Source organism: Calonectris borealis, chromosome W (genome assembly GCF_964195595.1).
Source record: "Calonectris borealis chromosome W, bCalBor7.hap1.2, whole genome shotgun sequence".
Classification (NCBI taxonomy): Eukaryota; Metazoa; Chordata; class Aves; order Procellariiformes; family Procellariidae; genus Calonectris; species Calonectris borealis.
In genome coordinates, this window is record NC_134351.1 from 36110158 (window position 1) to 36182246 (window position 72089).

Here is a 72089-nt window from a genome sequence, read left to right on the forward strand (position 1 = left end):
AGTGAATTTGACGTGATAGAAATAAAGCGGAGGAAACATGTTTTCTTTGACTACATGTGAAGATGGACACTGAACAGTTCTCTTGGTGTTTTTCAGCAGACCCCTACTCCAGAGGAACATTTCTAGGCGTTTACCCAAGCAACTGGTTCCCTGGGGCCTGTGTTTTTCCAAGACCAGCGAGCAGAGTTGTGAAAATGCATCCACATAACCAGCCTGGAGAGCACTGGCTAGCAATTTTCCTGGCAGATCAGAAATGACTTGCATGCTACATTCCAAACAGTGCCCTCTTTTCTGAAAGAATCATGTCCTTTTTAAACCACAATGCTATGGATATTGCTTTCCAGAGGAAGCAACTGCAGCATCCTCTCTCCACGGCCTGCAGAGACCACTGTGCCTTTTTCCTACATCACGGTAACAAGGCACTACCTTCTGAACAGCTTTTAAAACTATATCCTAATAATCTAGTACAAAAAGATCAGATGGTAATGTGTTTTGTAAAATATGAATATGGAGCTTTCCCCATGACCAGAGCTACTCAAAATATGATTCAGAAGACCCAGACATGCATCTCTTGTAATGATTTTCATAAATGTATTCTGTAAATAAAACATACAACCCAAGTGCAAGGTTGTGTGTGTGTGTGTTCTTTAACCTCACCCCACCCCAACATATTTTATAAATGGACACTACAGACAGCAAAGTTTAAAGATTTTAAGAATATTTTATTTTCAACAGTAAACCTTATAGGGTGAGTGTGGTGGTGCATTCATACCCCCCTTCTTCCCTGGGCCACTTGTTGATCTGGGCCGCCTGTTGATCTCAGAAATTTCCATGAAACCTCAGCCTTGGTGTATTGAGTCTGGCAGTTGAGCACTCCTTGACTGTATCAGAGGCTCTGCATAGCTGAGGCTGGGAACATACTCCTACTGTCCGGCCCAGGTGTCCAGCAGAACAACACCGAAACCTTGAGAATTCTTTAGTAATTACCACCTGGGACTGTGGCCAGAGTGGAAATTTACAGATGACTAAAAGCCAACCATCTTGCGAACCTATAAACGGTGGTCCTAAGTGAGGCCCTTTGAGCTCTCCTGGACCGCAGCGGGCTGCACCCAGCATCTCCCTCTGAGTGGGACGCCTCTCAGAGCTTACGATCTTTCAGGCCTACGATATTCGGAGGACCGCTGGGTCCTGGGTGAGTCCCTTTCGAAGCTCAACCGTTCGCCCATTGAGAGGGAATGCCTAGACATTCGACATGAGTATTTCTTCACTGAAATCGAGGGGAATTTTTAACAGGTATACCTTCTGTACATAATATATATATATATTTCTCTGTGTGTGTGAACTAATAGTAAGCATAATCTGTAATTAAGTTGTGATTGTAGTAGACTTACTAACCTACTTTGCAAATAGTGAATAGTTAATGATTGTTACTAAAGTTTGTTAATGATTAGTTGATAATTAAGTGTTGCTAAATTGTGAATGAAACCTAGACTGTCCCTAAAATATAAACCCTTAGACGATTTTCCTTATATATTTCACCCGTGTAATAAGTAATAGAGTGAACTTTGCCATCGAATCCTATTAGGTCGCACCTTTATAAATCTCTATTAAAATCACTTTCTGCTAATTTCTTTGATGGTGATTCTTTAAGCGGCCTCTAAACCACTCATTCGCGACAGTGAGCCACTGCTGCAGGTGATTTTCAGGCACCAGATACAGTTTTTCCACATATTCTGTCACTGCTTTACCAAAAGCGCCATGATGAGCAAAAGAGCAAAACTTAGAAGAGGAGCGATAAACCCACTGTCTTGCTTCAACAGTAGCTTCTTTCTTTTGAAGGACACACTTTTGCTACTCAGGCTTTTAATAAATTTGTGGCCCTTTCTCAGCATGCATATCTGGTGGGGTGTAAATGGAATATTCCTCTTCAAGGTATTCAGGGCAATTTCAGAAATGGCCTTTATCAGGTCATCAGAAGCAGTGCAGAGTATTATTATTGCTGAACATCAGTCTATTTTTTTTCAATATGTAAATGGCAGGAAAAGACCAGTTCTTAGCCTAAAAGCCTCTGGGGTATGTCCTGGTTTCGGCTGGGATAGAGTTAATTTTCTTCCTAGTAGCTGGTATAGTGTTGTGTTTTGGATTTAGTATGAGAATAACGTTGATAACACACTGATGTTTTAGTTGTTGCTGAGCAGTGCTTACCATAAGTCAAGGACTTTTCAGCTTCCCATGCTCTGCCAGGTGCACAAGAAGCTGGGAGGGAGCATAGCCAAAACAGCTAACCCAAACTGGCCAATGGGGTATTCCATACCATATGACGTCATGATCAGTATAAAAGCTGGGGGGAGTTGGCCGGGGAGGAATGACCGCTGCTCGGGAACTGGCTGGGCATCGGTTGGCGGGTGGTGAGCAATTGTATTGTGCATCACTTATTTTGTATATTATATCATCATTCTTTTTTTTTTCCCCTTCCTTTTTCTGTTCTATTAAACTGTTTTTATCTCAATCCATGAATTTTACTTTTTTTTCTGATTCTCTCCCCCATCCTACTGGGGGTGGGGGGAGTGAGCGAGCGGCTGTGTGGTGTTTAGCTGCCGGCTGCAGCTAAATCACGACAGGTAGAAGCGTTTAAATCAAAAACCAGTTTACCCACATGGTGCCTTCGTAGCACCTTCAAACGCTTCTAAAAAGAACTGGGCCTTGTCAGGATACATCTGCCTGGCTAGGGATGCAACCTGGAGCTTATCTCACAGGTTCTTAAATAGCACCATATATTTAGTGGTGAGAGTGATGGTGTGAATCTTTTTACTCTGGCAAGAAACATTCTGGACAATGTACAGGATGCAAAGATTCCTGCGATGCACATACTTAGTCAAAGCTTTCTCAGTTTCATCACTCACAAGCAGAGTTCATCAAATCATCAACCACAACCATATTTACTTTACTGGGGGGAAATAAATGATTATGGCTAAGGCCTTCATGTAAGTCCTCCACAAATTTGATGAAAGGTTATTTACGGAGCAGTTCCTGACACAGCAGTTGCCAACAACTGCCACACCACGCAATATTCTCAGGCATAACAGACAGCAAGCAGTCGGCATTCTCCAAAAGAGTTTTGACAAAATAACTTCTCCCACAGTTGGCTAGGCTCTACCAGAATAACAGAAAAGAGGTGCCTCCAGCACATGCCCATAATAAAAAACCATAGGGGAGGCTTTTAAATTTTTTAGCTAGTACCCTTTTGTCATAGACCACCTTCTGCGTCTTCCCAAGGGGCCTGGTTTCTATTGCCCACTTCTGCTTGTTCCTGATGATAGAGCACAGTTCTATCATGATCTTTTTAGGGTCGTCACTGTCTGGATTTATGTCATAATCCAACACGAGATCCCTCAGGGCCTCAAAATTCATCTTTTCTCTGTTTGTTTGTTGCATTTAGAATGATGCCTTTAACCTTTTAACAACACTTTCCTCCAGACTGCAAGTAGCTGTAAGATTTGGGGCCTGATGATGCAAACTCTGTAATGTGCTCATCTGGCGGCAACTCGCTCATCAACTCACCTAAATGGTTGCCAAGCATAACACCATGATAATGTTCATCATGTAAACGGAGGAAACAGGTCTTGGGATATCCAAGACTGTCGTTTGACTTAAAAATCCCCCAACTCTTTTTCCCCTCAGATAGGGGGAATAGGAATAAAGGATGACGCGTATATTAACATGTAGCTGATCCTCAAACAAGGGCTTGTCACTTAGCTTGACCTTCCTATGCACACGCCACCCCAGTTTGTCACGTAGCTCTTTTGCTCTGCTTAACACTTCTGTATCTGTCAGGTCCCTCATGGCTTTAAGTGCTGCGAGACTCCCAGCAAAACAGAGATTAGTCACTGTTATTTAGATCAATTAAATAGCACCGCTTTTTGTCTATAAATTTTGGAATGGGGGATAGACTGCAGGATTCTATGTACCCCACCCCCAACAGCTTTTGCAATAATGACAGCCAGGTGGAAACTCTGATCAAAACACAGTTTTTACTTTTACTTTGCAAGACAGTACTGACCCAGTCTAAAAATTTTGCAGCATTCATATTGTTTCAATTAATAGTGGGAGAATATAGAGCGTCATGCATGCTGACAGCTTCAAGACAGAACTGAGCATAATCACCAGGTTCAAACAGTTGGTGTAAATGATCAAAAATTTGTTCTGCACCCTGAATAAATGTTTCATAAGCTTCATGTAGCGATACCTGATCTAAATTAACAAATCTGTATTCTTCTACATAACATCTAGCTCCGAACCTCTGGATCGGCCATTCCCACTGCTGAACATGCTCCGTGGAAGCCATGGGGTTAGTCTGCTGCCTCCTACACCACCCCTGCTACATTTGAGGGTGGGGGTAAAGCTGGGCCTTCAAATGCCCCCTCAGGCCTTGGGAGTGCAGCAGGCAGCCTCCCCTTGGGAAACATCCTCATTGTGTTGGACAGCTTCTTGCTCTGCAGGGGGCTGCAGTAACCAGGAAGTCCCTTCCAGGGGCTCATCTTCTACCCTCATGGGAGACTTGTTCACTGGCCCACCACGTTCAGAAAAACAGTTTGCATTGAAGGGCCCTTTTGGTCTCCATAATCCCTTGCCAATAAGACTCTTGCTGCAACTCAAAATTTGTTTAGCTTTCCTAATTAGGAGTCTTCGTTCTAACATTTTTTTTCTGTTTTTCTAGCCTATAAGCCAAGGCCTCAGAACTAGCAACCCCACCATCCATTTTGTCACCACCATCCTGACTGCTACTCCTCTGTGCTCAATAATAATCATAGTCTTTGAGTGCTAAAACCATTTGCTTACTGTTGCAACATCCAAAAACTGGCTTTGTTAGCTGTACTAATCAATGGCCTTGTTTGTAACTGTTTTGCTTTCACATCCTGGGAACAGTAGCCACAGCCTCATCAGCACAGCTAGCAATTGTATGACCCCCCGACTTCTGACAGCCTCTGTCATATCACCACCACCAGCCCTTTTATCACCAGTATCCTGCTGACTACTCCTCTGTACCAGATAATAATCATGGTCTTTCAGTTCTGCAACCCCCCCATAGCTCTTACTAATCCACTTGTTCTTTCTGCAGTAGCTGTGGTCTCTAAGAGCATGTGGCTGCAGTCTGTATCCCAAAGCCCACATCTAGCTGTTTTTGTAGTAATCAGGACAGACTAACAGGACAGTCTTGATTGCATGCTCTGCCTCTTATTTGCAATTTCCAAAGCCCTTTTCAAAAGCGGGACAGCCTTTTGAAACAGGCTACGGAATATACTTATGACACCCACACCATACATCACAGGAACACCTTGAAAACCGGGAAGACCATTGCTGGCCTGGGACCTGTAATAATTCATGTTCTGGTGGCTTGACCTTGGCTGGCTGGCACACTCCCCACCCAGTCTCTCACTCGCTCCCCCTTCTCAACAGGAAAGAGGGAGAAAATAAGATGGACAAGCTCTTGAGTTGAGATAACAGCAGTTAAATAAGAAAAGCAAAGGCCACGTGCAGAAGCAAAGCAAAAAGAGGAGATTTATTCACTACTTCCCATCAGCAGGCAAATGTCCAACCTCTGCCAGGGAAGCAGAGCCTCAGTATGCATAGCTGTTGCTTCGGAAGACAAACGCCTTAACCGAGAACGTGCTCCCCCTTCCTCCTTCTTTCCCCCAGCTTTTATTGCTGAGCATGATGTCATATGGTATGGAATATCCCTTTGGTCGGTTTGGGTCATCTGTCCCAGCTATGTCCCCTCCCAACCTCTTGCCAACCCCCAGCCTACTGGCCTTTGGGGGTGGGGAGTGGTTGGAGAGAAAGCCTTGATGCTGTACAAGCACTGTTCAGCAGTAGCCAAAACATTGGCGTGTTATCAACACTGTTTTAGCCATAAATGCAAAGCATAGCACTATATGGGCTGCTATGAGGAAAGTTAACTCCATCCCAGACAGACCCAGTACACACATACAAGGACGGGTCCCAGTAATTTTTTACCACTACTGTTTTGGCATGGTTTCTTAAAATATCAGAGGCTTCCAGGGCTGAAGATGCAGCTTCACAATCATCTTCCGAAAGCAAAATGAGACATGCTGGTTCTGGTCAGTCTTTATTTCAATGCTGATCGTGTATATGCACTGGTGGTTTACCAGCACGTATTTTTTATGGCTATTTGTATTTAATTTCTATAGCTTTAAAAATGTATAAATATAAAAAAAAATATACATACATACATATATAGAAGTATATATAAAAGAGTGTATCTATGTATAAATAAATGAAATATATATTTATATGTAATTGTACACCCCTTTTTATATACTTCTAAATATGTACATATTATATATATTGTATATAAATGTATATATTTTTGTATCTGAGCACTTCCTGGTCCCAAGGAGGAGGGCAGCCAATCACAGGGCTGCCTGAGAACATGTGGGTATAACGGTGTCACAAAATGGCCGTCAGCCAATCACAGAACAGTATGATGTTTAACAAAATAGCACCCCCTGCTATAAAATGGTGATGCCCTGTCATAAAATGGCGGCTAAGGCAAAATGGCACCCCCCCTCCCCTGTGTATGTAGGGGAAGGCCCTTCCAGGTCTGATGTACTTCCTGGTAAACCGTGTCCTGGTTCTGGCTGGGACAGAGTTAACTTTTATCCCAGCAGCTTGGGGGGTGTGCTGTGTTTTGGGTTTGGTATGAGAGGAGCGTTGATGGTCCAAGGGGAGACTTTTGGTTTCTCTTTTCGGCCTCCCATGCCCTGCCACTTGCAGGGCAAGCTGGGCCAGGGGAGGGAGCACAGCCAGGCTGGTTGACCCAGCTGGCCAATGGGGTATTCTATACCATGTGACATCATGCTCAGTATAAAAACCAGGGGTGTGGGGGGGCTTGCCCCCGTTCGTGACACGCGGTCGGCGGACGGTGAGCAGTTGCATTGCACATCGCCTGCTTTGTGTATTCTGTTATTGTTGTTGTTCTCATTGTTATTATTACTGTTCTACTTTGTTTTATTTCAATTATTAAACTGTTTTTATCTCAACCCGGGAGCTTTCCTCCTTGTGCCCTCCCAATTCTCTCCCCCATCCCACCGGAGTGTGTGGGGGGGGTGAGCGAGCGGCTGCGTGGGGTTTATTTGCTGGCTGGGTGTCGCAAGTGAGTGGTTTAGAGGCCTCTTAAAGAATCACCATCAAAGAAACTAGCAGAAAGTTATTTTAATAGAGATTTATAAAGGTGCGACCTAATAGAATTCAATGGCAAGGTTCACTCTATTACTTATTACATGGGTGACACATATAAGGGAAAATCATCTAAGGGTTTATATTTCAGGGACAGTCTAGGTTTCATTCACAATTTAGCAACACTTAATTATCAACTAATCATTAACAAACTTTAGTAACGCCTAATCATTAACTATTCAATATTTGCAAAATAGGTTAGTAAGTCTACTACAATCACAACTTAATTACAGATTATGCTTACTATTAGTTCACACACACAGAGAAACATATATATATAAAAAAAATATACAGAAGGTATACCTGTTAAAAATTCCCCTCGATTTCAGTGAAGAAATATTCACGTCGAATGTCTAGGCATTCCCTCTCAACGGGCGAAGGGTTGAGCTTTGAAAGGGACTCACCCAGGACCCAGCGGTCCTCCGAATATCGTAGGCCTGAAAGATCGCAAGCTCTGAGAGGCGTCCCACTCAGAGGGAGATGCTGGGTGCAGCCCGCTGCGGTCCAGGAGAGCTCAAAGGGCCTCACTTAGGACCACCATTTATAGGCTCACAAGATGGTTGGCTTTAGTCATCCATAAATTTCCATCCTGGCCACAGTCCCAGGTGGTAATTACTAAAGAATTCTCAAGGTTTCGGTGTTGTTCTGCTGGACACCCGGGCCAGACAGTAGGAGGATGTTCCCAGCCTCAGCTATGCAGAGTTTCTGATACAGTCAAGGAGCGCTCAACTGCCAGACTCAATACACCAAGGCTGAGGTTTCATGGAAATTTCTGAGATCAACAGGCGGCCCAGATCAACAAGTGGCCCAGGGAAGAAGGGGGGTATGAATGCACCACCACAATCCACCCCGTGACTAAAGTCAATCCATCTTGATCACAGAGTGGCGGTGTGGTCGCCTCTTGCCTCTGTGCCTATAAACAGATCAATGTCATATTCCAATTGTAATTTGAGGGAAATTTTTGGTTGGTATACTTAATTATTAATATACTTAACTATTAAGGTTTTATTAAGTACAATTAAGCAATGTTATATATGCGAGGAGGTTTTGGTATTAGTGCCATTTGTTTAGTTATTTTCCACACTTTAACACATAGAATAATGTTCAACAATAAGCATAGCAGAATAGAAATTAATAAAATTGTTATGGGATGTAAAATCCAATTCAAAGTTCCTGTTGCTGTTGGTGACCATTTAAATAAAACATCCCACCAGTGATGTTCTCCATCCTTCTTCACCTTTTCTAGGACATCATGTATCTTCTCTGCATCATGATGGACCGTAACCAGAGTTCTTTGTCCATTGTTTCGAATCTGGTTTAGCAATTGACTCAGGTCATCATGTTGTAACAGCTTTCGTACTAATGTAAGATTCATTCCAATGGGGGTAGGTAGTAGATCTTGATAAGATGTATAGCTTGATTGTAGCAACTGATGGGTTGTAACAGGAGCTGAATAGTTGAAGTCGCATCCCATAATCTTAGTAAAATTACAAATACAGATATTTGAGTGGTTAGATGTTTCCACAATTATGTTATCTGTAAGTATAGAATCACAAAGCGTTCTCATGCAAACACATGCATTTCCAACATATATAAGTACAGTTTCAGGGGTTTCATCAGGATGTATTTCAAAATTACAAACATTTTGTTCAGTGTGAAGACAAATGTCTTGATCTTTGATGGTATTGCTTTCACAAATAAATCCCTGTTGTTCTCACAAAACACATGCATCAACATCAATAGTTTGCCATTTATTCCCATTTTTTTGGGTCCATACTCTATGTTCTAATGGGTAGAGTACCGTTCCATTGTGATTTAATCCCAGCGCAATGACTGGGTATATGATATATACCGAAGCATTGCGTATTGTCAAAACAAAGGCTGTGACTTTGCTGTCAGTGGAGTCGTACGTAAAATTGACTAGACGCCACCAAGATTGAAATTCTTTTTCAAATTTAGTTGCATTATCCCAAACTACCTTTCGGATTTCAGTGGGCAAGGTGCCCTCATCACCTTCCCTTATAATAGCTGCAACGGTAGATTGTATCCATAATTGAGCCTGGATGCAGCTAAGAGCTAGAGAAATATTATTTTGAATTGTGCCAAATGTATTTGTGATTAGTTGGTGGTCCTTTTCATTAATTCTTTCCCATGTAGGCAATATATTAGCCAAAAGCCACTGGCTCGTTCCTAATGCTGTCAAAGAAGATTGTAATGGGTGTTCTAATTTATGTAAATCACTTGTTGCCGAATTTATTTTGTTTGCTAAAACTTCAGCCAGACTCAATACACCAAGGTCGAGGTTTCATGGAAATTTCTGAGATCAACAGGCGGCCCAGATCAACAAGTGGCCCAGGGAAGAAGGGGGGTATGAATGCACCACCACACTGGGATTAAACCACGACAGTCCTTTTTGGCGCCCAACGTGGGGCAGCGAAGGGTTGAGATAACAACAGATTAACTAGAGCATATTAAGGAATTTATATCTGTTAACATATTAATTTGCTCTGCACCATGCTCTTGTTTTTACTGTACCTGTTAAAGATTGGAGTTGGGTTTTGTAGTCTGCTGTGCTCTGCCGTGATTAATGATGTTTTGCCTGGGAGATTTGTTACTAAAACGCTGGCATTGGCGGTTATTTGGTATTTGGGATTTGTAATGAAGCCGTTACTGTATTTCGGGTACCACCTCATGGAGACTATTAGCAATTATACCTCTTCCTCTGAGAGGTTTTTTATGGAGGAAATAGAGAATGGCACCCTCACTACCTTCCTCTATGATGTCATCTCCTTCGTTAAGATAACTTGTCAGTACCTTGAACATCCCTGGGTAGTTAAGATACATCTATTGGTACTCCTTGGGAATATTGTTTTGCTTTTGTCCAAGGTTAGTAAGCAATTTAAGAATGTCATCCAGAGATCTGCCCCAAGGCTGGATAGTTATGAGTGGCAGGGCGAGTGGGATAGCATGGGCAAATGCCTAGGATGGTGGGCACCCCCAGTGTTTTGGAACTTCACCCCTGAACAAGTGCAGAATCCTGAAAAATTAGTAGAATATTTGGAAAAAGCATGCTGTCACCCTGGCCATTCTAGGGAGACGCAAAACACTGCAATGTGCTGGGGCCTGGCCCACGCCTACTGAGCCCTGTTTAACACCACTCAGAACCCCCAAGGGGAAGAAAAGGTCTCTGCAGCTGATGACAAAGCAACAGGCCCTGTGGCTACCCCACCCCCCATGGCAGGCAGAGCGGCTCCCTCACCCCCCACGGCAGGCATGTCAGCTCCTCCGCCCCCTGCGACAGGGAACCAACCCATGCCGGTATCAGTCGCCCCTATACAAAAAAGAAAATGCACAAGAAAATCAGCTCATTTAGTAAGGGATGAAGATGAACCAGGGTCATCACGAGAACAGGAGGAGGAAGAGGCAGAACCCGTAAATGAGATGGTAACCACCCGATCCCTATCCCTGGCTGAGCTGCGAGATATGCGAAAAGACTTCAGGCGAGCACATTATCACCCGGCTGCTCCGATGCTGGGATAACGGGGCCAGTAACCTGGAATAGGAGTGTAGGGAAGCCAAGCAGCTGGGATCCCTTTCTAGGGAAGGGGGCATTGACAAAGCGCTTGAACAAGGGGCACAAGTCCTCAGCCTCTGGAGGCGACTCCTGTCAGGCGTTAAGGAAAGGTATCCCTTCAAGGAAGATGTTATATGTCACCCAGGCAAGTGGACCACCATGGAGAAAGGTATCCAGTACCTGAGGGAATTAGCCGTGCTGGAAGTGATTTATGATGACCTGAACAACGAGCAGTTATCCAAAGACCCAGATGAGGTCAAATGCACTCGACCCATGTGGCGGAAGTTTGTACGGAGCGCACCAGCGTCACATGCAAACTCATTGGCAATAATGACCTGGAGAGATGGAGAGGAACAAACAGTGGATGAACTGGCTGGCCAACTCCAGCAATATGAAGATAGTCTCTCTTCCTCCCTACAGGCCTGTGTCTCTGCTGTGGAGAAACTGTCTCAGGAGGTCCAGCAACTCAAAGAGGATATGTCCTGCTCCCCACCTGCACGGGCCAATGTCTCAGCCATTAGGAGCAAGCGTCCCTCTGCTCAAGAGAGGAGACATCGTGGGTACACACCCCGGGGCACCCTGTGGTTTTACCTGCGTGACCACGGAGAGGACATGAGGAAGTGGGATGGAAAACCTACCTCAGTCCTACAGGCACGGGTACATGAGTTGCAAGGAAAAACAACCACAAAAGGGGGTTCTTCCAGGAAAACTGCTGCTCCAGTCTCCAGTGAGCAGTTCCGCAGACAGAGTAGAAGGGCTGATTCCACTTCCAACCTGAACAAAGGGACTTCTGACTCATACTTACAAGAAGTGGATAGCGAATATGATGACCAGGACTAGAGGGGCCCTGCCTCCAGCCAGGTGGAGGAAAGGGACAACCGGGCTTACTGGACTGTGTGGATTCAATGGTCTGGCACATCAGACCCATAGGAGTATAAGGCTCTGGTAGACACCGGTGCACAGTGTACCCTGATGCCATCAGGCTATAAAGGGGCAGAACCCATTTGTATTTCTGGAGTGAATGGGGGATCCCAAGAGTTAACTGTGTTGGAGGCCGAAGTAAGTCTAACCGGGAATGAGTGGCAGAAGCACCCCATTGTGACTGGCCCAGATGCCCCGTGCATCCTTGGCATAGACTACCTCAGGAGAGGGTATTTCAAGGACCCAAAAGGGTACCGGTGGGCTTTTGGTATAGCTGCCCTGGAGACGGAGGAAACTAAACAGCTGTCCACCTTGCCCGGTCTCTCGGAGAACCCTTCTGTTGTGGGGTTGCTGAGGGTGGAAGAACAGCAGGTACCAATCGCTACCACAACAGTGCACCGGCGACAAAATCGCACCAACCGAGATTCCCTGATCCCCATCCATGAGTTGATTCGTCGACCGGAGAGCCAAGGAGTGATCAGCAAGACTCGCTCACCCTTTAACAGTCCCATATGGCCAGTGCAAAAGTCCAATGGAGAGTGGAGACTAACAGTAGACTACCGTGGCCTGAACGAAGTCACGCCACCACTGAGTGCTGCCGTGCCGGACATGCTAGAACTCCTATACGAACTGGAGTCAAAGGCAGCCAAGTGGTACGCCACAATGGATATCGCTAATGCATTCTTCTCCATCTCTTTGGCGGCAGAGTGCAGGCCACAGTTTGCTTTCACTTGGAGGGGCGTCCAGTACACCTGGAACCGACTGCCCCAGGGGTGGAAACACAGCCCTACCGTTTGCCATGGACTGATCCACACCGCACTGGAACAGGGTGAGGTTCCGGAACACCTGCAATACATTGATGACATCATCTTATGGGGCAACACAGCAGAAGAATTTTTTGAGAAAGGGGAGAGAATACTCCAAATCCTTCTGAAGGCCGGCTCTGCCATAAAACAAAGTAAGGTCAAGGGACCTGCACAGGAGATCCAGTTTTTAGGAATAAAATGGCAAGATGGACGTCGTCAGATCCCAATGGATGTGATCAAGAAAATAACAGCCATGTCCCCACCATCTAGCAAAAGGGAAACACAAGCTTTCTTAGGCGTTGTGGGCTTTTGGAGAATGCACATTCCAAATTCCAGTCAAATCGTAAAGCTCTCTCTATCAAGTGACCCAGAAGAAGAACAATTTCAAATGGGGCCCTGAGCAACGACAAGCCTTTGTACAAATTAAACAGGAGATAGTTCAGGCAGTACCCCTTGGGCCAGTTTGGGCAGGACAAGATGTAAAGAATGTGCTTTACACGGCAGCCAGGGACAATGGCCCTACCTGGAGCCTCTGGCAGAAAGCACCAGGGGAGACTCGAGGTCGACCCTTAGGGTTCTGGAGTCGGGGATACAGGGGATCCGAGGCCCACTACACTCCAACTGAGAAGGAGATATTGGCAGCATATGAAGGGATTCGAGCTGCTTTGGAAGTGGTTGGTACTGAAGCACAGCTCCTCCTGGCACCCCGACTGCCGGTGCTGGGCTGGATGTTCAAGGGGAGGGTCCCCTCTACACATCATGCAACCGATGCTACGTGGAGTAAGTGGGTCGCACTGATCACACAACGGGCCCGAATAGGAAACCCCAGTCGCCCAGGAATCTTGGAGGTGATCACGAACTGGCCAGAAGGCAAAGATTTTGGAATATCCCCAGAGGAGGAGGAGGTGACGCGTTCTGAAGAGGCCCCACTGTATAACAAACTATCAGAAAACGAGAAGCAATATGCCCTGTTCACTGATGGGTCCTGTTGCCTTGTGGGAAAACATCGGAGGTGGAAGGCTGCTGTATGGAGTCCTATACAACAAGTTGCAGAAACTGCTGAAGGAGAAGGTGAATCGAGCCAGTTTGCAGAGGTGAAAGCCATCCAGCTGGCCTTGGACATTGCTGAACGAGAAAAATGGCCAGTACTTTATCTCTATACTGACTCATGGATGGTGGCAAATGCCCTGTGGGGGTGGTTGCAGCAGTGGAAGCAGAACAACTGGCAGCGCAGAGGTAAACCCATCTGGGCTGCTGCATTGTGGCAAGATATTGCTGCCCGGGTAGAGAACCTGGTTGTAAAAGTATGTCACGTGGATGCTCATGTACCCAAGAGTCAGGCCACTGAAGAACATCAAAACAACCAGCAGGTGGACCAGGCTGCTAAGATTGAAGTGGCTCAGGTGGATCTGGACTGGCAACATAAGGGTGAATTATTTATAGCTTGGTGGGCCCATGATGCCTCAGGCCATCAAGGAAGAGATGCAACATACATATGGGCTCGTGATCGAGGGGTGGACTTGACCATGGACTCTATTGCACAGGTTATCCATGAATGTGAAACATGCGCTGCAATCAAGCAAGCCAAGCGAGTAAAGCCTCTTTGGTATGGAGGACTGAAACGAAGAAGTTCCTGACAAACTCTCTAAGACTCAATTTGGATTTTTAGAAAGCAGGTATTCTTTATTGCAGCGGTGGACGCACAGGGGATCGCTCCACCTAGTGTGCGTGCCAAATCACTTAACCATAGAAGTTATGTACAGTTAGATTATACATATTCATTACATTTCCCAGAATTCATTAACATATGGAAAAGTGTCAGTCTTCACGCATACTTAGTTCTAGCTCCTGGCTTAAGTAGCGTAATTCTCACTAGCACCACCCTCTTATCTCAAGGTACAAGGTTGGCCTCCTTATCTAGAATACTAAGTTTCAAGGCCTTTTTATCTACTATGTGTCAGGTCAGCCTATTCACAAGGTATTCCTAACCATTTGCATCATTTCAACCAAAGAACTGTAAATCTCTTCATTTTTCCTTCCTACTTGATGTTAATCCCTATCAATCCCTCCTTTTCTTTTGAGGGTATATAGTTAAAGCTATATCCCTCAATAAATTTAGCTCCTTTGAGGCTGTAAAAGGAGAACTTCACTGTAGTTCCTCTTTTATTAGTCTTACCCTCTCAGAACTTCGGTTTCCCATTACAGAACAACATTTCCAAAAACACTGTATTATTACATATATGCAAACAAAACCCAATATAACAATCATAAGAATGCCTAACAACTTTTTCACCCATTGACTAAGGTCGGGAATCCATGAAGTTAACCATTTGAATGTTTCCCCTAATCTATATGAAGTGTCATCTTTCTGTATTTCATGGAGTATTTTTGTCTGTTTCCAGATTTCCTCTAGATCAGTAGAAATTCTACCACTTTGATCTACGTATACACAACAGCTTGTGTTTAGCATTGTGCATTCTCCTTCTTGAGAGGTTAACATCATGTCCAAAGCCATTCTATTCTGGAGGCTTATTTCTGCCAATTCAGACACTTCTTCTTGCAAGGCCTTTATAGCATCAGAGGTTTCGTTCCCAATTTTCTCAATCATAGCAGATATGTTTACTATAGCTTTCTCTAATTCACCAACTCCTGACCATGGGAGAAACCATCGTGCAAAAGAATGGAACCCGGTGGGTCTCTCTACTAATGTATGGAGAAGAATTAAGAGGTGGCCTAATGAGTACCAGGTGATTCAAGAACAGAAACAGGTGAAGGGAATTGTGAGCAGACATGTGATCATTGCCGGAAGGAAGATATAAAAGAGGCAATGGAGAGAGAGATGGTAGGCCTGGCTTGTTATGATGAAGGCTGTGCATGTATGCTGCAACAATTGGCGCCTGAACAGGGACTGAAAGAAGATAAACCTGAAGAAAGAAGGTCTTGGAGAAAGAAAATAGAAATATCCGGTGGTGAGTCCCGCTGAACTGCGAAAGCTGTTGAAAAGAAACAGGAAAAAAGCCATTGAAAGGAAATGGGATAGAAACTGTTGGAAGGAAACAGAAAAAAAGCCATTGAAAGGAAATGGGATAAAAGAAAAAAAGCCGTTGAAAGGAAATGGGATAAAAGAAAAAAAGTCGTTGAAAGGAAACGGGATAAAAGAAAAAAAAAAGCTGTTGAAAGGAAATGGGATAAAAGAAAAAAAAAAGCCGTTGAAAGGAAACGGGATAAAAGAAAACAAAGCCGTTGAAAAGAAACGGATACAGAGGTGAGCAGCCGTGGGGAAGTTATATGAACTTTATACATTAGTCATGGGGCAGTCGGCATCTCAGTAGAAGAACTGCAGAAGAGGAAAACTTTGCAATTAGTAGTTCTAGAAGGAATATTGTGTGTATGCAGCTCTGCAGAAGTTGTGTCCTGCGGAGCAGGTGTTGCAAAACGTGACTGATTCAGCAATTCTGGAGGGAAAATCAAGAGAGAAGAGAGATTCATTTGAACTTGCGCCAACGGCGGATGAAGCTTTACAGCGACAGAGGCTAAAGCACCATTTGTTCCCGTCCTCCCCCCCACCAAGAAGATCTGCTGCGGGGATTCGTACCCACACACACACATATCGGTGATGTTCTATAGGAAAGTGAACTGTGTGATGGAGAAAAAGAATTAGAAATGTTAATAAGAAAAAGAATTAGAAATGTTAAGTCTGTGTAAGGAAGTATGCAAATCAATAAAAGAATATGGGTTAAAAATAATTAGATTATGGAGAATAGGAAAAAGAATTAGATTAAGGAGGTACACAAATCAATAAAAGAATATGGGTTATGGAGAATAGGAAAAAGAATTAGAAATGTTAAGTTTGTCTATCATATGAGGTGATTAAGGAGGTACGCAAATCAATAAAAGAATATGGGTCACAGGTTTCATTTGAATATGAACTTGTTCTAGTGAATGTAATGGACAATTTGGTGATTGAGAACAAAAAAGGGGGAGATGTGGAGGAGAATTCTGGAATCGGGAGTTTCGGATAGGACTTTGGCAATGCTACAAAATCATAAACAAAAAAGGGGGAGATGTGGAGAAGAATTAAGAGGTGGCCTAATGAGTACCAGCTGATTCAAGAACAGAAACAGGTGAAGGGAATTGTGAGCAGATGTGATCGTTGCCGGAAGGAAGATATAAAAGAGGCAATGGAGAGAGACAGGGAGAGAGGTGCGATGGAGAGAGAGATGGTAGGGTTGCCCTGTTATGATAAAGGCTGTGCATGTATGCTGCAACACTAATGGGTTATTTTCACTTCTCTTACTTCTTCGAAGATATGTTCTTAGACACATTTTAGATTCTAATTTCTCAATCATAGTAACGTGTGGTATTACTGCTCCCAAAGCGCATATCCCTCACCAATTTGGTGGCAAGACCTTACAGGCCTTGTTTCCACAAATCCAATACTGACCTCTTCCTTCAGGTACCAGCCATTCAAAAGATTCAACAGGTCTTAAACCCCCAACACTTATAGTCTTATTACAATCCGAATAATTTCCAACAAAGTCAGTCTTTGTTAGGCATCTGATTTTGTCCATTCCTCTGGGGGGGTTACACTGTTGTACACAGGTACAATATTTTTGTCCTGGAGTGGGGGTCTCAATTATCCATTCCTGTTCTTTCATTTCCCTACTTACGTTAAAAGAAGTGTTTCTCCACGGAGTGTTCCAAGATATACTAGCTGGTATAGGGATTCCAATTAAGGGAGCTCCCTTCTTTGAATGCTCCAGAAAAAGAGTACAGGCCCAACAGTCTGACTTATTAGCGATCTGGACTATTCTTTGTAACAAGTCTATATATGTAGGTTTCCTTTCCATGGATTCCCTGACCTCTCATGGAGTAATTCTATCCAAAAGTAAAGGAATATCAAGTCTCTTAGTGTTTTCATTCCTTACTCAAAAGCTAATATCAGCGTATAATATGTCAAAGTCCCAAGTGTAATTTACTGCATTCGAGAGAGTTTCAACTTTAATGGTCCTGTCCTCTCAGAAGTCCATTCTCCAGGTGGAGCTTTCTTCACATGAGTATGGTGTATCCAGGGTGTCTGCTCCTTGATCTTGATTGCAGTAAAGGTTGTCAGCAACACCTGGAATGGTCCCTTCCACTTTTCTTCCAATGGTTGACCTGCAAAAACTTTGACATAAACCCAATCCCCTGGCTTAAAAGGGTGAACCGGTTGGTCTAGGCCCCTAGCTCTGGTTCCTAAGACAACTTTTTCTATTTGGCCCAATTGTTTTCCTAGAGCAATCGTATACTGTTGCAAATATCCTTCTCCTAACTGATTCAAATCTTCTCCTCTATATTGCAATTGGTATGGCCTTCCAAACAGAATTTCAAAAGGACTTATGCTTTCCTTAGCTCTCGGTTTTGTTCTGATCCTAAGCAACGAAAGTGGAAGCTCTTGATACCAATATAGATTAGTTTCTTGACAAATTTTAGCTAGTTGTTGTTTTATCAAATGATTCATCTTCTCAACCTGCCCACTTGCTTGGGGTCGATGTGGTGTATGTAACTGCCACTCAATCCCTAGCATTTTACTAAGTTGTTGAACTATTTGTGTGCAAAAGTGAGTACCTCTGATGATATTACTGCTGGTATTCCAAATCGAGTGTCGTGGTTTAATCTGGCAGGCAGCCGAATACCACGCAGCCACTCACTCACTCCCCCCACCCCCTCAGCGGGATGGGGAGAGAATTGGAAGGGTAAGAGTGAGAAAAACTCGTGGGTTGAGATAAAGACAGTTTAACAGAACAGAACAGGGAAAATAATAATAATAATAATGATAGAATGTACAAAATGAGTGATGCACAATGCAATTGCTCACCGCCCGCGCTGACCGATAACCAAGTAGCAATCGGTACTTCCTGGATCACGCCTACCATTCATATACTGAGCATGATGTCACATGGTATGGAATACCCCATTAGCCAGCTGGGCTGGCTGTCCTGATTATGTTCCCTCCCACCTTGTGTACCTAGCTCAGTCAGTAGGCACGGGAGCTGTCCTTGGACTAGGAGGGTACCTAGCAACAACTGAAAACATCAGTGTGTTATCAACATTCTCCTCATACTAAATCCAAAAGAAATTTAACGCTATCCCAGCCGAAACCAGGACAGTATCCACCCCTTATTCCATACCATTTACGTCGTGCTTAGGTCACACATTTTTCAATACATTTCAATTAATCACCACTATCTTTCCTTTTATATATACATATATATATACACACACACAGATATCATTCCCTTAGTCTATGGACTATCCCTTTAAAATGTCCATTGAGTTCATTTAGTCCATGACTTTGGGCTCCATCTGTCATAACAGTCTTTCAGGGCCGGAGAGATGGTGTGTGTTGTTGGGCTGTTGCATCCTGAAGCCAGTTCTCATTTCGGTATTGCTGCGCTCGTCCAGTTCTATCATCATTGCACTTTGCTCGGTTTCATCGGAGTTAGTTCATTCTTCACTAATCTCGGTGATTTTCACTGCTATACCATTGATAGCAACCATAGAAATAATGATATACAATATCACATAACAATTGACATCAAAAAATTCAGTTCATTGGCTATTTTCACCCAGAATCAAATCCCCTTGAGGTACACACTGGACTTCCCCATCCTTTCGCATCACCCACCAAGTGTACCCAGGTCCTTGAGCAAAAGCAATCCCACGAATGGGTTTTCCCTTGCCAGAGGCAGGAGTAACCCAGACTGTCTTCCCCAGCATATTTCTTATGTGCACTTTATCTCCATCTACAGTACGTAAGAGTCTTGACTGGGCAGGGCCAGCTCGATTAACAGATCCCCTGGTATTGACTAACCAGGTGGCTTTTGCTAAATGTGTGTCCCAATGCTTGAATGTCCCACCACCCATTGCCCTCAGCGTAGTCTTTAGCAGTCCGTTGTATCGTTTGATTTTCCCGGAGGCTGGTGCATGGTAAGGGATGTGACAGACCCACTCAATGCCATGCTCTTTGGCCCAGGTGCCTATGAGGGTGTTTCGGAAATGAGTCCCGTTGTCTGACTCAATTCTTTCTGGGGTGCCATGTCGCCATAGGACTTGCTTTTCAAGGCCCAGGATGGTGTTCCGGGCAGTGGCATGGGGCACAGGGTATGTTTCCAGCCATCCGGTGGTTGCTTCCACCATGGTGAGCACATAGCGCTTGCCTTGGCGGGTTTGTGGGAGTGTGATATAATCAATCTGCCAGGCCTCTCCATATTTGTATTTCAACCATCGTCCTCCATACCAAAGAGGCCTTACTCGTTTGGCTTGCTTGATTGCAGCGCGTGTTTCACATTCATGGATAACCTGTGCAATAGCGTCCATGGTCAAGTCCACGCCTTGATCACGAGCCCATCTATATGTTGCATCTCTTCCTTGATGGCCTGAGGCATCATGGGCCCACCAAGCTATAAATAATTCACCCTTATGTTGCCAGTCCAGATCCACCTGAGCCACTTCAATCTTAGCAGCCTGGTCCACCTGCTGGTTGTTTTGATGTTCTTCACTGGCCCGACTCTTGGGTACGTGAGCATCTACGTGACGTACTTTTACAACCAGGTTCTCTGCCCGGGCAGCAATATCTTGCCACAATACAGCAGCCCAGATGGGTTGACCTCTGCACTGCCAGTTGTTCTGCTTCCACTGCTGCAACCACCCCCACAGGGCATTTGCCACCATCCATGAGTCAGTATAGAGATAAAGTACTGGCCATTTTTCTCGTTCAGCAATGTCCAAGGCCAGCTGGATGGCTTTCACCTCTGCAAACGGGCTCGATTCACCTTCTCCTTCAGCAGTTTCTGCAACTTGGCGTATAGGACTCCATATAGCAGCTTTCCACCTCCGATGCTTTCCCACAAGGCGACAGGACCCATCAGTGAGACAGAGCATATTGCTTCTCATTTTCTGGTAGTTTATTATACAGTGGGGCCTCTTCAGCACGTGTCACCTCCTCCTCTGGGGATATTCCAAAATCTTTGCCTTCTGGCCAGTTCATGATCACTATGTTAGCCGAAACCAGGACATTGAGGTATAATTTCATTCAGCAATACTCGGATGACTTCTCGAGCTTTATTTGTTCTGCAAGGGAAAGCTTCTGGCCAACCTGAGAATGTGTCTGTTAACACTAACAAGTACCGATACCCTCCTTTTCTTGGGAGTTCGGAAAAGTCTATTTGCCATTGTCGCCCTGGGATTTTACCCTTTCCAATTGTCCCTACCTGTACCCTATTGGTTGTATTAGGATTGTTTTTGAAACAAATTTCACACTGCTGCGTTACTTGTTTTACCACAGTATACAAATTGCGACCTACTATTCTTTTGTTTAGATCCTTGTACAAAGCATTTGCTCCCCAATGAGTTTTGCTGTGCTCATCTAAAATTAATTTCCACAATATTCTGGAGGGTAGTATAATACGTTCATCTGGTGTATATACCCATCTGTCATCTTTTTCTTTCCCTCCTAAGTCGTCAATCAAATTCCTATCTTCCTTTGAATATCTTTCAGAGCCTAAATTTAATTTTAATACTTGAAATTTACCATCTGGAATCAAAGCCAATGCCTCAACTTCTGTCTTTTCTGCAGCTTGTCTGGCCTCATGATCTGCCAATTTATTTCCAATTTCCTGTTCAGTGTTACCTTTTTGGTGTCCTTCGCAATACATAATAGCCACTTTCTCTGGCAATTTTACAGCTTCTAGGAGTTGTAAAATTTCTTTTGCATGTTTTATCTGTTTTCCTTGGGCTGTAAGCAATCCTCGTTCTTTCCAAATGGCTCCGTGGGCATGTACCACTCCAAAGGCATATTTAGAATCAGTCCATATATTAATTTTCTTCCCTTTTGACAATTCTAGGGCTCGAGTCAAAGCGATTATTTTGGCCTTCTGTGCAGATGTCCCAACAGGAAAAGATTTAGCCTCTATCACCTTATGGGTGGTAGTCACGGCATACCCAGCCTTACGTTCTCCTTGCTTCACAAAGCTGCTCCTGTCTGTGAACCATGAGTCCTCAGCATCCTCCAGTGGTTCTTCTTTCAGGTCCGGTCGACTTGAATAGACAGCTTCCATTGTCTCTAAATAGTCATGCATCACAGTTTCTGAGGTTTCTCCACTGAGGAAAGATGCTGGGTTTACAATATTAGTAGTCTGTATATTAACGTCATCCTGCTCTACCAAAATAGCTTGGTATTTCAAAAATCGAGAAGGAGAAAGCCAGTGACTCCCTTTTTGTTCTAATACTGCTGAAACTGTATGGGAGACCAATACCGTTATTTTCTGACCCATAGTAAACTTGCGAGCTTCCTGAATGTTGAGGACGACCGCTGCCACTGCTCGCAGGCATCCGGGCCATCCTTTACTCACTTCATCTAATTGTTTGGAGAAGTATGCAACCGCTCTCTTGTAGGGTCCTAATCGTTGAGCAAGCACTCCCAGCGCTATGCCCTGTCTTTCATGAGAAAACAGCCAAAAGGGTTTTGAAATATCTGGGAGGCCTAAAGCCGGGGTTCTCATAAGTTCCATTTTTAACTGTTGAAATGCTCTCTTTGCTTCCCCCGTCCAAACTAGTTCTAACGGATTTTCTTTCAATAGTTCATACAGTGGTTTCACTAAAAGTCCATAATTATATAACCATAATCACACCAACCTGTCATTCCAAGAAAGGTTCTGAGTTCTTTTACCGTCCTGGGTTCTGGTGTGCGGCAAATAGCTTCTTTTCGTTCCGCTCCGAGTTCTCTTTGTCCTCCTGAGATTTCAAGTCCAAGATATGTCACTTGTGGTTGTATCAGCTGAGCTTTCTGTTGAGAGACTCGATATCCACGTAATCCCAAAAAGTTAAGCAAACTTACAGTCCATTGCACACATTCTTCTTCTGTTTCTGTAGCAATTAAAAGATCATCTACATATTGTAACAGAGTGCCATCTTGTGATGGGGGATTCCAAGTTTCAATTTCTCGTGCTAATTGATTACCAAAGATAGTAGGACTATTCTTGAATCCTTGGGGTAACACTGTGCAGGTTAATTGGGTTTTTCTCCCTGTATCAGGATTTTCCCACTCAAATGCAAATAATTTTTGGCTTTCTTTTGCCAAAGCCAGACAGAAAAAGGCATCCTTTAAATCCAGTATGGTAAACCATATCTGACTATTCTTTAATTTAGTTAGCAATGTATAAGGATTTGCTACCACAGGATGCAAGTCTTCTACAATTTTGTTTATTGCTCTCAAATCTTGAACCAATCTGTAACTTTTGCCATCCAGCTTTTTCACAGGTAAAATAGGAGTATTATACTTTGACTCACATTCCACAAGTAGTCCGAATTGCAAGAAATTGTCAATTATTTCTTTGATTCCCGTTCGATCTTCTAGCCTCAATGGATACTGTTTAATTCTAACTGGGCCAGCCCCTGGCTTTAATTCTATCTTTATTGGTGCTGCATTTTTGGCCTTCCCAGGTATCCCGGAGGCCCACACCCGTGGATATACCGATCTAAAATTTCTTGGGGTATTTGTTTTGCTTTTTCAGTTTGTATTAGAGCCAGGCTTAAGACTTTGATTAATTGTTCATTTTTAATTTTAAATTCCATTCTATCCCTTTTGAATGTTATTTCTGCTCCCAATTGTTCTAATAAATCTCGCCCCAATAGGGATTTTGGAGAATTTGGCATATACAAAAACTTATTTATCCCTATTTGTTTTCCTAACTTATATTTTAGCGGCTGTAAAAAGAAAGCTTTCTCTTGTTGGCCAGTAGCTACTATTACAGTCACAAAATCCTCATCCACAGGTATTAAGTCTTGGTTTAATACAGAGTAAGAGGCACCCGTGTCTACCAGAAATTCGAAGTCAAATACCTCTCCCATCACAGCATCTAAATCACTCCAATCTGGATCTTGAGTTTTTATAACATCTCAAAAGCTCGGGCTGTCTTTTCAGGGTTATCTCGATAATTGCCCGCTGCTTGTCTCCAATTATTCAAATCTGTGATTGTAAAGGGGACTTTAACGACTATCGGACCTTCCGGTCCCACAGCCTCTCGTAAAGGAGCTTGAATGGGTAATGCACCCCTGCCGCCTTTGTTCCGAGTCCTCCCGGCCACAGGGCTAAAACCTCCGCCTTCCTTTTTCTCAGCAATTTCTAAATCACTCTCACTCGGAGATGAGTCAACACCCCCTCTGCCCCCTTTCTAGCAACCTAGCCTGAGGCGCTATCAACATTTCCAGTTCTTCCTCTTTATCTTGTTCCTTCCTTCTCAAACATCTCTGCCCAATGCTACATGCTGAACAACACCCCTTCAACTTTTCCTGATCCTTCTGTCATTCCTTTTCTAATGCCAATACTAAAGGGTCTTCAGGTGCTAAATTTATACCGCACTCCTTGTGCCATTCCGGATGGTTTCGCAAAGTGAAAAACATATCTGCATACATCACTTCATCCCATTTTACACACGGGAAATCACATAAACAAACAAACTTTTCACATAACAACAACACAAATATTCAATCATTATGACCATAGATAATACCTTTACACAAAACAATCGAAGGGGACTCGAACCCCTTTGTCACTGTCGCGGTTTAACCTGGCAGGGAGCCAAATACCACGCAGCCGCTCACTCACTCCCACACCCTCAGCGGAACGGGGAGAGAATCGGAAGGGTAAGAGTGAGAAAAACTCGTGGGTTGAGATAAAGACAGTTTAATAGAACACAAAAGGAAAAATAATAATGATAATGATAAAATATACAAAATGAGTGATGCACAATGCAATTGCTCACCAACTGCGCTGACCGATAACCAAGTAGCGATCGGTACTTCCTGGATCACGCCTACCGTTCATATACTGAGCATGACGTCACATGGTATGGAATACCCCATTAGCCAGCTGGGCTGGCTGTCCTGATTATGTTCCCTCCCATCTTGTGTACCTAGCTCAGTCAGTAGGCACGGGAGCTGTCCTTGGACTAGGAGGGCACTTAGCAACAACTGAAAACATCAGTGTGTTATCAACATTCTCCTCGTACTAAATCCAAAACACAGCACTAGGAAGAAATTTAACCCTATCCCAGCCAAAACCAGGACAGTATCCACCCTTTATTCCATACCATTTACGTCGTGCTTAGGTCTCACATCTTTTTTTAATACATTTCAATTAACCACCACTATCTTTCTTTATATATACACACATATATATATATATGCACGCACAGATATCATTCCCTTGGTCTAAGGACTATCCCTCTAAAATGTCCCCTGAGTTCATTTAGTCCATGACTTTGGGCTCCATCTGTCATAACAGTCTTTCAGGGCCGAAGAGATGGTGTGCGGTGTTGGGCCGTTGCATCCTGAAGCCAGTTCTTATTTCGGTATTGCTGCGCTCGTCCAGTTCTATCATCGTTGCACTTTGCTCGGTTTCATCGGAGTTAGTTCATTCTTCACTAATCTGGGTGATTTTCACTGCTATACCACTGCTATATCATAGAAATAATGATATAAAATATCATGTAAGAGTTGACATCAAAATTCATTTCATTGGCTATTTTCACCCAAAATCAAATCCCCTTGAGGTACACACCGGACCTCCCCATCCTTTCGCATCACCCACCAAGTGTACCCAGGTCCTTGAGCAAAAGCAATCCCACGGATGGGTTTTCCCTTGCCAGAGGCAGGAGTAACCCAGACTGTCTTCCCCAGCATATTTCTCATATGCACGACAGGGACTTTATCTCCATCTACAGTACATAAGAGTCTTGACTGGGCAGGGCCAGCTCGATTGGCAGATCCCCTGGTGTTGACTAACCAGGTGGCTTTTGCTAAATGTGTGTCCCAATGCTTGAATGTCCCACCACCCATTGCTCTCAGCGTAGTCTTTAGCAGTCCATTGTATCGTTTGATTTTCCCGGAGGCTGGTGCATGGTAGGGGATGTGATAGACCCACTCAATGCCATGCTCTTTGGCCCAGGTGTCTATGAGAGTGTTTCGGAAGTGAGTCCCGTTGTCTGACTCAATTCTTTCTGGGGTGCCATGTCGCCATAAGACTTGCTTTTCAAGGCCCAGGATGGTGTTCCGGGCAGTGGCATGGGGCACAGGGTATGTCTCCAGCCATCCGGTGGTTGCTTCCACCATGGTGAGCACATAGCGCTTACCGTGGCGGGTTTGTGGGAGTGTGATATAATCAATCTGCCAAGCCTCCCCATATTTATATTTCAACCATCGTCCTCCATACCAAAGAGGCTTTACTCGCTTGGCTTGTTTGATTGCAGCGCACGTTTCACATTCGTGGATAACCTGTGCAATAGCGTCCATGGTTAAGTCCACCCCTCGATCATGAGCCCATCTATATGTTGCATCTCTTCCTTGATGGCCTGACGCGTCATGGGCCCACCGAGCAATAAATAATTCACCTTTATGTTGCCAGTCCAGATCCACCTGAGCCACTTCAATCTTAGCAGCCTGGTCCACCTGCTCGTTATTTTGATGTTCCTCACTGGCCCGACTCTTGGGTACGTGAGCATCTACGTGACGTACTTTTACAACCAGGTTCTCTACCCGGGCAGCAATATCTTGCCACAATGTGGCAGCCCAGATGGGTTTACCTCTGTGCTGCCAGTTGTTCTGCTTCCACTGCTGCAACCACCCCCACAGGGCTTTTGCCACCATCCATGAGTCAGTATAGAGATAAAGTACTGGCCATTTTTCTCGTTCAGCAATGTCCAAGGCCAGCTGGATGGCTTTCACCTCTGCAAACTGGCTCGATTCACCTTCTCCTTCAGCAGTTTCTGCAACTTGTCGTATAGGACTCCATACAGCAGCTTTCCACCTCCGATGTTTTCCCACAAGGCGACAGGACCCATCAGTGAACAGGGCATATTGCTTCTCATTTTCTGGTAGTTTATTATACAGTGGGGCTTCTTCAGCACGTGTCACCTCCTCCTCTGGGGATATTCCGAAATCTTTGCCTTCTGGCCAGTTCGTGATCACCTCCAAGATTCCTGGGCGATTGGGGTTTCCTATTTGGGCCCGTTGTGTGATCAGTGCGACCCACTTACTCCACGTAGCATCGGTTGCATGATGTGTAGAGGGGACCCTCCCCTTGAACATCCAGCCCAGCACCGGCAGTCGGGGTGCCAGGAGGAGCTGTGCTTCAGTACCAACCACGTCCGAAGCAGCTCGAATCCCTTCATATGCTGCCAATATCTCCTTCTCATTTGGAGTGTAGCGGGCCTCGGATCCTCTGTATCCCCGACTTCAGAACCCTAAGGGTCGACCTCGAGTCTCCCCTGGTGCTTTCTGCCAGAGGCTCCAGGTAGGGCCATTCTCCCCGGCTGCGGTGTAGAGCACATTCTTTACATCTTGTCCTGCCCAGACTGGCCCAAGGGCTACTGCCTGAACTATCTCCTGTTTAATTTGTTCAAATGCTTGTCGCTGCTCAGGGCCCCATTTGAAGTCATTCTTCTTCCTGGTCACGTGATAGAGAGGGCTTACAATCTGACTGTAATTTGGAATATGCATTCTCCAAAAGCCCACAACACCCAAGAAAGCTTGTATTTCCTTTTTGTTTAGTTGGTGGGGACATGGCCGTTATTTTGTTGATCACATCCATTGGGATCTGACGACGTCCATCTTGCCATTTTATTCCTAAAAACTGGATCTCCTGTGCAGGTCCCTTGACCTTACTTTGTTTTATGGCAAAACCGGCTTTCAGAAGGTTTTGGACTATTCTCTCCCCTTTCTCAAAAAATTCTTCTGCTGTGTTGCCCCATACAATGATGTCATCAATGTATTGCAGGTGTTCCGGAACCTCACCCTGTTCCAGTGCGGTGTGGATCAGTCCATGGCAAATGGTAGGGCTGTGTTTCCACCCCTGGGGCAGTCGGTTCCAGGTGTACTGGACGCCCCTCCTAGTGAAAGCAAACTGTGGCCTGCACTCTGCCGCCAAAGGGATTGAGAAGAACGCATTAGCAATGTCAGTTGTGGCGTACCACTTGGCTGCCTTTGACTCCAGTTCGTATTGAATTTCTAGCATGTCCGGCATGGCAGCACTCAGTGGTGGCGTGACTTCATTCAGGCCACGATAGTCTACTGTTAGTCTCCACTCTCCATTGGACTGGCACTGGCCATATGGGACTGTTAATGGGTGAGCGAGTCTTGCTGATCACTCCTTGGCTCTCCAGTCGACGAATCAGCTTACGGATGGGAAGCAGGGAGTCTCGGTTGGTGCGGTATTGCCGCCGGTGCACTGTTGTGGTAGCGATTGGTACCTGCTGTTCCTCAACCCTCAGCAACCCCACAACAGAAGGGTCCTCTGAGAGACCGGGCAAGGTGGACAGCTGTTTAATTTCCTCCGTCTCCAGGGCAGCTATACCAAAAGCCCACCGGTACCCTTTTGGGTCTTTGAAATACTGTCTCCTGAGGTAGTCTATGCCAAGGATGCACGGAGCCTCTGGGCCAGTCACAATGGGGTGCTTCTGCCACTCCTTCCCGGTTAGGCTCACTTCGGCCTCCAATACAGTTAACTCTTGGGATCCCCCTGTCACTCCAGAAATACAGATGGGTTCTGCCCCTTTATAGTTTGATGGCATCAGGGTACACTGTGCACCGGTGTCTACCAGAGCCTTATACTCCTGTGGATCTGATGTGCCAGGCCATCGAATCCACACAGTCCAGTAAACCCGGTTGTCCCTTTCCTCCACCTGGCTGGAGGCAGGGCCCCTCTAGTTCTGGTCATAGTATCCATCTCTCACTTCTTGCACACGTGAGTTAAGAACTTCTTCATTGCAATTACAATCCAAAGTAAGATCAGCCCTTCTACTCTGTCTGGGGAACTGTTCACTGGAAACTGGACCGTCGTGAGACAGGTTTTTCCTGACAACTGGAGCAGCATTTTTCCTGGGAGAACCCCCTTGTGTGATTGTTTTTCCTTGCAACTCACGTACACGTGCCTCTAGGATGAAGGTAGGTTTTCCATCCCACTGCCTCATGTCCTCTCCGTGGTCACGCAGGTAAAACCACAGGGTGCCCCGTGGTGTGTACTTTCCATATCCTCTCTCTTGAGGAGAAAAACGCTGACTTCTAATGGCTGAGATACTGGTCCGTACAGGTGGAGAATAGGACATACCCTCTTCGAGTTGCTGGACCTCCCGGGACAGTTTCTCCACAGCCGAGACAAGGGAGGAGGAGATAGTTTCTTCAAAATCCCGAAGTCTGCTAACTAAGACATCCACCGTTGGTGCTTCTTCCTCTGCCCAGGACAGTACTGCCAATGAACTGGCAGACGATGCTGGTGCGCTCCGTACCAACTTCCGCCACATGGGTTGCGTGCACTGGACTTCATCTGGATCTTTGGGTGTTTGGACATCGTCCAGGTCACTATAAACCACCTCCAGCATGCCTAGTTCTCTCAGGTACTGGATACCTCTCTCCATAGTGGTCCACTTGCCTAGGCGATATATAACATCTTCCTTGAAGGGATACCTTTCCTTCACGCCTGACAGCAGTCGCCTCCAGAGGCTGAGGACCTGTGTCCCTTTTCCAATTGCTTTGTCAATACCCGCTTCCCTAGCAAGGGATCCCAGCTGTTTGGCTTCCTTCCCCTCTAATTCCAGGCTACTGGCCCCATTATCCCAGCATCGGAGCAGCCAGGTAACAATATGCTCGCCCGGACGACGGCCGAAATCTTTCCGCATATCTCGCAACTCATTCAGGGATAGGGATCGGGTGGTTTCTGTCTCGTTTATGAGTTCTTCCTCTTCCTCCTCCCCTCCTCGTGATGGCCCTGCTTTTCCATCATCCTTTTCTACACGACCTGACTTCAGCTTCAAAGATTTCTTCTTCTGTACAGGGGCGACAGATACCAGCGACGGTTGGTCCTCTGGTTCAGCTGTAGTACCCGTCGCGAGGGTTTGGGTAGCTGCAGTGCCTGTCGCGGGGTTTGGAGTACTTGTAGTGACTGTTGCCGGGGTTTGAGTGGCTGCAGTGCTTGTCGCACTGGTTGGAGTAACTGCAGTGACTGTTGGCGGAGTTTGAGTAGCTGCAGTGCCTTTTGTGGGGGTTGGAGTAACTGTAGTGACTGTTGCCGGGGTCTGAGTAGCCATAGTGGTTGTCGTGGGGGTTGAAGTAGCCACGGTGCCTGTCGCAGGGGTTTGAGTAGCCACAGTGGTTGTCGTGCGGGTTGAAGTAGCTACAGTGCCTGCCGTGGGGGGTTGAGTAGTCACCGTATCTGTTGCTGGGGTTGATCTCTGGACAGTATTCCTGAATAGCTGTTTAACTCTAAACAAGGCCTGAACCACATTCAGGAGACATAGCAATATGATCATGCTTATTTGAACGTCCCAAGGATATTCAAAGTTCTCAGGGAATATTGTGGACGTCTTCATGAAGAGGATAGAGGAAAAAGGAGTTTCTGAAGATATGGAAGGGAAGGTGAACAAGTGGGAGAAAGTGTCCCATCCTGTCTGCCCCCTAAATTCATCCTCTGAGGTGAAGACATAAGAAGTGTAATTATTAATAGTTTCCAAAAGATAGCTCCCGAAGAACAGGAATGATGGCAGTGCTGAGTACAGGCTCGTGACCAATAATTTTATCATAACATAAAGCCAGGTCACACAGTATAGCAAAGCAATGACCTTAATCCATTTCCCAGAGATGACCAACCCCACATACAAACTGATAATCAGCAGTATAGACAGCCAGTAAGGTGCTATATACCACAACTCCAAAAACAGATCCAACAACTCTGAGAGCAAATAAATCAACATTGTGAACATCGAGTACTAAACTGATATAATGAATGCTTATAACAAATTTGTTTTAACCCGTTCGGGTCAGATGTGTCGTTATCTCAACCCTTCGAGCCCCACGTTGGGTGCCAAAAAGGACTGTTGCGGTTTAACCTGGCAGGCAGCCAAATACCACGCAGCCGCTCACTCACTCCCACACCCTCAGCGGAACGGGGAGAGAATCGGAAGGGTAAGAGTGAGAAAAACTCGTGGGTTGAGATAAAGACAGTTTAATAGAACAGAAAAAGGGAAAATAATAATGATAATGATAAAATATACAAAATGAGTGATGCACAATGCAATTGCTCACCACCCGCGCTGACCGATAACCAAGTAGCGATCGGTACTTCCTGGATCACGCCTACCGTTCATATACTGAGCATGACGTCACATGGTATGGAATACCCCATTAGCCAGCTGGGCTGGCTGTCCTGATTATGTTCCCTCCCATCTTGTGTACCTAGCTCAGTCAGTAGGCACGGGAGCTGTCCTTGGACTAGGAGGGCACTTAGCAACAACTGAAAACATCAGTGTGTTATCAACATTCTCCTCATACTAAATCCAAAACACAGCACTAGGAAGAAATTTAACCCTATCCCAGCCGAAACCAGGACAGTCACTCTCAGCAAACAGACAAATATTTACAATAGTTACTGTGGGCTTATTCAGATTTTACCAAATGGGGGCTCTTTTTCACAATGCCTCCAACCTGTTGACCCCCCATTCTGCTTGCCTACACGAAGTGTAGTTAAAATTAGATTTAAAATCACTAAAATTTCTCCACCCCCAACACCCAAAGCAGTACACTGGCTCGCCTCGCGAGTCTATTGATAGGGAGCAATATCATAAGTCTCAAATTGATGTAGTGGATATAGAATCATAGAATCATAGAATCATTAAGGTTGGAAAAGATCTCTAAGATCATCGAGTCCAACCGTCAACCCAACACCACCGTACCCACTACACCATGTCCCTAAGCGCCTCATCTACACGTCTTTTAAATACTTCCAGGGATGGTGACTTAACCGCTTCTCTGGGCAGCCTGTTCCAAGGCCTGACCACTCTTTCAGTAAAGAAATTTCGCATGAGAAATATAGAGAGTTTTTTGGAGGCTTCTTCATTTCACTATCTTAATCACCTTTTCGTGCCTCAAACACCAGGTTTCTATAATAGGCCAGCAACTATTACATTTATTGCATAGAGAAGGGTAAGCCTTTTCTCTCTTAACTAAACCAAATTTGACATGTAGGACAAATTATTTCATTCCCATCGTTTACAGTTATCCTCTGATTACACCAAATATACTCCAATATAAATATAGGGGTACAACTATTTTCAGTATGTAGGGGACATTTTTCTCAGAAACTCATACATATGTCATTTCATCCGCTTTGTTCGACTCCGGCCGCTCTCCTCACGGAGAACACGGAACCGTGGATCAGAACTCCACACTCGCTTCGCAGCTGCTCTGCGTCTCACACGTACAGTACAGACACTCAGTCACACAAACGGGCCCGTTATGCTTCTCACTCACACCACAAACTGTATCAATTAGAATAATAATCAAGCTCACATATAGCATAAATCGTTAACCGTAAACCATTTGCGACAAGTCCACACAGATCAGTTTAAACCATACTACACAGTACCGGATTTTACAACAGATGACTATTATTATGGCAATGCCACATAGAACTCCTATCACTACAGTTAGGAGACCCCAAGGCACTTGAGGATACCACCTTATGGGGACTCAAACCCTAAACCCCAACTTTTCAAGGGGTGAGCACCAATGCTCTTTACCTCGCGTAGGACGTCTCCTCACGACTTACAGGTATCCCCTTACTCATTACAACGTAAGAATACCTTTATCAAATAGATAGTCCTTTGTCTGCTCCTGCGGTGATCCGGATGAGGCGAGGAGTCCCAAGGGAGTCCTTTTTCTCAGCGGGTCCCGCAGGCAAGCAGAGGAGGTCCCACCTGGGGTGCCAATCTGAAACGAAGAAGTCTCCGAAAAACTCTCTAAGACTCAATTTAGAGTTTTAGAAAGCAGGTATTCTTTATTGCAGCACTGGATGCACAGGGGATCGCTCCACCTAGTGTGCGTGCCAAATCACTTAACCATAGAAGTTATATACAGTTGGACTATACATATTCATTACATTTCCCAGAATTCATTAACATATGCAAAAGTCTCAGCCTTCACACATACTTAGTTCTAGCTCCTGGCTTAAGTAGCGCAATTCTCACTAGCACCACCCTCTTATCTCAAGATACAAGGTTGGCCTCCTTATCTAGAATACTAAGTTTCAAGGCCTTTTTATCTACTATGTGTCAGGTCGGCCTATTCACAAGGTATTCCTAACCATCTTCCTAACGTACTTGACGTTAATCCCTATCAGGAGGATGGTTGAAATATAAATATGGGGAGGCCTGGCAGATTGATTATATCACACTCCCACAAACCTGCAAGGCAAGTGCTATGTGCTCACCATGGTGGAAGTAACCACAGGATGGTTAGAAACATATCCCGTGCCCCATGCCACCGCAAGGAACACCATCCTGGGCCTTGAAAAGCAAGTCCTATGGCGATATGGCACCCCAGAAAGAATTGAGTCAGACAACGGGACTCACTTCCGAAACACCCTCATAGACACCTGGGCCAAAGAGCACGGCATTGAGTGGGTCTATCACATCCCCTACCATGCACCAGCCTCCGGGAAAATCGAACGATACAATGGACTGCTAAAGACTACGCTGAGAGCAGTGGGTGGTGGGACATTCAAGCATTGGGATACACATTTAGCAAAAGCCACCTGGTTAGTCAACACCAGGGGATCTGTTAATCGAGCTGGCCCTGCCCAATCAAAACCCTTATGTACTGTAGAGGGGGATAAAGTCCCTGTCGTGCATATAAGGAATATGCTGGGGAAGACAGTCTGGGTTACTCCTGCCTCTGGCAAGGGAAAACCCATTCGTGGGATTGCTTTTGCTCAAGGACCTGGGTGCACTTGGTGGGTAATGCGAAAGGATGGGGAAGTCTGGTGTGTACCTCAAGGGGATTTAATTTTGGGTGAAAATAGCCAATGAACCAAATTGTATGATGTTAATTACTATATAATACTGTATGTCATGACTTCTATGGTTACCATATGCCATATTAACCATATTACAGTAAGAATCACCCAGATTAATGAAGAATGAACTCCGATGAAACCGAGCAAAGTGCAACGATGATAGAACCGGACGAGCGCAGCGATAATGGAACCAGAACTGGCCTCAGCATGGAACAGTCCAACACCACACACCATCTCTCCTGCCCTGCAAGACTGTTATGACAGATGGAGCCCAAAGTCATGGGCTAAATGAACTCAACAGACATTTTAGAAGGATGGCCCATTGTGGAGAAGAATTGTGGAGTTGGGAGTTTCGGCCAAGATAAGACAGGAATTTGGCCTGTGCGCTGAGAACTAGCAGACGCGCACATACGCCTGAGATAAGACCTGAACACCTGGCTTAGTTGTCTCCTTTGTAAGGAAACTGAAAATATCAAGAGAATTATGTAACTGGTTAACCGTGAGAATAAGCGGATCTGAGAGCAGTCGTGTGGATCATTGCCAAAAGGAAGAGAGACTGTTTTTCTTAGTTAATAAGGGATACGAATTGGGTGTTGACTGGGGGAGACAGCGGGACCTCCCCGTTATGGTAAAGGATATATTCTCCTGTATTGTAACAATAAACGATTCTGCGCATGCTTATGTGAGAGTCCGTGCAATCATACACCACAAATGGCGCCCAACGTGGGGCACGATTGAAAAAAAAAAAAAAGACGACGACCTGAAGAAAGAAGGTCTTGAAGAAAGGAAATAGAAATATCCGGTGGTGTACCCCTGTTGAGCTGGACGGAGGATAAACGGAGGATCAACTTATTGAGCTCGATTCATCACCGGTCGCAGGATGATTCAGGTGAGCAGCTGCGGGGAAGTTATACGAACTTTATACATTAGTCATGGGGCAGTCGGCATCTCAGTCACAGAAGCTTCAACTTGAAATATTTCAATGTATTTTAAAGGAACAAGGTTTTAAGGTCGCTCCAATACAATTGGTGAGACTCCTTGCGTGGATCCGGGATCACTGCCCTTGGTTCCCTTCTGTAGGAACGGCTGGGTGTTATGATTTAAAGCAATGGCAAAAAGTGGGTGAGGAATTACAGACTAAACAGATTTTGCAACTAGAAGTTCCAGAGGGAATATTGATTACCTGGCGAGTTGTGTATACGGCTCTGCAAAAGTTACGCCCTGCCGAACAGGTGTTGCAAAACGTGACTGATCCAGCAATACCGGGGGGAGAATCAAAAGATGGGGAAGATTCGTTTGAACTGTTGGCTCCTGATGAAACTGTAATGCCTCAGGCGGAGCCCCCGCCTCTGAAGGATGATTCGGAGCCAGACGATCCCTTTGACACGGGCTCGATAGACCCCGAACGGGAGCCTGATTTATACCCTCCACTCTCGCCAGTTAAAGCAATGGCTGCATCCGCGCCAACGGCAGATGAAATTTTACAGCGACAGAGACAAAAGACACTTTCTCGGTTGTCCGTCATGAAACCACCACCATTTGCGCCTCCCCCCCCCCGAGGAGATCCACTGCGGGGATCCGCGCACCTCCACCACATATCAGCCTTTATGTACGGTACCGCCAAGGCTGTCCTTTGATGAGTGTTGTACGGAGGTATTAAAAAAGGGGGATATAATGCTTCTCCAGGCAATGCCTGTAATTTATTGACCTGGCAGAGCGCCAGAGTATGCTCATTTACCATATGAGGTGGTTAAGGAGATGCGCAAATCGATAAAGGAGTACGGGTTACAGGCTTCATTTACTATAAACTTATTGCAAGCAATAGGGGAATCTTATACGATGACTCCTTTAGATTGGAAGTCTATATTACGCCTTGTTTTGTCAGCGGTGCAGTATTCTGTGTGATTTTTTGAGTATCGTGAACTTGTTATTGCAAAGGTAATGGACAATTTGGACAATTTGCAACTACCCTATGGGCGAGATCAAATGTTAGGTGAAGGGAATTGGGCGTCACCTGCTGCACAAGCCACCTTGCCCCGTGAACTGCTTACACAGGCAGCTGATTTGGCTATGAAAGCATTAAGGCGAGTGCCGGATTCTGGCAAGCCGGAATCATCATTTGCTACGATCCGGCAAGGGGCGCAAGAACCCTATGAGCAATTTTTAGATCGATTACAAACCGCTATACAACGTCAAATAGAGTCTCCTGAAGCCGCCGAGTTGTTGCTTTTTCAGCTTGCAATTGAGAATGCTAATTCTGATTGTAGAAAAGCTATAGATCCCGTTCGGAATCGGGCAAAGACTTTAACTGATTTGATCAGAGCTTGTCAAAATGTGGGGTCAGAACAGTTTAAAGTGGAGGTATTAGCAGCGGCGTTGGCTCAACAACTAACGGTGGCTCGAGCGGCGACTAAGTGTTTTGTATGTGGCCAGGAAGGTCATATTAAAACAGATTGCCCCAGAGCAAGACGAGGAACAAAGGGCCAAATTAAAGGTCCCGCTCAGCTGTGTCCTCGTTGTCAGAAAGGATATCACTGGGGTAACCAATGTCGATCCAAATTTGATAAGAATGCTAACCTGCTCCCAGGACTGATGCAGGGAAACGGGAGGAGGGGCGCGAGGTCCGGCGCCCCGAGAACCTTCAACAGGACCCTGATTTCAGGGCCGGTGGCTCAAGCCTCAACCTGGGGGGTGAATTTGCACGAAGTAAATGTGAACAATTGCCAACCGTCCATGCCCTTAAGCCAGCTACGTTCGGAAGCGCCGGGTTGGATCTGGCCACCAGCCAATCAACAGTAATACGAGATCAATCTGTTAACATACTCCCCACTGGAGTGTACGGCCCTTTACCAGCAGGGTTTTGTGCCTTATTGATAGGACGTTCCTCAACCTCCAAGGCAGGACTTTTTGTCCTTCCTGGAGTGATTGATACTGATTATACTGGGGAAATTAAAATTATGGCTTGGACTCCTACTCCTCCGTGTACTATTCCCACGGGGGAGCGCGTTGCTCAGCTAATTTTGTTACCTAATGTTCAAAGGGAGAAGGGAGATCCTATATTAGGCCAGCAGAGGGGGTCAGCAGGATTTGGAAGCACAGGTTTGCCTCGAATATTCTGGACTCAAAAGATAACTACGGGTCAGCCTATGTTGATGTGTAAAGTAAATGGCCGTGCTTTTACTGGACTGGTGGATACAGGGGCGGATGTCTCGATAATTCAGAGATCTGAATGGTCCTCTGATTGGCCATTAGTACAAGTTTTTGCTGCCGTTACCGGAGTTGGTGGTACCCAAATACCATGGCAGAGCTTGCATTCTTTACTGGTGGAAGGTCCGGAAAATAAACATGCCATGCTGAAACCCTATGTTTTAAATGTCCCATGTACCCTATGGGGACGTGATCTGTTGCAACAATGGAATGTAGCACTTAACGACACATTTTTAATGAAGGCCACTGAAGTACAGCCACGCCTGAAACTGACTTGGCTTACAGACAAGCCAGTGTGGGTTGATCAGTGGCCTTTGAAAGGTGAGCGGCTAGAAAAAGCTTGGGAATTAGTACAGGAGCAATTACAATTAGGACACATAGTGCCATCCACCAGTCCTTGGAACATGCCTATTTTTGTCATACCTAAAAAATCAGGAAAATGGAGATTGTTACAGGATTTGCGAGCTATTAATGCCGTTATGGTATCCATGGGGGCCTTGCAGCCCGGGACCCCAAATCCTACCATGATCCCTGATGATTGGCATTTAAAAGTTATTGATCTCAAAGACTGCTTTTTTACAATTTATCTACACCCAGAGGATTGTATTCGGTTTGCTTTTTCTGTTCCTAAAATTAACAATGATCGACCTATGCAACGGTTCCATTGGGTTGTTTTACCTCAAGGCATGAAGAATAGTCCTACCATTTGTCAAATATAGTGGTGGGAGAGGCACTTTTGTCAATTCGTCAACCGTATAAAAATATTGTATTGTATCATTATATGGAAGATATCTTGTTGGCAGCTGAGACAGAATCATATCTCTCAAATTTTTGAGTGTTTGTCCACAGAATTACATCGATATGGATTTCAGATAGCAGCAGAGAAGGTACAGTCAGTTTCTCCTTGGAAATACCTAGGCTGGAAACTCTTCGAGTCGCATGTGTGTCCACAAGCCTTGCGGCTTGCCACTACTGTAAGTACTCTGAACGATCTACAGAAGTTGTTGGGCACAATCAATTGGGTGCGACCTCTATTGGGAATTACCACCCATGAACTGTCACCTTTGTTCTCGTTGCTGAAAGGGGATCCTGTTTTGGTATCCCCCAGATCTCTTTCGGAACCAGCCCAAGAAGCATTGCAACAGGTAATGGATAAAATTAATGATACCTTCGCACATCGAATCTGGCTATCATTGCCAGTTCGATTGTTCCTTATTTACCACTCTTTTCAGCCGTTTGCCTTACTGGGACAATGGGATGCTAGGGTACAAACTGAAAAGGATGCCTTATGCATTCTGGAATGGCTGTTTTTACCTCACTCATTTAGTAAGACGTTGACCACTGCAATTGAAATGATCTCTCGTTTGATATCACAAGGTCGACTACGATGTCAACAATTGACAGGTCGAGATCCAGATGTTATGCATTTGCCTTTCACAGGAGATGAATTTTGGACATTATTACAAAACAGCCTGAGTTTTCAGATTGCAATGGCGGATTACGTTAATTCCATAGAACACAATTTACCACGCCATCGACTTTTGAATTCCTTACAGTCTCTACCACTACAGCCACGCATACTATTAAGTTCTGTGCCTATTCCACAGGTGCAAACTGTTTTCATTGATGGATCTGGAAAAACAGGTAAAGCTGTAGTGGCGTGGAAGACGCCGGGAGGACAGAAAACGTCTGAACACCAAGTGGAGGAAGCAGATCAGGCCTCCTGGTCTTCGGATGTTACTTCTCTACCTGGATCTATGCAGGTAGTTGAATTAGCAGCTGCTGTTTGCGCTTTTGAATTGTTTTCTCAAATACCACTTAATATAGTGGCAGACTCAGCTTATGTCACAGGCATAGTACAGCGCATAGAGACTGCATTTATTCGAGAAGTAGATAATAAGCAGCTATTTTCTTTGCTAATACAGTTAGCACAGCTGCTGCGTGTTAGACGATTTCCATATTTTATTATGCATATCCGATCTCATACTAATTTACCAGGACCGCTCATTTCCGGTAATGCTGCTGCGGATGCACTCACTCTGATGGCAGTCCTACCTCGCCGTTTGGAACAAGCAAAATTATCCCATGAATTTTTTCATCAGAATGCTCGCTCCTTACGGAAGCGGTTTTCTCTTACAACTGAACAGGCCCAGGACATCGTTCATGCTTGCCCGGATTGTCAGCGGCTCACGCCAATGCCAGTAGTATCTGCTGTGAATCCCAGGGGACTGACTTCCAATGAACTATGGCAGATGGATGTTACTCATGTTTCCTCCTTTGGTCGTTTGCGCTTTGTTCATGTGTCTGTTGATACCTTTTCTGGGTTTTTGGTCACAACGGCTCATAGGGGTGAACGTGTTCGTGATGTTATCAAACATCTTCTTCGATGCTTTGCAGTATTGGGGGTCCCCCGTAAACTCAAAACAGATAATGGACCTGCCTATGTCTCTAAACGGTTGTTATTATTCCTACAGGCATGGGGCGTGTATCATGTTACAGGTATTCCGCATTCCCCCACAGGTCAAGCAATTGTGGAACGTGCTCACTCTTCCTTAAAGCTGATTCTTGAAAAACAAAAAAGGGGGAATCCGCTGGGAACTACCCCTCAGGAGATGTTAGATAAAGCCACATATGTATTAAATTTTTTAAATTTGTCAGGGACAAAGCAGCAATATCATTCAGCTGCTGACCGGCATTTTCGAACAGGAGAGGTTACTGAAGTGTATCCGAAGGTATTTTATAAACACTTAGAATCTGGTCTATGGAAAGGTCCGGTTCCCTTGCTTACCTGGGGACGGGGATACGCTTGTGTTTCTCTTCCTACAGGCCCATATTGGGTCCCTGCGAAGAATGTCAAGCCAGCGCAAGTGTTGGCAGATGGCCCAGAAAAAGGACCCGAGGAAAAACAACGAGAGGATGCTGCTCCTACGACGGTTCGGTAATGCAATCAGGTCAACATCAGTAATATGGTCTACAGTGCTGTTTTCTGTTCAATCTTGTCCCACGATAATGCTATGGGGAATTGGCACTACCATGATGTTTCAGCCTGTGGAAGCTCACGTTTATTGGGCACATGTGGTGGACCCTCCTTTTTTCCGACCTTTGACATGGTGGGACGCGTCGTTACCGATTAGCAATAGTGATACTTTATGGTCAGGTGGCATTTGGGTTCCCCCATCTCTAGATGGGAAAAATGATACATATCATGCTAATGACACAATGTTTGTTTCTGATTTTCCTCCATTATGTCTTACCGTAGATAATAAGTCAGAGTATTGTGTGATCGTTGAAACACAGCAACACTTAGCAGCAGTGTCACATGGAAAACGGGCGAACCTTACTATGGTCACCATTCCTGGGTTGACATCGAAAAATACTATTGATAATGATATGTTAATTGGTGACTTTGTTCCTGATTTTCCGCAATGCGTTTTGCACAAACTCTCATCGATCACACAATTTGGTTGGAAGCCATGCTTGGGAGAACGGCCTCAAGAACAAAATTTAACCGTTGGTCATATTATAGATTGGGGCCTTATGGGTCATTTTGGGATCCATCTTTGAATCAATCTGTTTTGCCTTTTCAGAAAGCCAACCATTCAATAGTCTGGCACAATGGTGGGTCCGCAGGACCCATCCTGCAGATGGAGTATAATGGTTCATTTTCTCCTCCACAACCGAATGTGTGGCGTTTAGCTTTGCCCTTTTTTACAAGGCAACTATCTCATGTATGGATTGTCAATAAAACACAAGCTAATCTGAGTATAATACATGAAATTAATGTGACGGTATGTACTACTCATCCTTATCTTTTTGCTATGACTTCGCGTGTAAACATTACTCGATGTAATCACTCCTTTTGTATTCAGCTTTATTCTCCTTCTTTTAGAAGTTGTATATCTAAACATGATTTTAATGAAACTGCTTATATTTTTCCCCTTCGACGTCGGGCAGAACTATGGATACCAGTTAATTTAACCAGACAGTGGGAAGGGGAGGATGGTTTGGATAGATTTCTTAGAATTCTAGTAGAAGATATAGATAAGTCTAAGAAAAGAGCAAAACGATTCTTAGGTTGGTTAATTTTTGCAATTATTTCTGCTGTTATTATTTTAGCAAGTGTCACTGCAGCTATCGCTTCCTTGACACAATCCGTAAAAACTGCACATGAGGTAAGTGAGGCATTAACCAATGTTACTAAAGAATTCCAAATCCAAGAGAAAGTTGATGAGGAGGTATTATCTCGGCTACAAGCCCTAGAGGCTACTGTGATGTGGTTGGGGGATCGGCAGGAAGCGTTAAAACCGAGAGTTAGTCTGCCGTGTGATTGGGAACATGTACACAAATCTTTATGTGTAACCCCCTTACCATGGAATTCATCACAACATGATTGGACTTTTATTAAGCGACATTTGATGGGAGCATTCGATTTGTCATTGCAGCGAAATATTCAATCTTTACACGATCAGCTGCAGGATCAGATTCACAGATTACAGGAATTGACTAGCCAAAGTGTGTTTGACAGGTTACAGCAAGACTTGTCTTGGATAAATCCAAAAAATTGGTTTAATGGTCTCAATCTATGCATGTGGGTGTTTATTGGCATAGGGGCAGGAATGTTTATTTTGTTCCTAGTGTTCCTGCAGGTCCTTCGGTCTGCGATCCGCAACGTGCGCAAAATAGAAGCTCGCGTCATGGTGACCCTACTTACCAATGGGGTGGTGATAAACAAAAAAGGGGGAAATGTGGAGAACTGTGGAGTTGGGAGTTTCAGCCAAGATAAGACAGGAATTCGGCCTGTGCGCTGAGAACTAGCAGACACGCACATACGCCTGAGATAAGATGTGAACACCTGGCTTAGTTGTCTCCTTTGTAAGGAAACTGAAAACATCAAGAGAATTATGTAACTGGTTAACCGTGAGAATAAGCGGATCTGAGAGCAGTCGTGTGGATCATTGCCAAAAGGAAGAGAGACTGTTTTTCTTAGTTAATAAGGGATACGAATTGGGTGTTGACTGGGGGAGACAGCGGGACCTCCCCGTTATGGTAAAGGATATATTCTCCTGTATTGTAACAATAAACGATTCTGTGCATGCTTATGTGAGAGTCCGTGCAATCATACACCACAGCCCATGGACTAAGGGAATGATATCTGTGTATGTGTATATATATCAAAAGGCAGGAAAAGTGGTGATGACTAGTTGGAATATATTGGAAAATGTGAGACCTGGGCATGACGTAGATGGTATAGAATAAGGGGTGGATACTGTCCTGGTTCCGGCTCGGACAGAGTTAACTTTCTTCCCAGTAGCTTGGGGGGTGTCCTGTGTTTTGGGTTTGGTATGAGAGGAGTGTTGATGGCCCATTGATGCTTTGGTTGTTGCTGGATGGTGCTTGCACCAGGGAGACTTTTGTTTTCTCTTTTCGGCCTCCCATGCCCTGCCACGTGCAGGGCAAGCTGGGGCGGGGCCGGGGAGCACAGCCGGGGTGGTTGACCCAGCTGGCCAATGGGATATTCTATACCATGTGACATCATGCTCAGTATAAAAACCAGGGGTGTAGGGGGGCTCACGCCCTGTTCGTGACACGCGGTCGGTGAGCAGTTGCATTGTGCATTGCCTGCTTTGTATATTCTGTTGTTGTTGTTGTTCTCATTGTTATTATTACTGTTCTACTTCATTTTATTTCCATTATTAAACTGTTCTTATCTCAACCCGGGAGTTTTCCTACTTGTGCCCTCCTGATTCTCTCCCCCATCCCACCGGAGCTGGGGGGGTGAGCGAGCGGCTGCGTGGGGTTTATTTGCTGGCTGGGGTTAAACCACGACAACTGGAAGGGGTGGTTGGTCCTGCCAGCCAATCACAACAGACCATGTGACTGGAAGAGGGGAGTGACTTCTGGGACAAATGGCCCCTGAGACTTCTGGGATGTGGCGGGATTTCTGCCAGAAGCTGGTGGGAGGGGCACCTGTCACTTCTTATCTTGTATATCAATGGTACCTATACTACTTTCGCTGATGGGCTCAGCTTTGGCAGTGGGTCCATTGCCAAGATGGCTGGAACTGGCTGTGTACGTCACTGGGCAGCCCCTCACCTCTTCCCTCAGAGGCCACCGCTGCAGCCCCCACAGTACCAAAACCTTGTCACATATACACAATACACCTTGTTATCTCTTCAGGTTACGCTCAGTCCCTTTGGTGAGGCAGCAGGCAGTGCAGGAAGTTGGAGCCAATGCATAGCAGTTTCTATTTGACACTCCTTGTTTCTTACTCTTTTATTCCACTGCTGCTTCCTTCTTACTTAGTTCCTCTGCTATGGTGTGGGCTTATCCACAGGCTGCAGTCCCTTTGGGCACATTACCATCTCCACCATGGAGTGCCTCCTACTGCTCTGGCCTTGTTTTTCATTTTTTTACGGCCCTTTTCTTAAATATGCTTTTACAGAGGTGCCACAAACTCGCCTAACTGGTCAGCTTTGGCCTGCAGTGGGGCCGTTGCCAAGACAGTTGGAACAGGCTGTGACTGGCACAGGGCAGCCCCTTCTATCTTCTCACAGAGGCCATACCTACAGCCCCCTCCCCCCATCGTTTTTACCCAATAATACACCTTACTATTTATAATCCCAGTTATTACTTTCATGCCTATGGGTACCTTTCCAATAAATTGTTCTGCTTAGTATAATTGGTTTCAGGAGTCTAGAAGACAGTAGGAACTACAAAATAGAATGCACATTTAATTCTCTTGCAGTAATCAGGAAGAATCCTGAAATCTCCTTTGTGTATTCTCTTGGTTAACCCCTTCTTTATTCATTATTAAATTGGTTGACTGATTTATTAAAATAGATTATTTTCCCTCAGTTTCTTACTCTTGAATCTGGCTCTGGTAATAGGTTCTAGTTTGTTATCTCAAGATAGGATCCTAAACAATCACATTAATTATTTGCATACTGTAGTTTGGATGATTACTGTGCTTCTGTGTCTTTTTAAACTTATCAAAGGTGCCAGCAGACTGGGAAAGGGCATCCTTGCAGCCTGCCAGTCAAGATAGTGCTGCCGTAGTGGTTTAACCCCTGTAGGCAGGTAAGCCCCACACAGCTGATTGCTCACTCCCCCCACAGTGGGATGGGGGAGTGTCATGGTTTAACCCTAGCCAGCAACTAAACACCACACAGCCGCTTGCTTGCTCCCCCCACCTCCGGTGGGATGGGGGAGAGAATCGGAAGAGTAAAAGCGAGAAAACTCATGGGTTGAGATAAAGAGAGTTTAATAATTGAAATAAAATAAGGTAAAATAGTAGTAGTAGTAATAATAGTAATAATAGTAATAGTAATAACAACAATAATAATAATAATAATAATAGAATATACAAAGCAAGTGATGCACAATGCAATTGCTCACCACCCGCTGACCGATGTCCAGCCAGTCCCAGAGCAGCGATCGCTGCCCCCTGGCCAACTCCCCCCCAGTTTATATACTGAGCATGACATCATATGGTATGGAATACCCCTTTGGCCAGTTTGGGTCAGCTGTCCTGGCTATGCTCCCTCCCAGCTTCTCGTGCACCTGGCAGAGCATGGGAAGCTGAAAAGCCCTTGACTTGTATAAGCACTACTTAGCAACAACTAAAACATCAGTGTGTTATCAGCATTATTCTCATACTAAATCCAAAACACAGCACTATACCAGCTACTAGGAAGAAAATTAGCTCTATCCCAGCCGAAACCAGGACAGGGAGAGAATCAGAAGGGTAAAAGTAAGAAAACTTGTGGGTTGAGATAAAGACATTTTAATAAGTAAAGGAAAAGCTGTGCGTGCAAGCAAAGCAAAACAAGGAATTCATTCACTACTTCCCATCAGCAGGCAGTGGTTCAGACATGTCCAGGAAAGCAGGGCTCCATCATGCGTAACAGTTACTTGGGAAGAAAAATGCCATAACTCTGAACGTCCCCCCTTTCCTTCTTCTTCTCCCAGCTTTTATTGCTGAGCATGACGTCATATGGTATGGAATATCCCTTTGGTCAGTTGGGGTCAGCTGTCCCAGCTGTGTCCCCTCCCAATTTCTTGTGCATCCCCATCCTACTCGCTGGTGGGGTGGTGTGAGAAGCAGAAAAGGCCTTGATGCTGTTTAAGCACTGCTCAGCAATAACGAAAACATCCCTGTATTATCAACACTGTTTTCAGCACAAATCCAAAATATAGCCCCATACCAGCTACTATAAAGAAAATTAACTCTATCCCAGCCGAAACCAGTACAGCTGCCTTTAAGCAGAGCCCACAAAATGGCAATGCCTTCAACCCTTCCGGAGGATTTGGTAACAACTCATTGGCTGCTTGTGGTGGGTCGCCAGGTGCCCACCAAGTCGCTCTATCACTCCCCCTCCTCAGCAGGACGGGGAGGGGAAAATAAGATTAAAAACTTGTAGATCAAGATAAAGGCAGTTTAATAAAGAAAAGCAAAGGCCATGCATGGAAGCAAAGGAAACAAAAAAAAATGTATTCTCTACTTCCCATCAGCAGGCGATGTCCAGCCACTTCCTGGGAAGTAGGGCCTCAGTATGCATAGTGGGTGCTTCAGAAGACAAATGCCTTAATAACTAATGCCCGCCCCCCTCCTCCTTTCTCTTAGCTTTTATTGCTGAGCATGACATCATATGGTATGGAATATCCCTTTGGTCAGTTTGGGTCTGATAGAGAGCAATATCATAAGTCTCAAATTGATGTAGTGGATATAGTTTGTTAAGATTTGTTTGAAGTTAGGTAACTAACAGGTGTTGTGTTTGTAGGTATGTAGATAAATTGTGTATCTTGGAAGCATTGTTAGGCTCCAGTAAGCAGTAATCACGGAAACGGAACAACCTTATAAGGAAGGAAAGGAACAGTGAAGAGACATGAGATTCTTGGTTCAAATGATGTAGATGGGTTAGGAATGCTTCATGAATAGATAGGCCAGACATTCAATAGATAAAAGAACCTTGAAACTTTGTACTTTACGTTAATTAGATGGAGAAGCTAACCTTGTAGGGTTGATAGGGAAGGTATACTGGAATAAGCTAGCTTGTTACAAGTGAAAAACATGTAAACTAAGCCAAGGGACAAACGGAGCATGCGTGAAGACTGAGTTCAACCAGAGGGCACTGTGATGAAGACTATCGATGACCACCAGAGGACCCCAAAAGACCACCAAAGAGCACAAGGGCGCATGCGTCGGGGACATTTGCATATGTTAATGAATTCCAGGAAATAACATGAATATTTAGATTATTTCTCAGAAATGTAATGAATATGTATACTCTAATTGCATTTAACCCCTATGGTTACGTGATTTGGCACGCACACTAGGTGGAGCGATCCCCCGTGCTTCCAGCGCTGCAATAAAGAATACCTGCTTTCTAAAACTCTAAATTGAGTCTTAGAGAGTTTTTCGGAGACTTCTTCGTTTCAGGTCAGCTGTCCTGGCTATGTCCCCTCCCAACCTCTTGCCCATTCCCAGCCTACTGGCCTTTGGGGGTGGGGGGGTTGGAGAAACAGCCTTGATGCTGTGGGAGCACTGCTCAGCAGTAGCCAAAACACTGGTGTGTTATCAACACCTTTCTAGCTACAAATACAAAGCACAGCACTATGAGGGCTGCTATGGGGAAAGTTAACTCCATCCCAGCCACTCTAGATGCTTACATTCAAACTTCACTTGTAAAACAAATCATTTGAAATCAGATTCCTCTCAATAGCCTTAGAGTTCAAGTCTTCAGAATCCCAGTCTTTGCCCTGAGGGTTCACAGTTAAGTATTGCTTATGTACTTTCTCACCCACCCCCACCAATGAAACTTTACATCAGTTAAATGATGATATGCCACGGGCCAAGAAAAACAGTTTTCATTCAGGAAATTTCAATCAATTTAATTTATTGTTAATTAACAAGCTTTTAATTATTGATTCTGGTGTTGAAAAATAAAAACAAACAAACAAACAAACACACACCTCAGCTCCCCTCCAGACTCTTCTCCTCCCCATTTCCTGGTCTTCAAACCCCTTGCCGCATGCACATTACACTCCCTTCAGTGAGGTGACAGATGGTGCAGGAGATTGGGGTCAGTGCATGGTGGTTCCTACTCAATTGCTCCAGCATGGGTTCCTCCACCAACCGCAGTCCCTTTACAGTCATAGAATCATAGAATCATTTATATTGGAAAAGACATTTAAGATCATCGAGTCCAACCGTAAACCTAACACTGCTAAGTCCACCACTAAACCATGTCCCTAAGTGCCACGTCTACACATCCTTTAAATACCTCCAGGGATGGTGACTCAACCACTTCCCTGGGCAGCCTGTTCCAATGCTCGACAACCCTTTCGGTGAAGAAATTTCTCCTAATGTCCAATCTAAATCTCCCTTGGCGCAACTTGAGGCCATTTCCTCTTGTCCTATAGCTTGTTACTTGGGAGAAGAGACCGACGCCCATCTCACTACAACCTCCCTTCAGGTAGTTGTAGAGCGCGATGAGGTCTCCCCTCAGCCTCCTCTTCTCCAGGCTAAACAATCCCAGTTCCCTCAGCCACTCCTCATAGGACTTGTTCTCTAGACCCTTCACCAGCTTTGTTGCCCTTCTTTGGACACACTCCAGCACCTCAATGTCTTTCTTGTACTGAGGGGCCCAAAACGGAACACAGTATTCAAGGTGCGGCCTCACCAGTGCCGAGTACAGGGGCACGATCACTTCCCTAGTCCTGCTGGCCACACTATTTCTGATACAGGCCAGGATGCCATTGGCCTTCTTGGCCACCTGGGCACACTGCCGGCTCATATTCAGCCGGCTGTCAACTAGCCCCCCCAGGTCCTTTTCCTCTGGGCAGTTTTCCAGCCACTCTTCCCCAAGCCTGTAGCGTTGCATGGGGTTGTTGTGACCCAAGTGAGGGACCCGGCACTTGGCCTTGTTGAACCTCATACAGTTGGCCTCAGCCCATCGATCCAGCCTGTCCAGGTCCCTCTGTAGATCCTTCCTACCCTCAAGCAGATCAACACTCCCGCCCAACTTGGTGTCGTCTGCAAACTTACTGAGGGTGCACTCGATCCCCTCATCCAGATCATTGATAAAGATATTGAACAGGACCGGCCCCAATACTGAGCCCTGGGGAACACTGCTTGTGACCGGCCGCCAACTGGATTTAACTCCGTTCACCACAACTCTTTGGGCCTGGCCATCCAGCCAGTTTTTTACCCAGCGAAGAGTACGCCCATCCAAGCTATGAGCAGCCAGTCATACCTCCTCCTGAGTCTACTCTCTGTCCCTACTTGGGCAGCTCTTTTGCTCCTGCCCTGCTCAGGGCAGCTATTTTACTTTTCTTTAATTTTTATTCCCTGTCCTCCTGCTCTGGCACTGTTTTCTCAGCTTTTACCGCCTTTTATTAAATATGTTTTCACAGAGGTGCCAGAAACTCATCTGATGATTGGTTCAGTTTTGGTGCGCAGTGGATCTGTTTTGTCCATTGCTGAGCTGGCTAGAACCAGCTGTGATGGACATAGGGCAGTCCATGACTTCCTCCTACACAGGTCACCTGTGCCACTCCCTCCACTACCAAAACCCTGTCAATTATGTCTGATAAATGATATAAATAGATAGCCAGGTATGGCTTGAGGCAGAAGAAATGAAGTGAATCCTCATTCAAAGATAGGTAAACATGGGAATGTCTGATAAGAAGATCACAAAGGTAGAAGAATGCCACCTGATAAGATCTAGTAGGTACAAACCCAAGCCCACCCCCTGTAGGCACCATATAGAATACAAATGCACTAGCTTGGTAAGGTACTCAGAAACATAACAGGAGGTCATTTGCTTGATCATTTGAAATACCTTGGAGACTTCTACCATGCAACATTGAGATACTGACTAAAGTAGCAAATTAAGTGCTCTGACACTTTACTGATAATTTTGGGAATTATATTCACTTCAAGTGGCATCACTGAAAACCGTCAGGCTGGGTGGAAGACTGGGAATGTTTCTAATGAAGGGACAGTTTCATTCAATATATTCATAATACTTTATTTCTTAAGCAAATTTCCATTGCAGAAAACTCAATTAAGAAGATAACTGGATTACAAATAACTGGCCTAGTGATAAGAAATATGAATTTTTATAAAGATTGTCACAAAATTTGCATTTTCCCTATTGATTTACCTGGACATTTTGTAGCCTACTTATACTTTGCTATGCAGTTAAAGATTTTGAGGAAGACATTCAAATTTGGGTGCATAAACCTAAGAACATAACTTTTACTTCGTCTTTCATTTTCTCCTTTTTGAATATTTTAAAGGAAGCTAGATAATTCAGAAGATTGTTAATAAGATATGAAGCCATTCACATTGAACACTCCTACCATCAAACATAGTGTTTACTCTCTTAAGCAGCTCAGTTTACATCAGTTGGCCTATTCACTGCAGTAAAAACTATGTAGCGTGTACAAGACTGAGCCTTAAATCATGAAGACCAATCTAGCAGGCAACAGCAGTGGTTAAACTACATGGTTAATATAATTCAACAGACCTTTATTTATCATTTAATGATTCTTATAAATCTTCAAGCTCCTTCTTCAGTTCATTTGTTTTCAGTCCTTCTAAAGGAAGTAGGTCTAGAACCAGCTTTTGCTTTTTTTGCCTAAATTTGCTGTTATTGCTTTTTTATTTATTAATATTTTATTATAATTTTTTCTTATAAGCCTTTTGTATGAATAGGATTTAAAGCAGACCTCAAGGCACAGTTTGAGAAAAACATTTTTGTTTGCATTACTGGTTCAAGTAGCACCTGTCCCTTTTACCCCAGTGATTATTCTTGTGCCTGAACAATGCCCTCAGAACTGTTACGGGGCGGGGGGAAGATTATTTCCAAGACAAACCAGTTGTGCTATCTGGTTCCAGCCCCACATCTATGTGAACAAGCCAAACTGAAGAGGAGGTACTGAGGTTAGAGCAGCTTTAACCACCAAAGTAAATGTTTGTCAGCTACTCCCTCAGATACAGGCTGTAGCTCAAAAAATACTTTAAACCAAAAAGAAAGGTGGGTTTTTCAGTAGAACTAAAAAGTGTAGCTGATTTATTTTTTTCAGCCAGACCTCCTGTCCAGTCCAGTTCAGTGTATGGCCAATGAACCAAAGTGCCTCTGATGGCACAAGGGAGGGAACTGCATGGAAGCAATGAAAAGTGGCAAAAGATGATGGAAAGTGGAATTTCTTCTCTGGCGGTACAGGCTTATGCTGGCAGAACTATAGTCTGAAGGGAATTTTATAATACAGTTAAGCTAGCAGAAACTGAAAGGAGCCTATCTCCTGATCCCTCCTGGCTGTGTGAAAGGCAAGATGATAACTGGAATACAACTTGCTTAGAAGAATGAACACTCCCTGAGACTATGAGCTTTTACCTCAGGGTCGATGTCACCCAAAGACCCAACCTAAGCCAGCTCTTGCCGGCTGAGAACACCCCATACCAATGACAAAACAATTGAAACCAGGCATATTGAGAGAAGGGGCTAAGGGAATTTTAGTAGTTGAATGATAGATAGTGGTTAAAGGATTGAATTAGTAGGTAAAGTTTGATACTTTGTTAACTATTGTGCAAATTAACTGTGACTCCTCACAAGGACAGTTCCTGATAAGAACTAAGAACTTGCCTTAAGAGACCAGCTAAAACCGACCCTACGGTTTGGGCAAGAGCCAAGGAACAACTGAGCCTGCGCAAGAACAAAAGGTTACTAGCGGCGACGAAGAGGAACCACTAACCTTCATCCCCACGACCCCCCGACGACCACCACCAGGAGGCAATGCGCAAGTGCAGATGGGAGGGGCTGATGGAAATAACGTCTTGGAACTCATTTTAATACGAAGCGGGGATAGGTCATGCATATGTATAGGCGTATTGCGAAACTTTATGTATATACAACACTTCGCTGTATATATTTCTGGCAAGTACTGTGTTGGGGCGCACACGACTTTGGTGGGACTACCCCCCGTGCTGCCCAGCGCTGAATAAACATACCTACTTTACAATCTTATAGATTGTGGAGTCCGTTTTCCGCAAGTCAGTTTTGGCGAGCCAGGCAGGAGGCTCTCTGCTTAACCGCGGGATCGACTGCGGAGCAGACGCCCCTGGGCACGCCCCGAGCACTTTCCTCGGAGGGGACTCCACTGCCAGCCGCTCACCGTGGGAGCAGACAACAACCTCCTGAAGCCACGGAAGGAAAGGTATGTTTTATGGGAGGGACCTGTAAGTCGTACGCGTGGCCAGGGCTGCTGGTAAATCGCGCAGAGACGTCTGGCGTGCAGCATAGTCCCCGTATGGGAGGAGGGTACCCTGCACGGTAATAGGGGGGATTCGCTGACCGATAGAGCAGCCACTAGCGATCTTGGGAGTAGATCGAGTGAATCCGAGGTTTCCGCTGCATCCCAGTGTTGGGAACCAGGACGGACCTGCTAATGACTGGTATATAAGAAGCAGGAGAAGGGTAAGCGGACCTCCTCGCAATTGCGGTTGGGTTATTTTTTTTACATTTGCAGCTGCTGAAGGGATAACAACTAGAGTATGAACTGTATGCTTTACCTATGAAACGCCCGGGTATTTTATGTTAGAAGCATTTGTGTGTGTGTGTGTTTGAGACGCAGCGCAGCTGCAAAGCGAGTGCGGAGTTCTGATCCGCGGTTCCGTGATCTCCGTGAGGAGAGCGGCCGGAGACGAGTGAAGTGAATGATAGGATTATGTTTTTGTCTTTATGTGTGCGTAATGTATGGAAAGATTGAAAGACTGTAAATGCCTCTATATGTTAATGAAGGAGCAAGGCGGAGGGAATCACTTCTTCGGTGGTTTGGGCTCGAACCTTGGGAATATTTAAACGAAGGAGGGAATTGGATAAGAAGGGGGAATGAGCAATTTTATCTGAAAGGAGCATATGTGACTTGGGGTTGGGTTTTGTTGAAATGTAAATCTTGCGGGAAAAATGGTATTGTATATCTAGTAGGCGGAAAGCGGAGTGCCCTAAGTGCCTTCCCCGGACTTCACAGTTCTATGATAGGGAAGAAGTCCAACAAGAATCTGAAATAGCGAAGTTGGTGTGTGGAAAGTAAAAACTAGTCCCAGAAATTTGGGAAGTGTGGGAAAAGGACTGGGAGAAAACCATAAGGAATTGCAAGAAACGATTTGCGTGGAAACTTACTAAAAGTCAAAATAAAGATCAATAGAAGAAGTTACAAAATGGGTAACGCTCAAAGGGGAGTTTTGAAGAAAAGCCCCTTGGGCTGTGTGCTTGCTCATTGGAAAGACATTGTTGGGACTGGAGGGACAGAAAGTAAAAAGATCCTTATCAAGTATTGTAATCAATGGTGGCCGTTGTATAAATTAGAAAGTGAAGCTAAGTGGCCATTTAATGGATCTATAGACTATAATACTCTCTTACAATTAATGCTGTTTTTAAGGAGAGAAGGGAAGTGGGATGAAGTTTCATATGCAGATATGTTTTTCACCCTCCGAAACCATCCGGAGTGGCAAAGGGACTGTGGAATGGTGCCACCACAGGACCCTATGGTACTCGCACTTGAGCGAGAAAATAATAAAGAATTTAAAGGTAAACTGAAGCGGTGTTTCTCGGCATGCAGTATTGGACGAAGGTGTATTAAAGCAAACAAAATTCACCAGGTGCCGGAACCAGAGTTAACTGACTTGTTTAAGCCTCCCCCTCGACCACAGGAACAGGATGCGGACTCGGACGAAACTTCCACCCCCCCGGACAGCCCTGTATCTTCCCGCACCAGAAAGAAATCTCTCCCAGCAGCCTTACAGGCACCTCTTCGAGAGACGGTAGGGACGGATGGCGGGATGATGCTAATCAAGGTACCTTTTTCCACTACTGATTTAGGGGAATGGAAAAGGGTTGCAAAGGATTACAGGAGTGATCCGGTAAGTGTAACCAAACATTTTCAGTTTATTGTGAAACAGCATAACCCTGATTGGAAGGACATACAGTTATTATTAGAATATATGACTGAGACAGAGAAGCAACTGATTTTAAAAACGGCGGGGAATTTGGCTGATGATCATTATAAGATTATAGGAGGGGACGTTAAGGAATATTTCCCTCTCCAAGATCCAAAGTGGAATGTTAATAGATCTGCACATATGGAAAAATTACAGGGGTATCAGGAGTGGATTTCGAAAGGAATGGAGAGGGCTATCCCCAAAACTATAAACTGGTCAGCTTTATATGCAGTTAAGCAAGGTCCCTCCGAGTCCCCATCCAAATTCCTGGATCGATTGAGGGATGTAATACGCCGTAACACACCGCTGGATCCTGGGTCCGAGGTAGGAATACAACAACTAGTCTCTCTGTTTTTGGGTCAGTCCACAGGAGACATTAGGCGCAAGCTCCAGAAGCTACGTACTACAGAAAGTAGAAATCTGGAAGTGTTGTTAGACGAAGCATGGAGAGTATTTAGTAACAGAGAAGAAGGATATAGACAAGGGCAAAGGAGAATAATAGCGGCTGTCAGGGAAGAGGAAGAAAGGAGGCCTAGGCGAGGACCGCCTCGGTTAGGCAAGGATCAATGTGCGCTGTGCAGGGAATTTGGTCATTGGAAAAGGGAATGTCCAAAAAACTGAATCAAGGCTTGATGCCCCTGGAGAATGATTACATCATGATAAAGGGGGCAACTGGCCAAAGTGCCTCCAGACTAATCCCAAGAACACTCCCAAACCAGAAATGGGCCAAATTGGGAAAGGCAACGGGCCTGGGCAACAATGGCAGATTGATTTCACAGAACTTCCAAGAAAAGGGGGGTATCGATATTTATTGGTATTAACTGACACCTTTTCAGGTTGGCCAGAGGCATTCCCTACCAGAACAGCCAAGGCTCGGGAGGTAACCAGAGCATTAATACAAGAAATAATACCACGTTTTGGGGTTCCAGCAACCATATCTTCTGACAGAGGACCACATTTTATTTCAAAAGTAGTACAACAAATTAGCCGCCATTTGGGCATAGATTGGCAGCTTCATACCCCATATCGCCCTCAGTTGAGTGGCCAAGTAGAAAAAATTAACCACTTAATCAAACAGCAAATTGTGAAATTGGGACAGGAAACTAACTTGGCCTGGCCTCAGTCTCTTCCTTTGGCTCTTTTGCGCATACGAACTAGGCCAAGAGCAAAAGAAGGACTGAGCCCTTTTGAAATCTTGTATGGACAACCCTATAGAATACAGAAAGGGATGTCCACACAAGCTGGGGATGAAATCATGACCTCCTACATAGTGGCATTAGGCAAACAACTCAGCAAAGTTGAGAAACATGTGATTGAGACTCGAAGTAGGGGCCTGTACATAACATACAACCTGGAGACTATGTGTATATAAAGTCTCTTACAGAAAAGACTTTGGAGCCACAGTGGGAAGGACCATTCCAGGTACTCCTGACCTCATTTACAGCAATCAAAATCAAGGAGCAGAGCACCTGGATCCATCACAGCAGGGTGAAAAAAACACATAAATCTCCATGGAAGGTCACGCAAGTCCAACCAGGAAAATTATTTTTCTCACGGTCATAATTATAATTCAGGGATGGGGGAGCACTTCTAGCCAGAATAATATTGGGCAACCTTGGTCTCAAGCTTATATCGGATACACTGGATCCATGGGGATACATTCTGATCGAAAGGGTGCAAATCTATCTACCGTGGTTATGCACGGAATTCGAGTATACTTAAAGGAAGAATGGAGTAGAAAAGGATGGAGAACATAAATGGTGGGATACACTTTTCGGATGGTCACCCACTGCTACAGGTATCCTTAATAACTTGTGTCACCCTATTATTGTTCTCCTAATTTTGTCCTGTATTAGTATTGTTTTATCTTTGGTGCTATATGTTTTAAATTGGCGAATGGTAAAACAAATGAGGTATATGATATATGCCCATCAGCTCCGACAACAAATTGAAACAGGAAGAAATCTTATAAAGAACCTAGAAAAGAATGGAATCATATAAAAGACATTAATATAAAGTAAATGAATTTACTAACTTTCTAGAAAAGGGGGGACTGAGAGAAGGGGCTAAGGGAATTTTAGTAGTTGAATGATAGATGGTGGTTAAAGGATTGAATTAGTAGGTAAAGTTTGATACTTTGTTAACTATTGTGTGTAAATTAACTGTGACTCCTCACAAGGACAGTTCCTGATAAGAACTAAGAACTTGCCTTAAGAGACCAGCTAAAACCGACCCTACGGTTTGGGCAAGAGCCAAGGAACAACTGAGCCTGCGCAAGAACAAAAGGTTACTAGCGGTGACGAAGAGGAACCACTAACCTTCATCCCCACGACCCCCCGACGACCACCACCAGGAGGCAATGCGCAAGTGCAGATGGGAGGGGCTGATGGAAATAACGTCTTGGAACTCATTTTAATACGAAGCGGGGATAGGTCATGCATATGTATAGGTGTATATACTTTATGTATATGTATATGTATAGGCGTATATACTTTATGTATATACAACACTTCGCTGTATATATTTCTGGCAAGTACCGTGTTGGGGCGCGCACGACTTTGGTGGGACTACCCCCCGTGCTGCCCAGCGCTGAATAAACATACCTACTTTACAATCTTATAGATTATGGAGTCCATTTTCCGCAAGTCAATATAACCACGTCCAGAACCGCAATCGACCATAATCCAGTATAAACCCACACACACCTGCATGGGACATCAGTTTAGAACAATGAAGATGAACACAACACTGACCATACGTCTGTACCACCTGCACGGGACAAGCATGTACTGATCCTGCATGGGACAAGCACATACTGATTACGTGAGCAATAGTAACTGATTAGCCCACCCCTGAACATGAGTAATTTGATTGGTCTACACAACTGTATTGTAACATATATAAACCCTGCTTTCCTCTGTATTGGGGTTCCCCATGCATTAGGCTGGGGCACCGCTATGCGCATAGCTAAAATAAAAGAATAAATTCCCTTGGTAATTCTATGCTAAACATCCTTGCCTCCCTCCTCAGCTGTTGAAGAACTTACTTTCACAGCTGCACATTTCTTCTTCCTCTCTTGCACTGGCATTTGTACTCTTATGAAACTGCGACAACTCAGGTTAGAGCTCTCCTCTCCCTCTCCCTCTCCTCTTGCCGCCCCACTCCACTGTCAGTTTGATGCCTTTATCCAGCTCATCAGGAGATGAGATGAGCACCAGTCCCAGCTCAAAGCAAGCAGAGGGAGTCAAAAACTGGAAGCCCAGAACCTCTTTTCTAAATAGGCTAAAATGAATGGGCAGCTGAGATGTCCCTTGCTCTTTCCTGTTAGTCCTTTACTTTTAGTAGTGCTTCTCAACCTTTTTAGACCAGGCTTTATTTCAGTAGATTGAGAATTCTCTCATTTCAAAACAGACAAGCTCCTGGGAGAGTAGATAGAAGGTGCTTTGCACCACATTAACTGTTTTTATCACCTCCTAAACTGAGGGGTGTTGCTTTAGGGTATACTGGTAGAATAGAAAAGCTTGCTCTGATGACGCTTGAGTTTTACCTCTATTAAGCAAAAACACAAACCTTCATTATCAGTCATTCCCTAAAACTGTCAATCTATAACCAAACTGAGTCTTAGCACTTGCACTGCAGTTTGCCACTCTCAGTGGTATTAACGCACGCATGGCTGAGGCATGGTGTAAACTGGATAACTGAAACGATGCAGGTTAAAAAATCAAACCGACCCCCACAGCACAACTTTTTTTTTAACTTGCAACAGTTTGGTAATTTACAATTTGCAGTGCAGCTCCACAAATAGATGAAATGGCACACTTGGCCTTATTGCTAAAGAAATGTGTCATAGAACTATGCACTTAGCCCTTTGTTCTGTAATCTTTATTACTGGATCTAATTACAGATTAACCTGAAATACAGGCTGGATCAGGTGAAGGCACCCAACTGCATTTCTAGCAAATTACATAGACAACAATGTTACCATACAGTTACCAAGCAGTGCTGCTACTTTAAATTTCTCTGTAAAGCCCCAAACCATGATTGGGTTAAATTCCAATCAAACTAATGATCAAAAGAAATCACTAGTTGCTAGGAGTAGATGTTTGAAACAAATAGTTATTATAAATTCAGGTAGAGTGTTCTGTTCATGTTTCTATAGTACAGTACAGTACAAATAAATTTAGGAACATGAGGGATTGTTGGTTTGTTAAATATTAGAAGATAATTTAGCATACTATTGTAAGAAGCAACTGATGCTTAGAAGAAACCAGTTGAAACAAATCACCTAGGTCGGATAGAAGCCAAGAGGCCACTGAGTCTGCGCAAAGTAAAAGGGTCAGCCAACGGTGACGAAGAGGAGTCACTGGCCTTCATCTCCAAGACCCCTGACGACCACCACCAAGCAACAGTGCGCAGGCGCAAATGGGAGGAGAGCTCATTTTAATACGAAGCGAAGACTAGTCATGCATATGTATTAGTAAATGATGTAATGCTATGTATATTTATGATTTTGTTGTATAAATTTATGGTGAAAGGTGCAACAAATTGGACACGCTGTGGTGGAGCGATCCCCCGTGTCCCCAGCGCTGCTAATAAAGAATGCCTGCCTTTTAACACTACATTGGTGTTACGAGGTTCCTTCCCGATTTCGGTGACAGTTTTGGCGACCCAGATGGGACCCTGCTTGTGAATCTCGACGGATCCGTGGGATCACAGGACCTCCAGCCGGCACCGAGGGATTCTCGGGGAGAACCTCTGATCCCCGGACCGAAGAATTCAAAGCAAGTCCCCTGGAACAGGTAAAAAGGCATTCTTTTCTAAAAAGGAAAGGGGTAGAGTCCCCGCGGTCTGCTCGTAAGGCGCGGCGAAAGCTACGCAGAGTTGGGCTGAGAGGTACCTAGTAATAACGCCTGCCCATAAGTCGCGGTGAAAGCTTCGCAGGGTTGGGCTAGAGACCCGGGTAAAGGAAGGGGTAAGAGGCCCCGGAGAGGGAGCTCCACCAGGGGTTGGGGTCCCTCTGACTAGTGACTGGTGATAGTGCACAATCACACTCAACTAGTCTTTGGAGGATGGGTACTTTTCCGAGCAAGAAAGCAGTCCCACAAAGAACACCCTTGGGATGTATTTTGAAGCATTGGAAAGATTTGGGGGGTGATCCTTTGACTCGGAAACAGCTAATTGAATATTGTAATAATTGGTGGCCCATGTATAAATTGGAAGATGGGGAAAAATGGCCAGAGAATGGAACATTGCAATATAATACCATCCTACAGCTGATGTTATTTTGTAAGAGGGAAGGTAAATGGGATGAAATGGCATATGTTGATTTGTTTTTCGCATTGCGAAACCATCCGGAGTGGCAGAAACGATGTGGAATGCGATCGTATCATTCTATGATGGTATTGAGTGATGAGGAAAGTAAGAAGGGATCAAACAAAAGTGGTAAAAAGAAAAGGATAGAAAATGGAACTGAGGGAGAAGACATTGAATTAATGATCGCTCCCCGCCGAAGGAGGGGAGGGGAAGATCAGGATTTAGAAGATGATGGACTCCCTGTTCCTCCAGCAGAAGGAGGGATAGGGGGATTCAGCCCAATTTCGGGAAGAACACGGGGAAAACAAGGAGAAGTAAGACCTACTTCCCTCCAAGCTCCTCTTCGAGAAGCAGTAGGAAATGAAGGACCGGTTTTGGTTAAAGTTCCATTTTCTATCACTGAATTGAGATCATGGAAAGAGCTTGCGGGTACTTATCGAGAGGATCCTGAAAGAGTGGCTAAAGTGATCGAAACAATAATTAGAACCCAGGATCCAGATTGGAGTGACTTACAAGTGATATTGGATGCTTTGCTTGATGATACTGATAAAGGGATGGTATTAAATGCTGCTAGGAAGCAGGTAGAAGGGGCACATGCTAGCGGGGGTTTACAGGGAACAGTGGAACAGAATTTTCCATCCGTGAATCCTGAATGGGACCCTAATCAACCAGGGCCCAGAGAGATGTTAAATAGATATCAGAGGTGGATTTTATACGGTGTGAGACATGCAATGCCCAAGGCAATGAATTGGTCAAAATTATATGATGTAAGACAAGAACCAAATGAGTCTCCCTCAGCCTTCATGGAAAGACTGAAGGTGACTGCTAGAAAATATACTAATTTAGATTTAGATAAACCAGATGAAGAAGCGCAATTGGCCTCTATATTTATGGGCCAGTCGGCCCCAGACATTAGGAAGAAACTTCAGAAATTGGAAGGTTCTGAATCTAGGAATTTGGGTAAAATGCTTGAAGTTGCATGGACTGTGTATAATAATAGAGAAAAAGAGAAAGAATTAAGACAAGCACGAAGGGATGCACGAAGGGATGGAAAATTGCTGGCTGTTCTAGCTGGAAATAATAGGAGGGGTAGAGGTAGAGGAAGAGGACGTGGAATGAATGTTGGAGATAGAGAAAGGGTAAACCTCCGATTGGCGGAAGATCAATGTGCCGCGTGCAAGGAGCATGGACACTGGAAGAAAGAATGCCCCAAAATTAGAGAATTAGATCCAACTCTTCAAGCAGTTAAATTGATGACCTTGGACGAAGATTTATGAAGGGGACCGGAGGAATCAACCCTAGCTGAACCTCTGGATTTCCCCAAGGAAGAACAAATTCCAGAAGAAGTGGAAAATGCAGTAATTCCATTGGTTTGGGCGAGTGGAAAACCAGGACGATCTAAGTTGGCAGAACCGGTAAAAGTAAACCTGAAACCTGGAGCCAAGCCGGTAAGACAAAAACAATACCCCATTAAGTGGGAGGCTCGGAAAGGATTAGAAGAATTGATTACAAAATTTTTAGAATATGGGCTCTTGATAGAATGTGAATCAGAATATAACACTCCCATATTGCCAGTAAAGAAATCTGGAGGAAAAGAATATTGATTAGTTCAAGATTTGAGAGCTATAAATCAAATAGTGCAAGATATGCATCCAGTTGTAGCTAACCCATATACTTTATTGACCTCTCTAAAAGAGGAACATAAATGGTTTACGGTACTGGATTTAAAGGATGCCTTCTTTTGCATACCCCTGGATGCAAAAAGCCAAAGCATATTTGCTTTTGAATGGGAAAGCCCTACTACAGGACGGAAGACACAATTGACATGGACTGTACTTCCACAAGGGTTTAAAAATAGCCCTACAATATTTGGAAACCAATTGGCAAAAGAATTGGAAATATGGAAGAGACAGAATCAAGGGAAAGGCACATTGTTACAGTATGTGGATGACATCTTGATAGCGGCAGAAAACAAAAAGGAGTGCCTCGAGAGTACTATTAGTTTATTGAACTTCCTGGGCCAAGGTGGATATAGAGTCTCTAAGACTAAGGCCCAAATAGGAAAAGAAACTGTGATTTACCTGGGTTTTGAAATATCCCAGGGACAAAGACAATTGGGGAATGAAAGAAAGGAAGCAATTTGTCAGACCCCTGAACCCAATAGCCCAAAGGAATTGAGAGCCTTTTTGGGAATGGTTGGATGGTGCCGACTTTGGATTGTGGACTATGGACTATATGTAAAGCCACTGTACGAGGCTTTGAAAGAATCCAAAGACCGGTATTTGACCTGGACACCTGAATGCCGAAAGTCATTTAAAGAACTAAAGAAAGCATTGATGATGGCTCCTGCTTTAGGACTACCTGATGTGACTAAGCCGTTCGAGCTGTTTGTGCACGAGAGACAACATCTGGCTCTGGGAGTGCTGACACAAAGACTGGGATCCTGGAAAAGACCGGTTGGGTATTTCTCCAAACAACTTGATAATGTGAGTAAAGGATGGCCGGGATGTTTGCGCGCTGTAGCAGCAACAGTGTTGTTGATCCAAGAGGCTCGAAAGTTGACTATGGGACAGAAGATGGTGGTATATGCCCCACACATGGTGATAACTGTTCTAGAGCAAAAGGGGGGTCATTGGTTGTCCCCTAGCAGAATGCTAAAATACCAGGTTGTCCTATTGGAACAAGATGATGTGGAATTGAAAACCACACCAATTGTCAATCCAGCAATATTTCTAACAGCAGAGAATCCAGCAGGAAGTTTAGAACATGATTGTTTGCTAACCATTGAACAAGTCTATTCCAGTAGATTGGATTTGAGAGATGAACCTCTGGAACATCCTGACTTGGAACTGTTTACTGATGGAAGCAGCTTTGTCCAGGAAGGAAAGCGAATGGCCGGGTATGCTGTTGTCACCACCACCGAGGTACTGGAATCAAGGATGCTGCCTACAAATACCTCAGCACAGAAAGCAGAACTGGTTGCATTAAGGCGAGCTCTGCAAATTGCCGAGGGAAAAAGGGTAAACATTTGGACTGATTCTAAATATGCGTTTGGTGTGATCCATGCTCATGGAGCTATTTGGAAAGAGAGAGGATTGTTATCAGCTCAAGGAACATCTATAAAATACAAGGAAGAAATTCTCCAACTTCTAGAAGACGTACAGAAACCGAAAGAAGTAGCAGTAATGCATTGCAAAGCCCACCAATTTGGTCAAACAGTAGTAAACATAGGTAATCGATTGGCAGATAAAGCTGCGAAAGAGGCAGCAAAACAAGGCATCCTTGCACTAGTACCAGTAAAACACATAAAACTCCCTGATTCAAAACCAAAATACAGTAAATTGGATAACCAATTGGCAGAGCAATTAAAGGCATCCCAAAATGCCGAAGGATGGTGGGTAACACCGGAAAAACAAGTAATAGTGACCCCGCAGGTTATGATAGAACTTGCAAGAGAAAAGCATGAGCAGACACATTGGGGAATAGATGCAATGATATCTAGTTTGAAAACATTTGCAGTTTGCGTGGGAATGACAGGAATAGTTAAATCAATAGTAGCTAAGTGTCTAATTTGTCATAAGAATAATCCTTTGAACCAAAAGAAGCCACCGTTAGGAGTAATAAAGCAAGGAAATTCTCCTGGAGATTATTGGCAAATTGATTTTTCTGAGTTACCCAGGCAAAATGGGTGTAGATATTTGTTAGTGTTGATTGACACATTTTCTGGATGGCCGGAGGCCTTTCCTTGCCGCACCAACAAAGCCAAAGAGGTAGTCAAAATATTATTGAAAGAAATAATACCTAGATTTGGAGTACCGATAGGAATGTCTTCTGATAGGGGACCGCATTTCGTGGCAGAAATGGTTCAGCAAATTAGCAAAATTTTAGGCATCAAGTGGGACCTACATACCCCCTGGAGACCACAGTCAAGTGGAAAAATAGAGAGAATGAATCAAACATTGAAAAGACAGATAAGTAAAATTTGCCAGGAAACATCTTTGAGGTGGCCACAGGCTTTACCGTTGGCTCTTTTAAGAATTAGAATTCAACCAAGATCAAAAGACGGTGTAAGTCCATATGAAATTTTGTATGGTAAGGCATACCAAATTCCTTTAATCCCAGGGGATATTAAGGTAACTGGGGAAACTGATTTGAAAAGATATTTGATTTCTTTAGGGAAAGTCCTTGGAGCACTCCGAAGATATGTGGTATTGACTAGATCACTTGCCTTGGATACGCCTGTACATCAGTATCAGCCAGGTGATCTTGTATATGTAAGAACCTGGAACTCTGAACCACTGCAGGAGAAGTGGAAGGGACCCTTCCAGGTACTGTTAACAACTTACACTGCAATCAAAGTAGAAGGAGTGGAGCCGTGGATACATTACACTCGAGTAAAGAAGGCCCCGTCGTGGAAAATTATTAATAGGGATCCAGAAACTGCAAAATTGACTCTAAAATGTGTCTGATTGTAAGAAAATGTATGTTAATCTGGCAATTAATATTGGTGGGAACTTTATTTGGAGAAGAAGGAAATCAAATGAACAAAACAGAAATTGAAGATTCATCAGAGCAATTGATACACATTCCCAAAAGGACTCCGGAAGAAAATCTAATGATAGGATTGATAAAGGAGTTTGCTAAATTGCAAAATGTCACCCAAATAACGGCATGCCTCCCAATTCCGAGAGCAGTAGGTGAGTCGATTCCATGGGGAATTTTAACGACAAATTTGAATAAAGATGAGCTTCATTGTGAGCAACGTCCAAAACAGCAATGGCAGGAACGCATTGATTACATTCAGAAACAGTGGAAAAGTCCCGGAAGTAGGTCAGATTGTGAGAAACTTCCAGGGTCTGTTTTCACTAAAATTGGAAGATTTAATAATGTGGGATGGTGCTCATATAAGGAGCCAGTAAAGAAAAATGTTAGCCAAATAGTTATGGAATGGGATTGTAGACAAACCAACCAGACCGCTCAAGGAAAAGTTGTATGGGATTCCGTATGGTCAATGACAATTCTGTCTCAATTTCAATATATCTCTAATATATCTTGGTGCTTTACTTGGGATGGAGCAGTTTTTCAAGCTTTATCAGTTATTAATGATAAAGAAGCCGCTTCCCGAGAAAAGGAAAATATAGTATCTTGGTGGAGTTGTAAAAAAATATATAATTGTAGTACAATAGACAAAACAATTCAAAATATTCCCCCTTTGGCAGCTGCATTGAAATATGGGTGTTGGTGTAGGGGTCTTAAAAATGATTTGATTCTTAATGATCCATATAAGCTTAAAAGAGATGCAGTTTTTAGTTGCAAGAAATCCACTATTCAAAGTCCAGGACATTTAGTTTGGGCAATGAGTGATGGAACCTGGACCACCCATTTATCCATGGATAAAAAGGTGAGGCAAATTACTTTAGGAATGCCAACATTATGCCCAATTTGGAAAAAGGCTCCTTTTAAGGGTGCTCTTGAAAATTTAAGATTGGTTCGTGCAAAGAGGTCACAAGTTGAGGAAGAAAAATGGAATGAACACTCAGTAGGAGTGAAAATTGGCTGGGCCTTAGAGTCCTTGTTAACTCCCCTATCAACGTATAGGAATAGGGCTTGGTTATATAAATTAACAGGACAAGTAGAAAAATTAGCTAATGTGACAAGAAAAGGGTTTAAACAATTAAATTTACAACTCCAAGCCACTTCAAAAATGACTTTGCAAAATAGAATGGCTCTAGATATGCTTCTGTTAAAAGAACATGGAGTTTGTGGATATTTGAAAGATAGAATTGATCATTGTTGCATACATATCCCAAATGTTACACAAGATGTAGAACATGATTTGGATTTGTTAGGACAAATAGAAAAGAACACTCAAGAAATTCAAACAGATATGCAAGAAAATTGGTTTGACAAAATCTTTAGTGGACTGGGATGGAACCTAAGTTCCTGGGTAAAATCTTTAATTAGTACTGTATTGTGTTTGTTAATTATTTCCCTAGTGATATTGCTTATCTATTATTGCTTGAAAAGAGAGTTCACAAGGAAGGCCGCCGTTGATCGAAAGATCACTCTCGCACTAGTAGGAAATAGTGGTGACAATTACAATCTAGCAAACACGAATCCTGCCTTTGTAAATAGTTAATATTGTGGAAGTATTGAAATTAAATAAAATTTCAAGACTTCCAAAGGGGGGAAATGTTACCATACAGTTACCAAGCAGTGCTGCTACTTTAAATTTCTCTGTAAAGCCCCAAACCATGATTGGGTTAAATTCCAATCAAACTAATGATCAAAAGAAATCACTAGTTGCTAGGAGTAGATGTTTGAAACAAATAGTTATTATAAATTCAGGTAGAGTGTTCTGTTCATGTTTCTATAGTACAGTACAGTACAAATAAATTTAGGAACATGAGGGACTGTTGGTTTGTTAAATATTAGAAGATAATTTAGCATACTATTGTAAGAAGCAACTGATGCTTAGAAGAAACCAGTTGAAACAAATCACCTAGGTCGGATAGAAGCCAAGAGGCCACTGAGTCTGCGCAAAGTAAAAGGGTCAGCCAACGGTGACGAAGAGGAGTCACTGGCCTTCATCTCCAAGACCCCTGACGACCACCACCAAGCAACAGTGCGCAGGCGCAAATGGGAGGAGAGCTCATTTTAATACGAAGCGAAGACTAGTCATGCATATGTATTAGTAAATGATGTAATGCTATGTATATTTATGATTTTGTTGTATAAATTTATGGTGAAAGGTGCAACAAATTGGACACGCTGTGGTGGAGCGATCCCCCGTGTCCCCAGCGCTGCTAATAAAGAATGCCTGCCTTTTAACACTACATTGGTGTTACGAGGTTCCTTCCCGATTTCGGTGACAACAACATACAGTTTATGGTGATTTCTTAGCCAGCTTTTATGCTTGCTTTATGCAAACTTTCATAGAATCATAGAATCATACAGGTTGGAAAAGACCTCTAAGATCATCGTGTCCAACCGTCAACCCAACACCACCATGCCCACTACACCATGTCCCTAAGGGCCTCATCTACACGTCTTTTAAATACCTCCAGGGATGGTGACTCCACCACTTCCCTGGGCAGCCTGTTCCAAGGCCTGACCACTCTTTCAGTAAAGAAATTTTTCCTAATGTTCAATCTAAACCTCCCTTGGCGCAACTTGAGGCCATGATGCAAACTTTGCATCATATGGCCACAGATTTTTTTATTTGGTTCAAGAAATCCAAAAGCTGGACTTCCTAAAACCATGGCTACTGAATGCCTTATCAATTAATTCCTCCCTTCCATCAAATATGTCCATATAGAAAGAAACAGTTAGGATGCTGAGTTACTATGCTGAGTCTGTTGTCCGAAAAGCGGATTCGTGCCCGGCGTGCAAGTAACCAATTCCACACGCTCAGGAGAGATATTGTTTTATTCAGGCCTGGGTGCTCGGTGGACTTGCCACAAATCAAGCACACCTGGTCTAATCACCTTTCTGTTTATATCCATGCTTCTCATACATATTTTAAGTTTCTCTTTTACATATTCATTACATTTCCGAGAACTAATTATAATATTACGTCATCCTAGACACATGCGCACTAAAGTCTTTAGGGTCTCCTTGAGGGTCTCGAGTGGTCTCTGGTGGTCAGCAGGGTAGTGAACTCTTCATGAACTTATTTCCTCTTTTCCTTATAGGGTCGCAATTTGTCCCTGAGCCATGCTTGGACCAAGTTTGTTTATAGTTTCCATAGCTAAAATTAATTATCACTAAATCTAACAATACCTCTAAAGCACACAGTTTATAATTAATTACTACTCCACACAATTACAAACACACACCTGTTAGTTACCTAACTTCTAAGCAACAAATCTTCATTGTTTAAAATTACAGAAGCGAACAATATAGAATCCACAACAAACTAAACTATCTATCACCATAGTGTTCTTAAATTAAAACATATACATCTTGATCTCCTCCAATCAAACACCCACTCACTAACTTCATCAATCTGATTTCTTATTAACTGGTTTTTAACCCAGTTCTGGGCGAGGGCTATACACAGAACAATAACACTTTGAGGATTATAGTTGATTATAATTAACATTAACAATTCCCCCCTTTGAGACTTATGATGTTAGGCATCATGAGTCTCATAATACTTATTTTCTAATATTTGGTCTACAAAAAGATACAAATTGAATCATACAACATGTAATCATAACTAAAATAACGATCAATACCACAAACAAAAATAATTGTCTAAGCCAATTTAAATTTGGAAGCCACGAGAATAACCAAGAAAAATCTAATCCTTCACGTTCTTTAAACCCAAATGCCAAATCTTTTAATTGTTGGATTTTCTTCTCCGCTAACTGTGAATTATCACTTAAATTAAAACAACATATTCCTTTAAATTCTTCACAGCCATGATTATGTCTTAAAAGTAAATAGTCAATTGCAGCCCTGTTTTCAAGAGTGGCTTCTCTTATCTGTGTCATTTCCATACCAATAGCCGAAAGTGCTTGGGAGGTATAATTTATATCTTTTACTAAAGCACAAGTAATCCGTTTTATGGTGTGATAATTCATAGCTACTCCAACTCCGGGTGCTAGGATAGCTGCAGCTGACATCTCACTCGAACTGTATAAAGTGACTTGCGAGTCACAATCCTCTGATATCTGATGTACACTCCTTTTAGTTCATCCACCATGTTCTAAGTCCTTTTTGTCTATCAGCAGCGGAGCTATCCTCCTTATTGAACACGGACCTCCTGTGACATTCGCCGGAATATAGGAATATGCTATTCGTCCACATAACAAAAACCATCCAAGGGGTAATTTAGTATGAGCCCATGCATAACTCTGAAGTTGAGTGCAGTTACATCTCAAAGGAGGTTGTAAATGTGTTAAATTTTCACATTTAGAAATGCAATTTATAAATTTAACACAATGCCCAGCTGGAAGCATTCCTCGCACCTTGACTCTTAACATCCCTCTCTCCTTGGATCTAGTTGTTTTTCCCAAACTATAAATGCTATGATAAATTAACTTAATGTCAAAACTTTGAAACATTGTATAATTCTTTATCAATTCCAACGGGGTTGGTACTCCTACCAAACAATAACTATACATCCCTCCCACAGAACTCTCGGCTGCAATACAAAAGGAGGACATGTTGGTTACTTCTCGTGCTAAAAGTTCCCAGATATTTCGATTTCTATCCCATTTTGGTAACAAAAGTTGAGAATCAATCTGACTGATAGTTATTATTAACAACAACAAATTCCACATCTTCCCTCTTTCCCTAATTTAATTCTTTTCAAAAATCAAATAATTACACTAATTTAGCAGCATCTCCAGTATCTCATTGAACACGCCGTAAAGTTAACTTCAATGGTTCCTTAAATACAGATGTCCACAGACCAGGAGGAATTTTCTTAATCCTCGTATAATGAATCCAAGAGTCTATTCCTTCTAGTTTCACAGCAGTGTTTGTTGTTAACAGCACTTGGAAAGGTCCTTTCCACTTTTCTCCAAGAGGGTCGTCCTTCCACGTTCGCAAATAAACTTGATCCCCTGGACTAAATGAGTGTACTGGAAATTCAAGAGGTAAAGGTGTCTTCAAAAGGACATACTTATGCAAAGAATTCAACACCTTACTCAAAGATAAAAGATATTCAGTCAATACTTTTTCTCCTATTACATGCATTTGCTCTAATCCTCCCGTCAAATTAACACTATAAGGTTTTCCATATAAAATTTCAAATGGACTCACTTTTTCTTTAGCTCTAGGGGTCACCCTAATCCTCAACAAGGCAAGTGGTAAGGCTTCGATCCACTTCAATTGGGCTTCCTGACATATTTTAGAAATTTGTCTTTTCAATGTTTGATTCATCCTTTCCACCTGCCCACTAGATTGAGGTCTTCAAGGGGTATGGAGATCCCACTTAATCCCTAATGTCTTACTCATGTTTTTAACAACCTCTGCTACAAAATGTGGACCCCTGTCTGAGGATATTCCTAAAGGGACTCCAAACCTTGGAATTATTTCTTTCAACAAATGTTTCACAACCTCTTTTGCCTTGTTGGTTTGACACGGGAAAGCTTCCGGCCATCCAGAGAAGGTATCTACCAATAGCAATAGATATCGGTATTGGTTACATCGCGGTAACTCTGAAAAATGTATTTGCCAATACTCACCGGGAGTTATGCTTCTCTTTTCCTCTCCAGGAGGGGGTCGGATTTGTATTTTCGGATTGTTCCTAAGACAAATCTCACATTTATTACTCACACTTTTAGCAATCTGTAACATTTTAGTTCCTATCGCATATCGTTTTACTGATTCCACCATTGCCTCTGCTCCCATATGTGTTTCTGTGGAGGAATCAATGCCTGAGAGTACAAGCAGTATCATAGCATTGGTAAACAAGAAGCCATGGGAAGATGGAAAGTGAAAGAAGCCGTGGGAAAAAGGGAGATAAGAGGTGGCAGTTAACGGTTCTGAGGGCGTGACAAAGATAAGGAAATTAGAGGAAGAGTGTCGAGATGACCTTTGCTTAGGGGATGTACTAGGGAATTCTTTGAAGTGCATACGTGGCATAATGTGAGGTATAAAAAGGCCCTTGTGCTGTATAATAAAGGGGATTTTCGTCTTCATCTTCGTGCCCACTCAGACGGAGTCCGTGTCCTTATTCGCCACAAATGGCGCCCGAACAGGGACCGGGACATTCTGTCTGAAGGGCCATAAAGTCGGCAATTGTCGATCCGGTGGCGAGCCCCGCTGAACTGCCAAAGCTGTTGAAAAGAAACAGGAAAAAAGCCGTTGGAAGAAGACGGGATAGAAGCTGTTGAAAAGAAACAGGAAAAAAAAAGCCGTCGAAAGGAAACGGGAGAAAAGCTGTTGAAAAGAAACAGGAACGAAAGCTGTTGAAGAGAAACAGGAAAAAAAAAAGCCGTTGAAAGGAAACGGGAGAAGAGCTGTTGAAAGGAAACAGGATAGTGACGTCAAATCGTCTCTGCAGAACAGAGGTGAGCAGCGGGGGGCGGTAGTCATGGGTTTAAATATGACAAAGGAGGAAAAAACTGTTTGCAGGACCATGGAATTGATCCTGAAAAAATATCAAGTAACCATGGATAATGGGGACTTGAGACGACTCCTGAAGTGGGTGACAACCACCGTTAAGGGAGTCGATTCTACTAACATTTATGATCCAAAAATTTGGGATGAAGCTGGCACCCAGCTTTGGGATGCTGCCACTCGTTCGGACTCGGTGGCTGCAGGACTGCTAGCGCCTTGGAGGACTCTGAATGAGACCCTAAAAAAGCACGTCAGTGCTAAAGACAAGCTGAGAGGTGAAAACTCAGGAGGGAGTACATCTGTGGCCAAAGAGCCTTCTGCGCCCCCGGCCACTGAGGCTGGAGCGGTGGCTGCCTGCGGGGAGCAGGGTAGCGGCAGTGATGATCCCAATCCGTTTGATCTGGGACCAGTCGACCCAGAGAAAGAGCCGGATTTATATCCCCCGCATGTGCATGATATGTGGAAGGGGATTCAAAGGGAGGCAGAGAAAGAAGGGGACTCTGACCTCGCGGCTAAGCTCCGTGAGGTCTGGGCATTCCCGGTGATTTATGAAGCTCATCACAGGCCCCGGTGGGAGGCTCTGAGTTTCCAAGTAGTGAAGGAGTTGAGAAGGGGAGTGATTGAATTTGGCCTCAGTGCCCCTTACTCTGCGAACATGCTAGGGTCGGTCATGAGGAGTTATACGTTATGTCTGCTCGATTGCAAAACACTGGCGCAATTGTTGCTCTCCTCTGCTCAGTTTATGCTCTGGAATGGGGAGTGGCGGCGACTCTGTGAGGCAAAAGCCCTGGAATATTTGGAACGTCCCGCAGCAGATCCAGTGAGATTCTTGGGAGTTGACGCATTGGTAGGAGAGGGTCGATATGCCACTGCCCATGTCCAGGCACAACTCCCAATGGAAGCCCTAAATGATTCAAAGAATCTTGCCTACCTAGCATTTATGAAGGTCCCCAAGGTAGGGAAGCCCCAGCGCTCCTTTACTAATATTAGGCAGGGACCGCAGGAACCGTATATGAAATTTATTGAGACATTAAAAGATGCTTTGGACAAACAAGTAGAGAATGAGGAAGCGCGGAAAATATTATTACAAAAATTGGCAATTGAGAACGCTAACGCGGATTGCCAGAAGGTGCTCCGACCGTTAAAAAACCCTACGGTAGTTGAAATGATAGAGGAATGCAACCGTGTGGGGACCACGGAGCACCAGGCTGTGGCGATGGCTACTGCTTTTGCAAACTTTAAGTGCAGCCAACAGACGTGCTTCAGCTGTGGCCGTCCTGGTCACTTTAAGAGACAGTGCCCGCAGGCAGGCAGGCGGAGGCGGGAACTGGCTGACTCACAACTGGGAACGTGTCCAAAATGTAGGAAGGGCCGGCACGTTGCGAATCAATGCCGGTCGCGGTATGATAAAGACGGTCAGCCTATCTAGGGAAACGGATGCAGGAGCGCGGGGAGGGGCCGCGCGATGATACAAGCAACCCCCCATGCGATGATGGAAACTGCCCCCAGCCCCCCGCCGGCATCCGTGCCTCCGAATTATCCGCCCGAACATGGGGAAGTGCCGGCGTGGACTTGGCCCCCTCCCACCCAGTGAACCTGACTTCTACGGCTGTTCAAGCGGTGCCCACCGGAGTGTGGGGGCCGCTAGGCGGCGGTTACAGCGCACTCTTACTGGGACGTTCATCCGCCACGTTACAGGGCTTGTTCGTTCTCCCTGGGGTTATCGATGCAGACTATACGGGAGAAGTTAAAATCATGTTGTGGACGCCTACTCCGCCCTGTTACGTGCCGGCAGGAGCACGAATAGCACAGCTCGTCTACTTTCGAGCTGTCCCTCCTGCGGCCGAGCCTCAGGAACGGGGGAGTGAAGGTTTTGGTTCCACTGGCACGCCGCAACTCTGGTGGGCGCAGCCTGTCGCTGCGGGGCGACCACAGCTGACTTGCTGCCTGTCAGGCGGTGGCCCTCAGCAGTCTGTGCGCATCAGCGGCCTTATTGATACCGGAGCTGACGTGACAGTCATTGCGCAGTCACACTGGCCAGCTCAATGGCTGACGAAACAGGTCCCAATTGCCCTTACAGGTATCGGAGGGCAAACAGCACCACTGCAGAGTGTTCAATTAATTCAAATCGAGGGACCGGAGGGTCGGCGGGCCAATGTCCGACCGTTCATTCTTCCGGCCCCTCTCACGCTGTGGGGACGAGACTGTTTGTCACAATGGGGAATCATGCTGGGGACAAATTTATCCTAGGGGCTACTGATCGGCAGCACACCCTGAAGTTGCAATGGTCCTGTGAAAAGCCTATATGGGTGGATCAGTGGCCCCTCCCCACGGACAAGCTGCATCACTTGCAGGACCTAGTTGCTGAGCAGCTGCGCACTGGGCACATTGTGCCATCCACGAGCCCATGGAACTCACCAGTTTTTGTCATCCAGAAGAAATCAGGAAAGTGGAGGCTTCTTCACGATCTAAGACGTATAAATGAGGCTATAGAGGACATGGGAGCTCTACAGCCAGGCCTCCCTTCACCAACCATGATACCTATGAACTGGCACATCACTATAATAGACCTTAAGGACTGGTTTTTTACCATTCCGCTACACCCAGATGACGCGCCGTGGTTTGCTTTTACTGTACCCGCGACCAATGTAGCCCAGCCGAGTCAACGGTACCATTGGACGGTGCTCCCGCAAGGCATGAAGAATAGTCCCACCATATGTCAATGGTTCGTGGCTCGGGCCCTTAGTCCAGCCCGTGCCCAATTGCCTGAAGTCGTAATTTATCATTATATGGATGATATCCTTGTAGCAACCCCCTCTGAGGCCATGATACCAGGGGCCATGGAGGTTGTCGTAACGAGCCTCCAGCATAACGGCTTGATAGTTGCCCCAGAAAAGGTGCAGCAGACTGCTCCCTGGCAATATCTAGGGTGGCGCATTACTGAGCAAACTGTGATACCGCAAGGACTCAAGATCAGTAGTCAGGTCCACACCCTGACTGATTTGCAGAAATTATTGGGCATCATCAATTGGGTAAGGCCTCTGTTGG

General features: G+C 44.4%; 2 long non-coding RNA genes across 2 annotated transcripts; one reads left to right on the plus strand and one right to left on the minus strand.

The window, feature by feature from the left end:
- Positions 1-17519: 17519 nt before the first annotated feature.
- Positions 17520-22321, minus strand: LOC142074800 (uncharacterized). The gene is made up of 3 exons (XR_012670709.1): positions 22234-22321; positions 21551-21636; positions 17520-17724 (listed from the first exon to the last, which is right to left on the minus strand). It is a non-coding gene; the product is annotated as an uncharacterized LOC142074800 (long non-coding RNA).
- A 39522-nt stretch (positions 22322-61843) lies between these two features.
- LOC142074822 (uncharacterized) lies at positions 61844-64301 on the plus strand. The gene is made up of 2 exons (XR_012670719.1): positions 61844-61890; positions 63593-64301. It is a non-coding gene; the product is annotated as an uncharacterized LOC142074822 (long non-coding RNA).
- Positions 64302-72089: the final 7788 nt, after the last annotated feature.